This window comes from Cavia porcellus, unplaced genomic scaffold, assembly GCF_034190915.1.
Source record: "Cavia porcellus strain 051 isolate PalLab524CR breed Dunkin Hartley unplaced genomic scaffold, mCavPor4.1 scaffold_5, whole genome shotgun sequence".
NCBI lineage: Eukaryota > Metazoa > Chordata > Mammalia > Rodentia > Caviidae > Cavia > Cavia porcellus.
In genome coordinates, this window is record NW_026947488.1 from 18,088,013 (window position 1) to 18,144,780 (window position 56,768).

Below are 56,768 nucleotides of genomic sequence, written 5' to 3' on the forward strand. Positions count from 1 at the left end.
CCTGAGCAGCAACCATGAGGAACACAAAGAACCAGATGACCTTCCAAGGGAGGTGGACGACAGCAGGCAGCTGAACTCTTGTCCACAACAGTGACAGCAAGAAGAAACAACAGCTACCCCCAGTGAACATGCCTTTCAGAAAGAAGGGGAAACAAGGACACTTTCAGGCAAAAAGACCCTGAAAAGCTTGTCGAGAGATTTCTAAAAGACTTCATTCAGGTCCAGTATGTGGGACATGCCTCTGATTCTAGCTCCAGAGGCTGAAGCAGAAAGACTGCTTAAACCTAGGAGTTTGAGGCCAGTCTGGCCAATATGCAAGATCTTGTCTCAGAGATAAACGAAGCTGGGCATGATGGCACATGCCTATAATCCCAACACTGGGGAGGCTGAGGCAGGAGGATCGCCATGAGTTTGAGGCCAGCCTATGCTACACAGGGAGCTCAAAGCCAGCCTCAACTACACAGTAAGACACTATCCCGATAGACAGACAGACAGGCAAGCAGACGAATGTAAAACTTCAAGCAGAAGAATAGTGATCCTATATGGTAGGTCTGAGACACGCAGAAAAACAGAACAGCAAAGAAAGGACTAAATATGAGAACAAATGCAAATAAATGTTCACATTATGACAACAGCATTAACACCTGGTGAGAATTTTCTAATTAAATTTAAAATACAGAAAGACCTAGGGGTGAAATGAAAGAAATGCCCACATTACCCAGAAAGTAGATAAAATATTAACACTAAACTTTGATATATTATCTATGAATGTTTTAATCTACAATCATTAAACCACATGAAATTGTGCAAAGTAGTAGAGGGAAATAAAGCAATGCTTTAAAACTATCTTTTCTAAAATAAGACAAGCAACCTGGGAATGTACGTTGGTGCCAGAGTTTGCCAACCATCCACAAAGCCCTGGGTTTGGTTCTCAACACCACCAAAAATAAGGCAAGAAAGGGGGAATAAAATCAGCCAAAGAACAGCACACAAAAAAGATGTAAGTTTTATTATACTAATACAGTCAGCTAGAAGACGGAATTGACAACATAGATGCCATGAATATTTTAAATAGCATCTTTCCCCAAAGCCCCTCGCTCCGCTCACACACAAGACAGGAGCAAGGGCCTTTACTTGGTGATGCAAGCAGCCCATTGTGACCACGACTGTTTGCTGACATCACAGTGTATCCTTTCCCTCAGAGCCAAGGGCGCCACATACCTTTCCACCTCCCAGCGTGGCTGCTGTGGGGTTTTGCTCTTCCGCCTGGTGCACGATTTGCTAACTTTGTCCTCCCGTAGGTGTCTCAGACACAGAGCCAGCAGAGTTCCAAGGACACCACTGGGTAGAGAACAGCTCCATCTTCTTACAAAAACGCTCTACTGAGAGCTACGTTTTCTTTAGACTCTGGGCACTGGGATCCTCAATTTCAAGGACTTCTCATGGAGCCAGAGGTCTTAGAAATTTGTCCTTACAACCCTCACCACCGAATTCCACTCAGCAGATTCCAGTACCACCTGGCATCGTGCAAGAGAAAAAACCCCACGAAAGCCAAGAAAATGGCCAGCTGCAAATACAATGCCTGCCACGTCGTCCCCATCAAAAAGCTGGAGGAACACGAGGCTGCCTGTGCCAACAGAAGCCCCGTGGAGGAAGAGGGCAGCACAAACCCACTGGTGACGCTTCTCAGTTCAGAGCAGAAAGCTGAAGCCCTGTGGGTCACCTCCTCCCCTCCCACCTCTGATATCTGGAATGCTGATGACGCTGATAGCCACCCTAAGTTTGTCCTTAAGACTTTTGTTCCCCAAAAGCTTGTTTGTGAAAGTGACGCAGGAGAGTCAGAGAGAAAGGAGAACAACCTCCAGAAGATCTTCAGACCAGGAAAGTAAACCACCAGCAGGAAGGAGTCTCACAAAGCCACAGAGAGATATGCTGCACATCAAAATAAAAGGCATATGAAGTCAGCTACCCAGGTGCCTTTCTCTCCCATCACCTAGTAGAATGGTAGACATCAAAAACTTACAAGTAGCCCCAGCCTCCACGGAGGGCAGCTTGACAATAGTTATACGTAAGCTTTCAGTGAGCAATGCCACTTCTAGGACTGTATCCTATAAATATACACATGCAGAAAATAAGGTAAGTATAAAGGTCTGATCCAGATATCCACTCAGAGGGCCTACGTGAATTGTGGAGCAGCTTTACAAGGAAAGGACATAACCTTTAACCTGGAGGCCGGCAAACCTGTTCTACAAAGGAGCAGACAGTAAGGACTTCAGGCTTTGCCAGTCACTGTCACTGTGTGACTCCTCAGCTCTGTAGCAGGAAAGCAGTCAGATAACACGTAAACGACAGAATGTAGCTTCCAGCGAGACTAGGCACAGAAACAGGTGGCAGGCTGGATTTGGCAGGTAAGTGGGATGGACAGCTTGCCACCGTTTAACTGATAAAGCCAAGTCTAGAGCAGTCCCCTGAATAGCCACCATTCCTACAGGGTTCAGGGAGAAGACATGAATATGTATCTCTGCACATGCTATGATTTGCATGCTATTGCATTCCTGGGATACACCAGAACAGCTCTGCCCACTATGCCTTGTCTGTTTGTCATCTGATCCTTACAAGGAGTGCTCTGACCTCTTCCTAGAAACTGCCACAGCTGCCATTAGGGAGGACACTGAGGTAACTGTGGGACAGGAAAGAGACCTTGACCTTTACATGGAAACATATGCAAATGTGTTAATCTGGTCATGAAATCAAAGAAGCATATTCTTAAAAATAACAGATGGAAGACTTAAGTCCTCCCTAAGATTTTCAGCAAAACAATCTTTAAATGCTAAAGATATTTATAATTTTGCCACCATCCCACCCTTGTCCCTTCAACTGCTTTAATAAAGTTAATGCTGGGGGAGAGGGGGGCTATGTATAGACCGTAGGACTTCCTTAACTTAAAACTGGAGAACTGTATACAGGAAGCAAGGGAAATCAAGGCATCCGGAAGGTATACATCTGTCAACTGTAAGCTAGCAAGACCAGGAAAAGGAGAAATTCATCAGTTTGGGCTATGAACAAAACAAACTGGTCATTTAATCACTTTTGAAGATTGATGAACAGATTTTATTATTCCTTCTTTTTTTTTTTTTGGACTTTTTCATTTTTATCGGTACCGGGGATTGAACTCACGACTGCCTGCTTCCAAGGCAGGTGCTTATGCCGCTGAGCTAAATCCCTAGCCCCTTTTATTATTCCTTCTACTTGTATGTAAGTTTTTCTTTTACTATTCTGTATACATTTATTTATTTATGTAGGTGCTGAGAATTGAACCACACACTTTACTCCCCAACCCGCTACTTTTACATATATTTGAAGTTTCAAATATATATAAATGCAATGTAGTATCTTGGAGTGGATGCTGGCACAGAAAAAGATGTGAGTGGAAAAACTGTTGAAATACAAATAAAGTCTGGAATTTTATTGTACTCGTGTTATTTTCCTAGTTTTGCTAAGTGTACAATCACTTGTAAGATGTGAATGTTAGAAGCTGGGTAAAGCATCTATGGTACTCTTGCACCTTTGCAAACTTCCTGTATATCTAAAGTGACTGTACAACCAGGCACGGTGGTGTACACTGTAATCCCAGCACCTGGGAGGCAGTCAGGAGGATGACAAGTTAGAGCATGCCCAATCAGTGACTTAGCAAGACCCTGCCGTGAAATCAAAAACTGAAAAATAAAAAGGGGCTAGAGATGCACCTCAATGTGAAGGCCCTGGGTTCAATCAATAGCATACATATACCTGCACACAGACACACCCCCAAAATACACTTCTCACTGGCCATGATGGCACCTGTGGTCTTAGCAATTCAGGAAGCTCCAGACAGAAAAGTCACTTAAAGCCCACAAGTCTCAGTCTAGCTGCGGCAACACAGCAAGACCTCACCTTCTAGATCAAAACAAAACAGGCAAGGAAGGGTACTGTTCAGGACAGTAACAAGTATGTACAATAAAAAAAAATGTACAATAAAAATTTTAAATAGTTTCTAAGACAAAACATTTTATATTTTCTAAACTAGGCAAAAGAGATCACATCCCAGAAAACCTTTATAAATTCAACAAAAAGGGAATAAAAAGCAAGTACCAAATTAAATACTAGAAATAAATCCAAATATATGATACAATGGAACAAGACTTGTCTACTTAAAAACCATTCTATTTAACTCATGAAATAGATGTCCCTTCCGGCCCATAAAAGCCAACACCTTTGAGTCAGAGGTAAATACTGTGTGCCACCACTGACATCTCCCATGCACACAACAGACATAATTAGTTGATCATCGCTCTTTCTGAGTCTGGATAATACCTTAAGAATCCTCAATATGAGGCTATTGCTACAGGGTGATAGAAATCAGACTGACAGTGCTCCCTGTTGCTATGGGTTGGTTCTCCTAGGCTCACTGTCACCCAATAGGCCTGAGGCTGCCTTGGTACCTGAGTCACAAAGGGGTGACTGGGGAAGGGCAGGCTTGCCAAGGTCATGGTGAGAATTAACAGCAGGAGAAGGCTCGTGGAAAACTTGCATCCTGGGCTAAAAGAAACACAGAGCCAGAGGAGTTGCAGGGGACATGTGTCTTGCTGTTATTAAGTCCTGGTTGCAACGCTGGGGGAGAGATGGACAAGTATGTTTATTTCCAACATACAGCTTAAAAAGTAAGTTCTGTGCTAGGGGTTTAGCTCAGTGGTACAAATGCCTGCCTGGTAAGCGCAAGGTCGAGAGTTCCACCCCTGGTACAAAAAAAAAAAAAAAGAAATGAGGTCCAAGGGCTGGGGGTTTAACTCAGCAGCGTGGTACCTGCCTGGCAAGCACAAGGTCCTGAGTTCAATGCCCGATAACCCCCTCAAAACAAAGTCCCAGCAATGAAATAACTTTCCATGGTAGACCAAGTTGGCAAATGGTAAATAGCCTAATGGAACCGTACCTGACAATTCACTCCAAGACACGTAAAAACCAAAAATGTGTACAAGAGCTCACTAAAGTATGAAGACAAGATGCACAAGAGGGCACTATTGATAACAGCTGACTAGCAACTGTCCAAACATCCTGTGGGAAGATGGGTAATTGTGGGAAAGTCACACAGGAGAGTTCTAGACAATTTTGATGGATATAAAGAGTAGATTTAGACCGAGTGTGGTGGCACATGGCTGTAATCCCAGCACTGAATCACAGGAGGCTGAAACAGGAGGACTAATGAGTTCGAGGCCAGTTTGAGCTACAAAGTGGGCTCAAGGCTAGCCTGAACTGCATAGTGAGAGCCTGTTTCAAAGACAAAAAATAGATTTGAAGAGTATTTTGGCATGTTGTTATCACAAAAACACAAAATAGGCATGTAGAGACATGCAGCTAGTAACAGTCCAGGTCTGTGGGGTCCCAGGTCAGAGGTGTCATCAGGGCTGCCAGAAGTCCCTGCTTTTCCAGCTGCCTCCAACCCAGAGACCAAGCAAGACAGCATCGCCATGAGGGCTTTGGATTCCAGAATTATTCTCCCACTGGTTTCCAGGAAGCTCTGGGAACCTCAGGCCCCCTAAACTACTCTACCACGTGGTCAAGCCCAGGATGTCATTCATTTTCCTGCAGGGTTTTTCACAGTCATAATCTAGGTGTGCATCAGCTGCTTATTGCCTCAATAATGTTAAGTAACAAAACTGCCTCAACATCCAGACTTTAAAGCACTCTTATTCTGTGTCATTCGGAGTCTGGCCTAATTAGGTCCACTAAAAAAAAACAAAAAACAAACAAAAAAATAAACCATGACTCAGCAAGGAGGCATACACCGGCATTCCTAGTTACTCAGGAGGCTGAGCCAGAAGAATCAGAAGTTCATTATGGCCAACCTAGGCAACGTCACAAGACCTTATATCAAAAATTAAAAGGACTGGGAAGAAGATCCCCACAGTGGGACATACCTGTAAATGTCCTTGCTAAGGCAAGAGGCCTGTGAGTTCAAGGAGCAGCCTGGACTACATAGTGAGACCCGTTTCTCTCAAGGGTGGGGAAATGATCCAGTGCAGTGGTTCTGCACTCACGTAGGGCACTGACTTCAATCTCTAGTCCCACAAAACAACAACAAACTTGGATGTTGACTCTTTGTACAACAGGATGGACAAATGACCTAAACGACCAAAAATGTGACATGGTCTTCACCATCTGCACACTACATCCTTTTCAGATGCATAAAAATCATTTCAAAAATTTATTACATGCTTGACCATGAATTAATTTCAACAAATTTCAAAGATTGGAACCCACATAGCCTATGTTCCCTGATCACAATGGAATTGTTAGAAATCATCAAAAAATTACAAAGCCTTCCCCACCCCTCTGGATCTAACCGCCTTTGGGTGTTCTCTGTCCCACTGCTCCATGGCAGGACGTGACACTTTCTGAGCACCTGTGTGCCAGGCCTGGCTACTGCTGAGCAGAGCGCAGACACTCGGGGAAAGGACAGAGGTTGTCCCTTCAACTCAGGTGCCTCAGACTCTGTCTCTGTCTTTGCCAACCATTAGTGTGACTCTTACCTAGAGCTGGGCACAGTGATGCACTCCTGCAGGATCAAAATTTGAGATCAGGCTGGGCTTCAAAGTGAGACCTTATCTCAAAAAAACAAGCAAAAACCAAAAAAACCCAACAACAACAAAAACTCCCACATTACTTTCAACTCAACTCAATTCCTAAAGTTAGCCCCAGTTAATATATACCCAAAACATTCTGAAGCCTGATCAGGGATGGGGGGGATCATTAATCACAATTAACTTAAAGTTTGATTGCCAGGTCAGTGGTACTCAGCTTTAATAGTTTTCAACCATACCTGGCCAGAGGTAGAAACATAAAATGCATTCTAGAGATGGTTAAGTCACTGTTGTCACTAAATCAAAACCTCAGGGACCCTCTAGAAAGAACAACCACTAGCTGACTCACACTGAGGGATGCCGAGATAGCAGCTCATGCAGAGCCTGGCTGATGGACAACAGGCAGACTCCTGGCCGACACCACCTACCCCAGAACACTGATTACTGCACACCCCAGCTTCCTGGTCACCCCTGCTCTGCATAGTACAAGGAAGAGAGCTTTTTCTCTGGATAAAGAATCACTTCTGAGGGGGAGGGGAAGCAGAAGGGGAACTAGGTAGAATAAAGATCTGCCACACACAGTAACCTAATAACCTCGATGAATGTAAACACCATATGCCATAAACATGAGGCAAGATTCATAACATCAATAACGAAAATCAGAGGAAAGGGGGGATGGGGAAGGAAATTTAAAAAAGGAAGCAGACTGTACTACGTACATGTACCCTCTTCCCAAGATAACTATAAAATGCATGCATTGCAAACAGACTAACAGTGATAAGAAAAAAAATTACTCCCTTCACAACTGCTGTCCGACAATGGACCTGATGCACTGTAACTGAAGCCCCTCTCCATCAGTGAAGGTTGTAAAGCAAAGGCCACAAAACTGCTTGATTGGGATACCGAACAGGGAGGCGGAAAGTCAGAAAAAAGCTTCAAAGACCTGTGAGCTTCAAGGGTCTTCTTTGGCCTGATTTACCTACTGCTGCAAACTCGCCAGCGGCCACCAGGTGGCAACAGAGGGTCACCATCAAGGCAAAGCCTTCATCAGCCCGAATACAGCAAGTCCCCCAAACACCAGAAACAATCACAACAGCAACTATGGGCAACCTGCTCAGACCTCTTCTGTCTCTCTCTCAGACAGAAGCTTTCTTTCTCTCAATAAATATTTTTGCTCTTAACAAAATAAACAAACTGTGTGACTGTCACAGGGTCTGTCAATCTCACCTTTGAGTTCCAAAGGGATTAAATAAGTTCTTCAGACATAGCTTTACCTCCAGGTTCACAGCGGCATGATTCACATTAGTGAAAAGGCCCACTGAAAGACCAAAGGGTAAACAAAATGCGGTATCATCTGCCTAACTCAACTGCAGCCTCAAAGGAAACTCACAGGCCACAGCAGAGATGAACCAGAGAACACTGCCAAGCAAAGAAAGTCTACACAGGATGACAAACACTCCAGGAATCGACCAGGAGGAGGTCCCGAGACAGGAACGGTGGCTGCCAGGGCTGGAGAGGAAGATGGAGATGCAGTGGCATCTCACTGTACCCGAAGGCAAGAAAAGTTCTGGAGACTGGCTGCAGTTCCCGCTCCTGTCAGACGTCCCCCAAAGCCTCACGCGGTAATGTGAGCTAGGACTGACTGCTAATGCCCCAAGGGCGGGCAGCCTGGATAAAACACGATTTGTTTCGTCACTATTTTGCTGCCTTCTGCCCACTACGGACTGCTTCTCCTTGGCAGAGCCCCTCCGCCGTGACATCCTGCCTTGGAGCCAGACAAGAATGAACGGAAACCTCTAGGAACTGTGAGCCACAATAAACCTTTCCTCCTCCAACTTTGGGTGTCAGGTTATTTTCTCTCGGCAACAAGTAACTAAAATGTACAACAAAGAATGTAGCAAAAGGCCAGGCCTGCCGGCACTTGGGAGGCTGAGGAAGGAGGACTGCTCCGAGTTTGAGGCCAGCCTGCGCTGCAAAGGGAGTTCGAGGCCAGCCTGATCTAGACAGTTGCAGGCTTGGTAACTCACCTTCTGCGAATCTCACTGATTCTGATCCGAATCAAGTACAACGCTGAGTCCACTGGCCTGACCAAAGCTGGTGACAGCCCAGCCTATAAGAGCTGCCACCTCAGGAACTTCAGGTCACTAAGCTGCTCAGCCTCCTGCCACCTGAGGCCAGATCCCCGCCCAGCAGCTTGTCCTCCTTAGTACAAGACTCCCCTGGAGGCTGGGTCAGCTTAAGACAGTGGCTCGGTGATCCAGGTAAGCCATCCATGGCTAGAGGCAAGCAAGGCCCTGCATAACGTACCTCTTCTACCGCCAGTCTCTAGCACCCACCCGCCCCAAGGTCGGCCAAGAGTCGCGGGAGCTTTGCCAAGATGCTCGCTGCAGGCAGAGCCAAGAGAAAGACCTCCCTCTTCCTGGGCAGCCGAGGCCTCGCTGTGCAGGCAAGGCTGCACTCAGATGAGGGCCCGGAGAAAGAGTTCAGAGTGTAAAAGGAGAAATGCAATTTATTATTTCAAGAGAATATACCAACAGAGGCTGAGGAAAGAAAGCACCCCAGCCGTGGCCCCTGTCCTAAGCAGGGGTCTGAGATGAGGCTGACCCTGCCCAGAGCTTGGGAGACACTACTGGGGCTCCCTGTGGCCCTGGGGAGGGACAGGCAGGCCTAGCAGTAGGACTTTGTTCTGTTAGCACCAGGAGCCGCCAGCAGCTAGACTTGGCAACAGGACAGTGCTGGCCCTCCTGTGCCTCCTGAGAATGAGGAGGGGCCAGTGGCAGAAGGCTCCCTGCAAGTGGTCGCCTGCGTGTGGCTCCACATTCAGACCCCCACTCCTCCACCCCGAGCCCCTGTAAACATGAGAATGATGTGTGCCCTCCTCCGAGCCGCTCAGGACAAGATGAGGGTCCGAGACGTGTGGCTGGGCTTTAAGCGGCCCAGGAGCTGCCGGGCTTTCTCCTGCATGAAGAGCTGGTCCTTGGTCCCCCCACAGGCCACCGTCTTCCAAGCACTGGTCATCTGCGAGGAGGCAAGAGGGTTATCACACAGGTGGGACAGCATGCTCTCAGAAATCCCGGTGGTCCTAGCCAGGCAAGAGTAGAGGGCATTTCTATGATCCTCCTCCTAGAAGCCACAAGCTGTCCTGTGCTCTCTCCAGCGTCCTGGAGGGCCCCAGGGAAGCCAGTCACTGTGTTTGGCCTTCCTTAAACATAAAGCAGAAGGAGATGGCACTTGCTGCCCTCATGAGAAGCCACAGCCATGCAGACTGGTGAGGACACTGAGATGTAAGCAGCCCAACGCCAGGCCTGCTCAGGGCAAGGCTGTGTACTAAGCTGAACACAGATAATGACTTAGTAACAGGCAAGACCCAAGCCACAGAGGGAGCTGTAGGCAGAGGTGTCTCTCCAGAGCAGGGTCAGGGAGGGCTTCACCAAGGACTAAAGACAGAAGCATAAGCTAATCAGACCAACACAGCCACAGGAAGGCAGCAAAGCAGCTCACAGGCAGAGGCCTGGCCTGTGCAAAGGCCCTGAGGTGAGAAGCAAAGCAGAGAAGGATTATAAGGAGAACTCACAGGGGCGGGGGCTGGAAAGTGGCTGCGGGACTTCTGGGCTGGCGCAGCCTTCTCAGGCTTGGCCTGTAGGAACCCCTGGTTGAGCAGGCTATTGTCCTCTTTGATACTTGGCAAGTTGAGGCTAGAGGAGCCAGATGGGACATTTGGTGGCTGAAATCAAAACCAAGTCAGTTACTATTTTGCCACAAGACCTAGGGAAAAAAAATAAAAATGAAGCCAGTCAATCCCCACAGGACCACTTCCAGCTGTTGAGATTCTGAACAGGAGACTAACTTCTGGTTTCCTTTCTCAGACAGTTTAAATGAACATTTAAAGGATTAGGCAACTATCTGTGAAATGCTCGTTTCAAAGCTGTGTGTTAGCTTGTGTTTGCTCAGCAATGCTGGCTTCTCTCACAGGAAGCCTCGGAGGTCTCGAGGTCTCTGGGTCCCAGAAACATCCTCAAACACCAAACAGCTGCAAAACTGCCTGACTGGTGAATCAACAGTGGAGCATTCCCACCCAGCCGGCAACTCTGCTTGGCAGTTCACCAAGTCTCCAGTCTGATGGGGACCCCTGGGCATGGTGATGTTTCTCCACCTGGTCCATGAGGGCAAGTTTTACTTGCAACGCCTGGTCAGGTGGTTCCTAATCTGTTTGTGACCCCAACACTCCTCTCACTGCCTCCTTCCTGGACACCAGGGAGAGCCAGCTCACCCTAGCACCTGTCAGCTCCAAGGGATCAGCACCACAGCATGGTCTGGGGGCCCTGACCTACCTGGGGTCAGCTTGACAGCCACACCTGACAGCAAGGACACTGGCTGGGAGCTGGACAGCACCCGCCCCCTTCACCAGCCCCAACCTAGGCTCTGGACACCCAGCCACCTGGCTGTGCTTTGAGAACCTCATCAATCCCTACGGAGCCACAGAACATAAGGCAGAGTGCTGAGGATTCAGAGCCAAGATTTGAAACCACATCTCCTAGCAGCTCGATTCCTGTAAATAAAACCCACATGAGTGAGGCCCTCCTGCTGGCCTGGCCTGGCCATCCCACAGGCCCCTCTACTGTGAGATCAGGTCTCCACAACTCCAGGGACTCAAAGTAGGTGGCTTCCAGGGAGACCATACTCCCCAGGCAGGAGAGTCCCCTGCAGGTCTGGGGCAGGGTGCTCACAGCAGGCCCCTCACCAAAGACAGAGACTTGGGCAGTGTGGACATCATCAGCTTCACATCCTCATCCATGATGTCAAGAGCCAGAGACTTCCGGACTTTCTTGATGGGGCTCCGCCGCAGCTGCAAGGGGGGAGTGGGGAGATGGTAGAGGGGCATCAGAGACTCCTGTGGTCAGGGCCTTGGTAACCATAACGCAGAGCCAAGCCCTGCAGCAGCAAAACTTCAAGCAAGGTGTAGCTGGTAGAGATTTGGTGTTGGTGAGATGGGGGGCTAGGTGACCCCAGGGCCATTATACTTTGTGCCCAGGGTAGGTCCTGTCCTGCTGGACACTGTAGCAGCAAGCAGGATACAACACAAATGTCCACCCACCAAGAAACCTACTTTTTAACCCTGAATGGACCAGACACAGCTTCCAAGTTTCTACCACAGCAAGTATGCACCTAAACATGACCTGGTAGAGAACCACTCAGGGGCACCTACAGCACTCATCCCAGACGTGTAGCATTCAAGGACAAAGCAAAGCTCACGGACACGCCCTTGGTGCACCCCGACAAAGGAGCCCCAACTCTAGCCCCGCACTTCCCGCAAACAAGTCAGGGTCTGTCTGCTCCACACCAAGAAGCTGTGGGATGGCGCCCACCATTAACCCAGCAGATATGGCAGTGGCCTGAGAACACTGAGGAGAGGCCAGGGAGGGCCCTGCAGGCCCCCAGCCGGGTTCCCTCGCCTACACAGAGAGGATGCCACTCCAGCCGCACTGCCCACCTCCCCACCCGCCTTGTCTCCTCACCTTTCCCTAGAGAACAGCCTGGGAACACAAGAGACAACAGGAGACACGAAGTGGCTAGCATAGCCAGAGGCAGTGCGGCCAGAGGGAGGCTCTCTGGAGTTTGGCACCTGTGCCAGGCTGGGGACAGTGCCTTTCCTGCCCCTCTCGCACAGGGGTTTGCCGACTCCACCTCACCAGAGCAGACACCTTCATATCCTCCTTATGGGGCCCACACCCCCAGCCAGGCACTCTTGCCGGGCCAATTCTTCCGACCCCCGCACCTCCATCTAAAGGGAGCCCTTGTAACCTGTGTGCCTTTCAGACTGAGCGGTGTCTGTCTCTACGAAGCCTCTGGTCCTCACAGCTACCCCACCCTACCCAGGCCTACTTTAGAAGGGTGCAGTGGTACAGTGGTGGAGGGCCCCCTGGTCAGTTCCACTGGTGAGGCATGTCCCTCCCCCAGTGCTTCATCCTCCAGGGCCCGTCACTCACCGAAGGCTTCCTTGTCTGCTTCTCAGGCCGCCCTTCATCCTCAACGATGAGCTCAATGCCGGCCTCAGATCGCAGCACTTCCTTCAAGTCCTCCTCCAGGTGTGGGGTCTGGGGCTGTGGGCAGGGCAGAGGCAGCCCACCTGAGGTCTCACCCTTGGGCTGGGACAAGACTGCTCACAGGGACAGCAGGACACACCGGCCACCATTGGAGAGTACTGGGCAAGTTAGAAAGGATGCTGACCTGACATGCACCATTCCCAACCCAAGATCAGTGAAGACCTTGACCTCAGGGGCCTGCACGGCTAAGAGCTGCTCCACACCCCACGCTAACCTCACGCAGCCTATGCAGTAAGTGTCATCTTCACAGGGTGGAGACACAGGCGCGGAGACCAAGAGCCTGTCCTGGGCTACCAGTTGCTGGTTCAGTCAAAGCCCGGGCACCCTTAGCCCTTTGTGCCATATTAATACTAGACACTGGCACCATTTCCCTGGTCCAGGCCTGTGGGTTCCAAGTAAGCTCTCCAGTCTCCAGGGGAGAGACCAAGCAAAGAGGCAGTTCCCAGGAGTGCTCCTCTACCCATTTGCCACTACACACTGGTCTCAAAAAGCCCAAGGTGCCAGAAATTTCTTTTTCACGGGGATGGTGTGACTGTGCCATCAACTAGGAGGAGAAGGGGAGAGGGTAGGGTGAGGGAAGATGTGCAGAAGCCTCAACATGGCCAGCCACACAGGGCCCCAGTGACTTCCCGCATGTTGTAAGAGCTGGAAGTTAGTCAAAGGCTCGGGCAGTGGATGCAATTTGTCACTCTGCAGATGCAGACCCAGGACCCGAGGCTTCCTTCACACTCCCAGCACTGGCTTTTCTTCCTAACTGTAGCACATGCCAAAAGCAGCTCGTCATTTGCACAGCATATGTTTAATGTTGGCCTCCACCTTCCTACGTGCTAAGTTTCACTCGGATACTGCTGCGCCTCCAGCAGCGGATGCCAGCTGGCATCTTCCTGGCACACTGATGGCACTCAGGAAACGTTGATGAGATGACAAGAACAGCTCGAGCAGCTCCATTAATAAAAACCTGCACTTCCTTGGAAGAACCCAGCAATCTCAGAGGAAAAGGGCACTATGAACCCAGCATGCACAGACCCGTGGGACATACCAGGGGCTTCAGTGGCCCGTACTTCTCCAAGGCATTCTTGAATGGGGTTGGTGTGTGGGGAGTGTTGTCCATGGAGTACTTCTGCTCCGGGGTTACGAACCTGCCAGGTCAGAGGAGGTGGCTCAGCGACAGGGCAGGGCAGCTCCCAAGACAGGCACCCTGCCATCGCTAGCTATCTGGGCCAGGTCAGGCACCTGGAGGAAAGGCTGTCCTCAGAAACAAGACAGGAAAGAGTTTAAGCGGGGCAGGAGACAAGGATGCAGTCCAGATCAGACTTTCCAGAAAAAAAAAAGGCAGTCTTAAAACCACACTCTAGCACAGAGAGAGATGACAGAGAACCCAGGAAGGCTGCCTTCCTGCGCGGCCTCTCCGGGGTACAGGTGAGCTCAGGTACACAATGCTAAGGCTGGCATCTCTCCAGCCTCACACCCTCAGCGAGAACAGAAATGTGGAGGAAAGGCACCAGCACTGAGAAACCTAGCAACAACCCACCCAGAAGCAAAACCACTAAGACTATCTCAGATGCGGGCCCCGTATGTGCTCTCTGTGACAGAGAGGCCCACAAAGGAGGGAGAGAGGACAGCAGAAGAGGCACCTCACACCCCAGACCACCAGGACTGAGTGCCAGGGCAGGTGTGCTGGTAGGTTCCAGACTCCCCACAAATGACCCCTTGAGCAAGCACTATTTGGCCTTGGTCACCTGGCCCCACAGACTCTCAAGATATAACTGAGACAGTCAAGAGGAACATGCCATACTAGAACCACGGGGGCAGAGGCCACTTCCCGGATGCAGAGGCCTGTGCATGGCGTTCCACTGGGAGATAAAAAGCTAGAACAAGGGCAGCCCATTCTTCTCTTCCTTCCTTAGGACAGAGAGATTAAATAGAGACCCACACAATCTTTCCCCCTCCATTATCTCCCACATGCATACAAAGATAACCTTTTACTCTCTAGAAGGAACCATAAAGACAGATTGTGAACACTTCGCAGCTCAAACTACAGCTCAAAGGGAGAACCTGAGCTAGCATGAAGCAAACCCATGGGCCAAAGAAACATGAGGAAACTCCAGAGCCACCTTGATCCACAGCCATCAGCAAGACGGAGCACACAGACACACACACCCACACCGGGAACCTCTGGAAGCCACTGTGGGAAAACTGAGAAACGCTGCTTAGAGACAAATCCAATGCTGCCAGTCAAGGGCTTAGCAAGCGGGAGGCCATGGAAAGCAGCACTGGATAACCAGGAAACCATCCGCTGGCACCCTTCCAGGTCAGAGAAAGGGCTGAAAATGAGTGGGCATGTGAAGGGAAAAGACGGGTAAAAAAGTTAGGGACCTAGGTACAGTGGCACACGCCTACAACCCCAGCTACTTAGGAGGCGGAGGCAAGATTGCGAGTTTGAGGTTATTCACCAAGTTCAAGGACAGCCTGGAGGACTAGCTAGTAAGACACTGTCCCCCAAAACACCAAAGAAACACACATGTACATATAGCTCAGCAAATCCAAGGGCTGACTAAAAGCCAGTGAACAGGCTGACCAGCGGACAGGCAGGGGCACTCACGCAGCGTGCTTCTGGTGCAGGGGCGTCTTATCCCGGTGCAGGGGCGTGGTGACCACCACCTTTTGGCTGCACACTGGAGTGGATGTCAACGAGGGGCTTTCTAACTCCAGGGTGTCCTGTTTGTTCCAGAAGTTCAGAAACTGCCAGGGAAGAGAGAGACAAGAGATAAGGTGACCTACACGTGGATTATCCAGGCCTTTGGGAGTACAAGCAGAGACTTAGGAGCCCTTCCCCAAGATTCAACTGTCCTGAGGTTCAGTTGCCTCCTACCTGCCAGGCACCAGCAAAGACCAGGACAAATGGACACCAGTCCAACAAGTAAGTCTGTGTAGCCCCTAGATTCGCCATGGCCTTCTCCCTCACTGTTGCCACAGAGTGATAAACAAAGACAGCTGGCTCTGAAAGCATTCCTTTCCCAGGGATGGAAAGCCAGCACCCAGGGTTTGAGGTGACACAATACTTAGGGAACACCTGCCTGCACCATGCTCAGCACCTAACAGAGTATCTCAGCCCCACAAATCCAGAGACACGAGCACTACTGCACTCCCCCGTTACAGGAAAACAGCAGAGATTTAGGTTCTGCACTGGGCACTGGAGGGGAGGCTGAAATCCAGAGACAACCTGCAGTAATATCACTGACCCGCTGTCACCAGCTCAGAGAGCCCTTGTAGCCTCAGGTCCCCACCAGGCAGTGTCTGGCACATGCAGGCCTAGGTTGGCCATAATGAACTTCTGATTCTTCTGGCTCAGCTAACTGTGTAGCTCCAGCCAGCAGCCTGCCCTCAGAGGGCATGATCCTCTCAACCATGATCCTCTCAGATTCCTACTTGGGAGTCACAAACTCCAGTACCTCAGAAAGGTGCTGGGCTGGATTTGGAAATGGGGATAGTTAAAATACTTGATTTAAAATGAAGTCATCAGGGTAGGCCCTACCCAATATGACTGGTGTCCTCCTCAGAAGACAGTAAAATAAGGGAAAGTAGACAGTCGCAAAAGGAGGACCATGAGAAGACAGGATGGGTAAAGGCCATCTACGATCCCAGAAAAGGGGCCTCAGAAGAACCCAAGGCTGCCAAAACCTTGACCTTGGGCTTCCCGCCCCCAGAGGTGTGAGAAAATACACCTCAGTTGTCCAAGCCATCCTGTGGTAACCTGGTTAGGGGCCCAGTAAACAGGGTTCCCTCAGAAATACTGCAGGCCAGACCCGATCCCTCCACAGCAGAGGACCTCAGGCACCACGTCACTGAGGGGCTCGCCTACATCCACAGCCTCTGCCCAGAGTCCCCTACAACTACTGCAAAGGCAGTCACGACCCTCGTTATAACCTAGGCCTCCACCGTCAACCCCACTGCCAGCCCCACTCGCGTCTCCCCTCTACTCTCTCCCCTGCTTCACGTCTCACCTCAGCTCCAAGCCACGGAGCAAATCAGACGCCTCTGCGGAAGCCTGAGCACCCGCCTGGCTCCTTCCTGAGTCTGCCTGCTGCCCCACATGCTTGAGAGAGCTCCTGGAGCAAACCCAGAACCCAGCAACTGACCCAGCGGCTGCTGCCACAACCATGCTTCCCACACTCCAGTCTGTCAACTGTACCACGAGCCTGTCCCCAGCACAGACTACCTATCTAAGGGCAGGGCCACGCCACTGCAGCTCTGCTCAGCCAAAGCTGCTGTGAGCAGGCGATCAAGCCTGGGTTCTTCCAACAAGTGAGACTCAGCGCTCTTGCTTCTGTCCCTGGCCCTCGCCTGCCTGCTGCTGCCTCAGTGTAAGGCGTTCCTCTCCTTCTCCTGGGGCTGAGCTGGGAGCCTCCCTTCACCGCTGCCCACCTCTGTCTAGGTCTTAAGATGGAGTGTAAGCTCCACAAGAGCAGCGCCAGGTCTGGATTTGCTCATCCCTGGTCCCAGCTCTGAGCACAGGCCCGAGCACATAAAAAGTGCTCAATTAATCCTAAATTATGTGTATCACGTGTGTCAGGACCTGGCTAAACACTGGGGTCTGGGGACCAACCACAGGAGTGGCCACACGGAGGCCTCCATACCTGGGAGGGTGAGAAGGGCAGGGTCTTGACAGGCGTGCTCTTGGGGGTGAGGCTGTTACAAGAGTCCAGAAATGACAGGTTGGCACTGTTCTCCGTAACAGGGGACAGGGCCACACGCCGCTTCTTCTGCCGCTTGAGCACAGAGGGCGGTGTGCCAATAGCTGAGCCCCCGACCTCAGTGCTGGGGGAGATAGGGATGAGCTCGCCCCGGCTGCTGCGGCTCAGGTCCGAGATGGTGTGGCCGTCCAGGCGGTACTCGGTCACACTAGGCCCCGAGGAGGCCGGCTGGCGTGCTGGCAGTGCCTGCTGCTGCTGCGAAACCTGGGGCTGCATGGGGCTGCTGGCGATGCTGCCCTCTGCAGAAGGTTCCTCGGGAAGGTCGAACTTACTCAGGTCACACCAGGCATCTGGGTCCTGCCCAGATACAGAGGTTAGGATGTTTCCAGTACCCATGACATCCCACTTTCACACCAAGGAACCTGCTCGAAGCTTCTAGGAACAAACCTAGAGTCACCTCAGTCTTTCCACCTTTATCCTGGAAATTACAGGGCAAGCCCACAGGTTTCTGGAACCGCCTCCACCCTGGCGCTGCAAGGAAGGCACAGATCTAGATCCCAGCAGCAATTTCTGGTGCCTGGGATGTGTCATGGCCTCAGGGTCCATTCCTAAGGGTGGAGACCAGCTCAGGGCAGGGCTGATTTGAGGTTCACATCCCAACCCCTGGAAGGTCCTGGGGATAAAACCTAATGACTCAGAAACATTATCCTACAAGAACTACCTAGAAAGATGCTGCAGGGGATGACAGCAGGTTTCTGCAAGGGCTGTGGCTGCTGCAGACAGGAATCCCGAACAGCTGCTGCTCTGAACCAGGGTGTCGGGGCTGGCGCTGGGCTAAAGAAATGCCACACTATGACTGACTAAGAGGTGCGGCTCCAACTAGCTCTCCAGAAAGGGCTAGTGCAGTAACCAAAGCATGGCCTCAGCCTGCTCACCCTGCATAGCCAAACCCACTGGTCCCTCCAGGATCCAGTCCAATCCCTAGCACTTCTGTGCGCCTCTCCAGGGAATCCAATCAAGTGCACTGCGTTGCCACAAACACTGCTCTCCTGTGCAGCTGCCCTTGCAGTGGCCCGTAAGGCTGGATGTGCTCCACATGCCCTGCTGCTCACCCTGGGAGCTCTCTGAGGGCAAGGACTGCACAGCGGCTCGTCTGTGTCCCAGGCTTTCCCGGGGCTGTATAATCCACAGAGGGTTGGTAAAGTAACAAAATGACAAAGGGAGAGAAAGGATGCAGGTCTGTGAGAGCAACACTCCGGACCGGGGGTGCCCTGTGTCCATTATGAGGTGACCAACTTACCGACTCAATCAAGTCCAGGGCTTCAGAGAAACTGGTGCCCACAGCAGGGATAAGGAGGTTCGCCGCCTCCACCACCCACTTGTAAGGCAGGCTGATATCCGGTGAGGAGCCCTCCTGGTCTTCCTGCTTGGGGAATTCCAATGGCTCTGGTGTGTGCACTGCATCCAGCTCTGCAGGGACAGGATCCTGCTCCTTAGCAGCGGCGGCAGTGGAAGCTTCCTCCTCACTGCCCTCCTCTTCCTTCATGGCAGAGGGCGCCGGAGGCCAGCTGGTCACAAGGTTTCCCTGTTAGACACAAGGGCACACAGTTTGTACATTTTTGCTATAACAATGGTTAAACTAGGGCTGGGGATTTAGCTCAACAGCATAAGCACTTTGCCTGGCAAGCATGAGACCATGAGTTTAATCTCCAGTACAAAAAAAAAAAAAAAACCAGACTACAGTACTTTCCAGCTAATAATGGCCATACTGTACAGTCCAAAATGTATCAGTATCACGAGACAAGAGACAGGATACTAAAGACAGTATCAGATCTGGGCTGGGGGGGGAATATGGTACATGGACTGTGGATGAGACCAAAGTCCAGAATTAAGCCAGATGTGGCAGCGAATGCCTGTAACATCCCAGCACTCAGGAGGCTCTGCTGAGTTTGAGGCCACCCTGAACTGCACAGCAACACTCCGTCTCAAAAAAAGCCCAGAATTAATGCTGAAGTCCCTGAACACTTATACTATGGTTATGTAAGTGAGTAAAATAACCTTATTCTTAGAAAATCCTGCTAAGGTATTCAAGTAGGAAGTTTCTCAGATGGCTCAGATACATAAAAGTAAAACATAGAAAGGGAACAATAAAATAACTGCCAAATTTTAAAAACCAACAAACCCAGTAGAGCATGTATCTTCCTGCAACTTTATCAATCCTTACTATGGATTCTATGACAGAAAAAGAAGAAATAAAGAACAATCCTCTTCAGCTCTGCATGTCAGGTATCTTGTCTCATCAAAGAGAAAAGTAAGACACAACATGAATGAATTGAGTGTATTAACAAAAGAGAAACACACAAGAGCACCATCTGGTTCCAAATGTATACATTCTTGCAAAGACAAGAGATACTACAGAAACAGAAAACAGGCAACTGGTTGCCCAGGAAAGAACAGAAGGGGTGGGTGACCATATGCTACCCACTGGAATTCTGTGTGAGACTGATGAAAATGTTTCGTGTCTTTCTCTCTCCTTTGGTGGACTCAACCTCAGGCCTTACATATGCTAGGCAAGTGTTCTGCTGAGGTAGAACCCAAAAACATACCCTAGTCCTTTTTTACTTTGAGACAAAGTCTTTTAAGTTACCCAGGATGGCCTCAAAGTTACAATCTTTCTGCCTCTGCCTCCTGAATAGCCAAGGTTTTAGGGTTGTGCCACTGGTCAGGGAGAATATTCTGTATTAACTGTAGTAGTGGCTAAGTGACCATGTAATAGACTCAACAGCCTCCCAGTAGTAGAGGATAACTTATACTACATGTAAACTATACCTTTCTACCTATCATAAAGGAAAGAGGATGCCACAAACAAACAGGGAAAAAACAGTTTATACATAATGGAATGATATCCTTCACAAACAGTGGAAATATATTTAACAATCAAGAAAAAAGAAGGCAACCACTTAAGGCAACCACGCCTGCCATCCAAATGCTCTGTGAGGATGAGATAAAAGGATCACAAGTTTGAGCCCAGGTCCAGTAATTTAATGAGACCCTGTCTCAAAATAAAAATATGTGGCTGTAATCCCAGCACATGAGAGGCTGAGGCAGGGAGATTGCCACAAGTTCAAGACCACCCTGGGCTGCACAGTGAGTTCATGGCCAACCTGGACTACACAATGAAATCTTGTCTCAACAAACAAACAAACAAAAAATTTGGGAATATAGCTCAGTAAGAAAACCCTGGGTACAGTTCCCAGCCCTTCCCCCAGCATTCCCTAACCCCACCAAAAAAAAAAAGGCCAGTATGATGGCATATACCTGTAATCACAGCACTGGGGAGGCTGAGACAGAATTGCCAAGAGTGCGAAGCCAACCTGGATTACACAGTGACATCAAGGCCAGCCTGAACTACATAGTGAGACCTTACCTCAAAAACCCAAAAACAAAACAAAAATCATTAAAAAAAGAATCAACACTTTAAAGAAAATTATACTCACTACTCAAATGAAACTCAAAACGTCGCATTGTGTATGTACAAAAAAAAAAAAAAATCACACTGTACATGTTACTAATATATAAAATTTTGCCAATGATAATAAAGCTGAGAAAAAATAAAGATGATCAACTCAAAAGAGTTAAAATTACAATGACAGCATTTGTTGCTCATGAATCTGGCGAAGATGTTTCACACAGCCACGGTCAGCACTCACAGTGCAGGACATGAGCAGCCCTGTTATCATGCTTAGGGAAAAAAAGCGCCCTCGGGCAGCAATTTAGAGATGCTCTGAAAACTTCCTGTGCCCTGGACACAATCCATTACTTGACTTTCCACATCTATAAAACTAACCACACGCACAGGTGAGTACATACAGGAAGACTCTGAACAAGGATGTTTGTTGCAGCATCGAGGAAATGTGACAGATGCTCCATAATCAGAGGAGACTGATTACGACGTGCTCAAGTAAAGTGAAAAAGGCCATTCACAGGCCCGGGAGGAGAACAAGAAGCCAGGCGCCCGCTGTGAGTCAGCGCCATGTGCGGGCCACGGGGAGGATAACCAGATGCCAGCCCCTCCCAGCATGCAGGATGAGTGACAAGAAAAGCAAAGGTCGTCTCCCCCACCTCACCTCTGTAAGCAACTGTCTATAGAGAAACACAGGCTGAGACGAGAGCTATTAAAGTAAAATACAACGTAATACACACTTTGTAGTGTGTAGTGTTTCGTTGACTTCGAAGGCCTAAAGATGGCAGTCTGATCATCTATTTAGGTAACAGTATGCAATGTAGCATCTAGGGGGGATCTCCTTCCTTCTGAGGGTGGTGGCCACTGTTAATTCCCTATTATCTTGTTTTAAAGTCCTATATCATTTTCATTGTTTTATTTGGTTGGGTTTTATTCTGTTTTGTCTTGTTTGATTTATTATACCTAGTGGCATAAGCAGCTATTTTAAAGATATTATCTTGTTTTGAAAACCTGTACTGCACTCATTGTTTTGTTTTTATTGGTTGTTAGACTTCTCTATGTCTGAAGGCAATGGGCAGCTATTTTGAAGAAACTAGAGGCATTATGGTAGCCACTGTTGCTTTCCTATTATCTTGTTATAAAATCCTATGTCACACTGTTTTGTTTTGATTGGTTTTACTGTTTTATTTTGCTTGGTTTTCTTTTCTGTAAAATAAAAATTACAAAAAAAAAAAAAAAGAAAGAAAAGTGAAAAAAACTCTATTACAGAAACAGCTGTGGACTCAGGTGTGCTGGCATACCCTTGTAATTCCAGGACTTGGGGAGGCTGAGACAGGAGGACCTTTATAAGTTTGAGACCAGTCTGGGTTACAAAGTGAGCTTAAGGCCAGCCTAAACTGCACAGTGAGTCTGTCTCAAAAAGCAAAATAAAAAGTTGGAGGATATAACCTTGTTATAAACTTATTAACCCTACTAACAAATGTTGGTAAATATATTCTATAATTTATTATTTTACAGTGACCACATACTACTTTTTGTTTGAGACAGGGTCTAAGTAGCCCAGATTGGCTTTCAACTTGGAATCCTCCTGCCTCAGCCTCCCTAATAGCTGTGACTAAAGGCATGTGCCACTACCTCCACGTGTGCTTTTTCTTTTTTTTTTTTTTTTTTTTTTTCCCCTAGCTTTTTGAGGCAGGGTCTCTATGCAGTTTAGGCTGGCCTTGAGCTCACTTTGTAGCCCAGACTAGTCTCAAACTTGCAACATGTACTACTTTTGAAGCACAGGAAATAATTTCATAATACCAATCACTGATCAGTATATAGGGAAACCTGGGGCAGTCCCATACACACATTAATAGTCATAGCAGGCAATTACCAAAATGTGTTTTGTTTTTTTTTTTTCCTTTTCCCATAATGCGTCTGTCTATCTTTAGGGATTTGTCATAAAATAACAAAAAAACCTTTTGTTTCTAATAGCAAAATCAGAAATGACCTTTATGTTTATTAATAAGGAACTAGTTAAATAAACAGCACAAGAGAATCACTGAACTGATGCTGGTGAGCAATGTGATAAGGCTGGGATCAAACCAGGAACAGGGGATGATGGCGAGCAGTGGGGCAGAGAAAGCAGCCTCTCCGAGAGTCACCGTCCAGACGCTGGAGTACGGCACTGTGAGGAAGACAAGGAGGAGGGAAGTGGGTCCCCTGGACCCAGGAAAATCTGAAGCGTGAACTGAAGCTTAGAGAGAGAATAAAAAGAGAAACTTCAACGAAGAAGAAGGTGGTAAGTGGCAGTGCCTCGGCCTGGAGCCGGACTCACTGCGTGAGAGGAACCTGGGGACGCACAGTCCCGGTGATGGTGGCGGCTGGCGACCCCAGAGGCTCCTGCATACACGGCAGCAGACATGGAGGACTGCACTGACTGGTGGTGAGCGCAGAGGACTCAGCTCCTGATGCAGACAGAGACCGGCCGGGAGCCATTTTGGTGCCTGGCCAGATAAGCCCGGCACCAGCAGCTCCTGGCTGGGCACGGACCGTGGAAACTGCCTGCACTGTGGCGAGCGCAGGCCTGCGGAGGTATCTACTACCCCGCCACACAGCAAGAGCTGGCTTACTGGAACACAGGTGGCACAATTCAGGACTCTGCCTTCACAGGCTGTCTACAGTAAACCCAGAGGGAATCCTGGAAGTGGACTCGCTTTTTTGTTTTATTCAGTTTTTTTTTTTTAATTTCTGTTTCTGTGTGTGTGTGTGTGCGTGTGTGTGTGTGTGAGTGACAGTGGCTCCTAACCTCTCTGTGGCTGTGGGTCTGTGTTACTCTACCATTTCTCTCTTTCCCTCTTTTCTTACAGTGTTTTGCACCGGTTTCCCCAAGCTGGTGGGACCCATCTTTGTCCTCCAGCCTTACTCATAATCTCTTTCTCTTTTTCCACTTCTCTATTACCTCCTTAATCCATTTTAAATTTTAACCTTGAGGGCAAAATTGAAACATTACAGCCTTACGTAGTCCTTAGACTTATCTGGTTGGTTTTACATTCTGTCATATAATCACAAACCTAGTTCATACAGTTAAAGGTTTCAAATTAAGGGTTAGCTCAGTTTGTTGTTTTATAGGCTGTGTTTGATGCTATTGGTACCACTATAGCCAAAACTGACATAAATTGTTCTAAACAGCTGTTGGCCCTGATAACCCATGACTGAGATTAACTAAGGGTCACAGAAAATGCTGGGGCACAATGCCAAAGAACCAGGGACTAGGCCAGACAAGCAGCAACTTTTCACCTCCAGCAGACTGTAAGAGGTAAGATCTTCCAACAGCTATACCTGGGAGATACCTCAAAGAAGTAAGCATCTAAGTGTCCTAAATGTCAACAGTAAAGCAACCCACCATAGGCAATGTACAAGATCACCCCAAGAATTAAACTAAAAAAGAAATGAGAAGACACTTAAGATGCAACCCCAGACATCCAGTTCACCAAAGGCAAACCCAGGGGCAATGAGGTGGGACAATCAGGAAACCCCCCACCAGGTCCCTCTGAAGCGGTAACAACAAATCAAAACTGAATAAGACTCTGAAAAATATGGAATCAGAAATAATCTCTCAAATAACTACAGAGATTACCAAAACACACACCTTGCTTAGCGATATTAGTGCAGACACAAACAAAAAAATAGACAAGCTTAAGCAAATTATGGAAGAACAGCATAGGAAACAAATGGAATCCATAAAGCAGATTCAAGCAGACATCCAGGAGAATAAAAACTCCACTGAAAGTATTCAAAGCAGATTAGGCCAATGTGAGGACAGGATCGCAGATACTGAAGACAGGCTTGCAGTTAGCGACCAGGAAAAGAAAAATTTCTCAAAACTAGCAAGGGACCATGAGACATCAATCCAGCAGCTGCTAGATAAGACAAAGAATAATAATTTAAGATTAATTGGAGTCAGTGAATAAGCAGGAGATACCACAAGTGACATTAAAAACATGCTCACAACATCGTTACAGAAAATTTCCTGGTAGAGAAAAAGAATTTGACATGCAAACAAGTGAGGCATATAGAACTCTTAATTAGTAATGATCAAAAAAAAAAAAAATCTATAGCCAGGCACGTCATAGTCAAAATTCCAGAAATTCAACACAAGAATAGAACCTTAAAAGCTGTTAGGGAAAAGAAACAAATTACTTACAAAGGAAAGCCCATCAGAATCACAGCTGACTTCTCGGCACAAACTCTCAAGTGAAGGAAAACTTGGAATGAAGTACTCCAAGTTCTAAAGGAAAACAACTTTCAATCCAGATTGATGTATCCCATAAAACTGTCTTTCAAAATTGAGGGAGAAATGATACCTCCTTGACAAAGAACATCTGAGAAATTTATGACCACCAAACCAGCACTCCAAAATGTTCTGAAGGACATTCTAGAAAGAGATAATAAGACCACAGCTCCATGAACCCTAACAGAAGGAATCTACCAGGAGAAGTAAACAGTTGGAAGGAAGTGGGGAGGGGGTAATCCAACAACAGGAAAATAACATGACAATGATAAATCAATACATAGCAGTTTTAACCATCAATGTTAATAGTCTTATTTCACCAGTCAAAAGACACAGACTGGCAGAATGGATCAAGAGCAAGATCCAACAATATGTTGCATACAAGAAACATATTTAATTAAAAAAGAAATTCATTAACTGAAAGTAAAAAGATGGAAAACAATACTCCAATGCAATAGGAATCCAGAAAAGGCAGGGATAGCTATTCTGTTTGCAGACAGTGAATTTCTAGCCAAGACTGATTAAGGGGGATAAAGAAGGTCACTACATCCTTGTAAAGGGAACAATCCAACAGGAAGAGATAAAAATCAAATATATATGCAACAAATACCAGTGCACTCAGCTATATAAAACAAGTACTAACAAGACAAGGATGACCACTATCTCCAATCTTATTCAACATAGTCCTGGAAACTTTAGCAGGAGCAATTAGATAAGAGAAATAAAAGGAATAAAGATAGGAAAGGAAGAATTTAAACTGCCGTTATTTTCAGATGACATGATACTCTATTTAGAAGACCCCCAAAACTCCACTAGAAGACTTCTAGATTTAATAAGCAAATTCAGTAACATAGATGGTCACAAAGTCAACACTCAAAAATCAATAGCCTTCTTATACATGAATAAACAAACTCACTGAGAGGGAAATGATACCTTTTATAATAGCAACCAAAAAACCAAAATACCTAGGAATCAATCTAAAAAAAGAATGTAAAAAGTCCTCTACATTGAAAACTACAGTATACTGAAAAGGAAGATTGAAAAGGATATTAGAAAATAGATACCCTGTGCTCTTGATTTTCCTTTTTCCTTTTTTTTTTTTTTTTTTTTTTGGTACTGGGGATCGAACTCACGACTGCGCGCTTGCAAGGCAGGCGCTTATGCCACTGAGCTAAATCCCCGGCCCCTATCCCTAGCTCTTGGATAGGAAAAATAAATATAATGAAAATGGCCATACTTCCAAAACTGTTACACAGATTCAATGCAATCTCAATCTAAATTCCAATAGCATATCTCAAAGAATTAGAGAAAATAACCAAAAATTTAACCAGAACCAGAAGAGACCCAGCAATATAGAATATAGCAATACAGAAGAGACTATAAAGCAACTGTGATAAAAACAGTGTGGCACTGGCAAAAAAAAAAAAAAAAAAAAAAAAAAAAAAACCTAAAGATCAGTGAATAGATTAGAAGATGCAGAAACAACTGCAGACACACTAAGCCACCTTACCTTTGACAAAGGTGCCAAACACATTAACGGAAGAAAGATAGCCTCTTTAATAAATGGTGCTAGATTAAAACTGGACCCATCTCTTTTACCATGTACTAAACTAAAATCAGAATGGATCAAAGATCATAATATTAAAACAGAAACAGTAAATCTGCTGGAAGATAGGATAGGTAAAACTCTTAAAGATACTGGTGTAGGTAAAGACTTTATGAACAAAACTCAGATTGCACTGGAACTATCACAAAGAATCAACAGCTGGGATCGCATCTTATTAAAAAGCTTTGCACAGCAAGAGAAACCACCAACAGAGTGAAGAGACAACCCACAACATGGGAAAAAATGTCCTCAGACAAAGGATTACTATTAAGAACATATAAAGAACTCAAAAAATTCAGTCTTCCCAGATTTAAAGACCCAATTCAAAAATGGGTATCTGAGATGCATACACACTTCTCAGATGAAAAAATATAAACAGCAAATAAATGCAGGAAAAAATGTTCAACATCACTGGTCATTCGAAAGATGCAAATTACAACAACACTGAGGGGCCAGGGATTTAGCTCAGTGGTATAAGTTCCTGTCTGGCAAGCACAATGTCACAAGTTTGATCCTTGATACCAAAAAAAAAACTTTAAAAATTAAAAACTTTAAAAAAAAAAAAAAAAAAAAAAAAAAACACTGAGGGGCTGGGGATTTAGCTCAGCGGCATAAGCACCTGCCTTGCAAGCAGGCGGTCGTGAGTTCGATCCCCGGCACCGATTAAAAAGAAAAAAGAAAAAAACACTGAGATTCCACCTTACCCCGGAAGAATAGCTAGTATCAAAAAATCAATCAATAACAAATGCTGTTCATGGGAGTGTAGACTGTGCAACCACTGTGGAAATCCATGTAGAGATTCCTCAAAAAACTAGGATTAGAGGTCCCATTTGACCAGCTACTCCCCATCTGGGTACCTTCCCAAAAGAATTAAAAACATCATACCACAGTGATATATGCATGTCCATGTTTACAGCAGCACAGTTTATGAACAGCCAGGTCTTAGAAATAACCTAAATGCCCACCACAGGAATAGATTTTTAAAAATGTGGTATTTTTATACAATGGAGTACTACTCAGAGATAAAGAATGATAAACTAGACAGTTTTATAGGTAAATGGATGCACCTTGAGAACATCCTCAGTGAAATAAATAAGACACATGTGTAAACATCATAGTGTTCCATTAGTGTGACAAAATGAAAGAAAAAACATGTATATATGTATAGATATGTACATAAAAAATAATTAAGATAGTTATACCACTGATTTCCCTGAGTTTGCTGAAGAGTAAGATTTGTACCAGTATTGTTTGGACAACTGAAGGCAAATGTCTTGTGCTCTGGACGAATGATCTGGGGGATGACAATGTGCAATGTATATACACCACTGTTACCCCTGATTGAAGTACTTTAAATTTTTTAGTTTTCTTTTCTTTCTTTCTTTCTTTTCATGTTTGAATAAAATGGATAAGGAAAAAAAAAAAACCAGGAACAGACACCCACTGTGCTCAGGGTCCTGGTGTATGGCGCGGTCCAGCCCAGCAGGGCCCACACTCCAGACAGCACTGCAAAATACGTGTAGCAACTGCCAGGTCAGTAAACTGACTTACAGCAAAGGGGGATTCTTAGAGCCAAAGAAGACCTGTCTTCTCCAGCCACAAGACTTTATGCTTGCTGAGACCCTTGCTCTCTCTGTAGAAAGGACATTTTTTTCTTCTACCAGGAAAATCTCATAGAAAGCACACCACCTAGACACCCAAGAGACTGTCAGAAACAGACTCCTTTGGTAAGAGGACTCACAGGGAGCAGGGACTAAAGGATGGAGTTATGTGACTTTCACCTTAACTCTCCTGCTACTATTTCATCTTGTTACTGAGGTTACATTCATACCAGGGAATCAAGAAATTCACTAAAACTGGAAAAACAAGAAATACAAGCAAATATATTATATAACCTTTCAGCAGGGTACAGTAAGAGGAATGGAGCATGCTGCAAGTTCCAGGCCAGCCTAACTGGACTGGACTGGACTGGACCGCCAAAGAAAGGAAAAGGAAAAGAAGAAAAGAGAAAGAAAAAGAAACCAAAACAAATCAACAACAACAAAAAAATCACTCAAGAATCATTAAAGGGCCAGGGACTTAGCTCAGCGGCACAGGCGCCTGCCTGGCAAGTGCAAGGTAGTGAGTTCGATCCCTAGTGTCAAGAAAAACAGAACAAACAAACAAAAAAATTAAAAATATAGTTTGTTCTGGAATATGGAAAGGGGAACGTTAATCAACATATATTGGTTTTTTTTTTAAAGAATTATAAATGTATGCCATCTAAAAAGGCGAAATCAAAAGAGAGAAAACAAATCAGAAAAAGGACGGTAAAAAAGAACACAAGAAAGTTCTGGGATGCTGGTAATATTTTATGTTGTGATTTGGTGACAGTTACAAACACACGTATATATTTTTGTTATAACACCCAACTGTACACTAAAATGCATGAATTTTATTACTGTATGTAAATTATCTCAATAAACCTAATTTGGTTTTTCTTTTGTTGGTGGCACTGAGGATCAAACCCAAGGCCTGAATATGCTAGGCAAATGCTCATCCAACACTTGGGTTTTTCTTTTTAATGGCAAGACATTTTCAGTTTTAGGTATAGAAATAGGTGAGAAGGGGGTCCCTCCTTGGGCTGGGTCTCAACATTGCCTATCACACTACTCGATCACCCTTGCCCAATAGGCAGTCAGGCACAGAAGTATGTCACAGGGAAAGGCCCTCCAAACACACAGCCACAGTTAGACCGTGTGGCCAACACTAGCAAGCAACTGTGGACAAGGTGTTCAATTCGATAGTTTCAGATAAACACACAACAAGACAAAGCAAGCAACCTGGAGTGCAAGCCAGAGGCTGCATGGTAGAGAGATGCCTCACCTGGTCTTCTGTGGGCTGGGCACCCTGCTGGCCATCCTGGTCCTCCAGCTCCAGCAGCAAGTACACAGGGGGCTTGCAGTCTTTGGATTCACTCAGAAAGCCTCCTGTGTCCACCTTCCTCTTGATAGTGGAATTCCAGTGGTTCTTCACCGCATTGTCTGTCCTGCAGCAGAAAACCAGGATCTTTGAAGCTGAGCTTTTAGTGCATGCATCCCACATCTGCATGCAAGGCCCAACCTGATGAACTCTAAGGTGTCTTTCATCTCTAAAATGAAGTCTCAATGATTTACCAAGCATTTCTACACCTCTCTGTGAAATAAGCAAATGTACCCTTCTGGCTATGGCAAAATGTACAAAATAGAAGTGTCGGGGCTGGGGATTTAGCTCAGCGGCATAAGCACCTGCCTTGCAAGCAGGCGGTCATGAATTTGATCCCCGGTACCAATTTAAAAAAAAAGAAGTGTCTTGAACTCTCCTCCCTGTTCCTGCTCACTTTACATCTGTAAAAAATCCTGGCCTGAGTCTCACAAGCCCTGTTCACTTCCCAGACTTTAACAGCCAGAGGAAACAGACTGTGTTATCTAGAACATCAGAGGATGACTTCACACTCCATCATTTACCAAAGGCTGGGAAACACTTCCAGAGCAGTAAAGTCAGGGAGGAGTAGAGTCAGGCGGTAGTAGCATATACTAGCACGCCCAAGTAGCACAGAAGTGCAGGGTGTTAGAGAAGCAGATAGGAGTATGGAGCACAGGACAGTCGAGCCAAGCAGTAGCACAGAGGACTACAGTAGTATACGAAGTACCACACTAGGCAGTTCCTTCTGAATGGAGTGCTTTCCCCTTGAAATGGAGCTACACAGAGAACAGCAGTCTGGCTAAGCAACTAGTCCAGTCATAGGTTCCATATGTCTGGTCGTTTCCACTCTAGGCCTTCAGGACACGGTGCTGCCTGGGTAGGAGTGTGGGGTGGGTTTGACTGGCACTTCACCCACATCCTCCCCACATGCAGTGCACCTGGCCCTGGGTGCCCTGAGGGTTCCTGTCATTGGCTTTTGCTGAGAGCTTGGTCCTCAGACCACCAAAGAAGCCTAGGATGTACCCACCCGCCCCTGCACACACATGCTTGGCCCTATGTCCCACCTTGCTGGGCCCCATCTCTGTTCCCCACTTCTTCCCTGGCAAATGTCAGTCTCTGTTCAAGAAACCCCTTGTGCTTGAATTTCTGCATCCTGGGGGTCTGGCTCCAAACATCACCCCAGCCCTTTCACCCCCAAGGTCAGAGTTCAGCTACAAAGGAGACTCATGCTTCTGCTCATATGCATTTACAAAACATCTGTCAGGCATTATTCTAGGCACTGAAGATGTATTAATAAATGAGACAAGGACTTGCCATTTAATCTCATCTAACCAGGGACACAGGTATTTCATCTGCTCATAACTGAGGTACATGCCACTCACAAGAGGCCTGGGCACTATGCAAAGGTCACAGATACCAAGCACAGTCTGGAAGACCAGAGAAGAATTCTCAAATAACACCTTGCCAAGCACTGCACTGACACAGGAGAGCTTGTGAGCTGCATGACAGGTCCAAGACAGCAGAGCGGTCCAGGCTGACAGAGTGGTCAGAAAGCATTCATGACACCTGAGGACCACACAGAGGCAGGGTTGCCAAAGGCCACCAAGTGACCAAGGACAGACTGGTGGTATCTGCAAGTCAGCAAGCCACACAAGGAAAGAGATCTAAGTGACAGGAAGGCCCTAAAAGATGACATACTCAGGCCCTGAGTTGTGAAAATACAAAATTCCATTCTTAGGAAAACCATCACCTTGCATTTGCTCTCTTCTTCCAGGGACAAAGAATGGACTCAAATTTAATACAATACGGTAAGGGAAAAATGCCCAAGAACAAAGAGAAGAGAGTAGAAGAGAGCCGAGAATACGACATTTCTATGAGCCTAGAGAAGATGGAAAGCAGGTAGGCGAGCACGGAGTTGAAACCAAACCAATCCAGGAAAAGATTCTGGCCAGAACAGAATCAAATCATCCAGAGGATCCTCACAGAACTGTGAAAGGGTAGAGGAATCAGATGCACTGAGGAACAGGGATGAAGCACAGGCTGAAAACAGAGCAATCATTTCAAAATTATTCCTGGTCCTGGCTTCAACTGTGGGACTGGGGAGGTTTATTCTCTAGGAAGAACTGATTGGCAACCCTGGCCACAACAGAGGTGGGGCTGGTGCACAGGGCTGAGATGGACTCAGTGAGAATCCATACCCTGGATGAGGGACGCCCAGCCCCCTTCTCCCTGCCTTCTCCCAGACCAGTACTCTCACTGGGAGCAGATATCCCAGCAACAGTCTGAAGGATCATTCATCTCCAGGCAAAGGAACAATTCCAGAGAAAACTGACCAGTTCTTGCAATATTCTCCCAAAAAGTCAGTGGATACCCATTTACCTGGAGCAGAACCCACCAACAGACAAGCACAGCCCACGTGGCAAGGTGTTTTAAAGGACTTTCAGCAACTAAATGTGAGTGGTCAACCAACTTTAAAGGGAGAGTCCAGTACAAAAATGCAACTAGCAAATAAACAAACAAGAAGGCATTTCAAAACATCTGATCAATAGTAAAATCAGCCGTTACCAGTATAAGAACATAGTGCAAGACAAAAGGAGAAGTGAGAGCACAGAAAGTACAAATGTTTAGTCAAAATAATTTCCAAAGACCGATTGGGTTGGCCACAGTGGTAATCACCTATAATTCTAGCTACTTCTCAGAAGGCCAAAGCAAGCCAAGGCCAGCCTAGGCAAGGCTGGATATTGTTTCAAGATAAAGTTGTAAAAGGTCTGAGGATAAGACGGGCATGGTGGCACATACAGTGGCACATACAGTGGACCCTTGAATTACGACTAGCCTCATACACTAACACCGTGAATTATGTTTAAGTTAGGGTTAACTTAAGACCTAAGTCTCGAGTCATGACATACATGCTGCTTATGCAGTTGTAAACAAAGACTTGTGATGCCAGAAAAGCACATATAAACATACACAAGCATCAGTCTGAGCCCAGATATATATGTTTGTGGACATGATTTCAGTCAGTACTTTATGTAACTATGGCTAACAAAATGGCCCCCAAAAAGCTAGACAAAAAAGCTAAAGAAGAAAATCATGATAAAAACAGTGTTAAAGAAAAGGCAGTTTTTAGTTCTCGAAAGATTGAGACCTCATGAGCCCAAAGCAGGTGCTACTGGGCTCAGGCTCATCCAAGGAGAGAAAGGACACCAGAGAGCTGGATTCCTGATGTTCCTATAAAGAAGACTCTCTTTCCAAACACTAATCAACCCCCTTCCATTTCAGCCTCCGCGAAAGACTTCAACCTGAATGGTGAGTACAGTACGAAACTGTTTCTTGTAAGCCAGACACATTTTGTAACATTTTGGTGAACACCCTAGGAAAATTATTGGTGTTTCTTGTTAATTACGCACATTATACAGTTTTTTTTTTTTAATCATGAAAAAGTTAGTTAGGGGCTGCTTTGTGCGGTCAAAATGCATTATGGGGGCCAGGGATTTAGCTCAGCAGTGTAAGTGCCTGCCTGGCAAGCGTAAGGTCCTGAGTTTGATCCCCAGTACCAAAACCAAACAAACAAAAAAATGCATTATGGGTATTTCCATTATTTCGTATAGGAAAAATGGTCTTGACTTACAACCAACTAGAGCTACAACCAGTCCTTGTGAACAAACTGAGTTCATAAGTCCAGGGTCCACTGTAATTACAGCATTTGGGAGGCTGCCTGGGAGGTTGAGGCAGGAAGACTGTCATAAGTTCGAGGTCAATCTGAGCTACAGTCTGCTCAAGGCCAGCCTAAACAACATGATGAGACCTTGACTCAAAAAACCACTTACATACATACATACATACTTACATACATACATAAATGGTGTGGGAATGTTGTCCAGTGGTAGAATGCTTGGCTAGTATGTAAAAGATCCTAGTTCAATCTCTAGGACCACAAAAAACAAGGAGGAAGAAAGGAAAGGAAATGAAAGAAAAAGGAGAAAGGAAAAAGAACTATCAAATATAAATATCATTGGATATTCATATCCAAAAATTGACCTCCCTTTGACTGACCTCAGGATGATAAAGAAGGATGTACTCCACCAAAAAAAGGAGGTAAACCAAGAAAGAAGAGGGATCCAACACAGGACAGACGCAAGGAGATGAATGCTCCAAGGTTATCAGGCAACAGTCTTAAAAAGTGACTGGCAAATGGAAAAGAACAAAGATGTCTAGCATTGGTTTTCTGAAGGGAAAAGAGTCCAATATATTGCCTAATTCAGTGTAAGCCTTTGAAGAATAGCAACGCTGAGGCTATGATGGGTCACTGACAAAAGTCTAAAAGCTACACTGAAACCTGTGTGAATGAAAAACAAGGCAATGATCAACTCCAGAAAAAACTTCAGGGAAGAAGAAAATATCATGCCAGAAAGTAGTTCTAGTAACTGAATTATATCTGCAAAATGACACCATAAGCACTGCTGTCTTAGCTGAGATGAGGTCAGTATACTGGGGAAGTGGGGAGGCAGAGCGTGCAGGAAGTCTAAGAAAGCTAAATCTGGGGCTGGGGATTCAGCTCAGCAGCATAAGCGCCTGCCTTGCAAGCCCATGGTCGTGAGTTCCATCTTTTCCTGTAGCTGAAAACTAAGATAAAACACACCACACTGACCAGGCACAGTGGTGCGGGCCCATAATCCCAGCACTGTGAGGGGATGGGACTCTGGGAGGCTAAAGCGGATTTCAAGTCTGACCCAAGCCTGCTTGCAACTCAGTAACACCCTGTCTCAAAAAATAAATACATAAAGTACAGCTGACTGAAGGCCCTGGGTTCAATCCCCAGACCAAAACAAAACAAGTACCATTTATAAATAGGGAGGTAAATGCCAGAACTTTTAGCATGAACCCGTTTTAATAAAAAGTAGGGAGAGAAGACTGATATTTTTCATTGTTTCCGTTTTGAGTAGCTTCCAGTTACAGCGTGACCTTCTGGCTGAGGCCTCCCTTGGCAGTTTGTCTTCTCAAGCTCAGGATCTTCCTGGGGAGCTGCCCCTCCTCCTGACTGCCTGCATCTGAGAACCCTGAGGACAAGGTGCTGGACCTCACCACCTCACCTCCCCAGCCCCCAAATCCCCTGCAGGCAGCTCACCTCCCAGGCAGCATCTTGGCGATTTCTGCCCAGCGGTTGCCCAGCACTTTGTGGGCCTCACAAATGATCCGGTCCTCCTCCTCCGTCCAGCACGACTTCTTCACCTCAGGGTTGAGGTGGTTGTGCCAGCGCTCCCGGCACTGCTTCCCCAGGCGGCCCTTCAGATGCTTGGCAATTAGCGTCCACTGCTTCGTCCCATACTTCTTGACCAGCTCAATGACCTCAAAAAAGAACCTCTGTGAACCAGCCCGACAGGCCACCCCTGCATCTACAGGAGCCCCTCTGTGGCCCTGAGAGGAGCCAGGGTCCCATCCTCTCAGACAAGCCAGGAACCAGTGTGATGGTTATGGGGGACACCACTCAGTTCATGTGACTGCCTAGGCATCTTATCACGTCCTTATCATTTACTGCCTGCAATAAACCAAGGCCAAGAGCACCTGACATTCTCAAGACTGAAGAGGAAACAAAGGAAAAGGAGCCAGAACCCCTCCCGGTCCATTTTCAGGGTTCAAACCAGTCAACACAGAAAAGGGCAGAGACGGACCTCCCCACAGGGCTCCACACCCACAGCACCTACTGCTCACTCCCCTTGGAGGGGCCACAGGGACTAAGGACAGGGGACAGACCTTCTAGCTCTAGCCATGACGGAGTGCCACGACCCCCACCAGCACTTCTGTGCAAATCATCAGGGTACAGCCCCAAGTCACAGCTGAGCAGGGCTGGATTTCAGTCCCCAACTGTCCCCTCAGTGAGGCCCCTTGCTCAGAGCACAAATAAACAACCATCTGAGCCAAGCCAGACCCCTCTTGGATTGTGGATACCCATGTTCTCACACGCAGAGGGGCCTCAGCAAACTGGGAAGGAGGGACTTCCGGCAAAGGGATTTGTGGTGTGGAAACACTCAACTTCATTTTGGTATAGCTTAAAGTTTTATAGGAACCACGTGTCTGATCAACAACAAAAAAGATGTTAAAAGGAGTTTTAAAATTATGCAGCTCCTGTTGCCTCCTCTCTTCCCTGGTAAGCTATGGCGGCCACAGTGGAATGGCATCTCCTAGGCTGACATCAGACAGAAGCATGAGACAAGGGAAACCTCAAAAGTGGGCCAGGGTAGTCACGCTGCTGCCACTTCCTAGCCTGGGTTTCCACCTATGAAACTAGACTACATAAGGCCAGGCACAGTGGCACATGCCTGTAACCCTGAACTCAAGAGGCCAAGGTAAGAAGATCACCGTAAATTCCAGGCCAGCCTGGGCTACACAGTGAGCTCAAGGTCAGCCTGAACTGCATAGTGAAACCCTGTCTCAAAAAGACGAAAAAAGAAACAAACCAATCAGAGTAGCTGAACTAGCTTGGTAGGTACTGTAGGGTAGACACACTATTCACGGTTCCCTTTATGGATCAAAAAGGGAACAGCCTTCATTGAGTAGATGAGAAGCGGAGAGCCCTGGAAACAGACTCAGGGACAGGCCCACATGAGGATGTCAGGCCATCACAGCTGGCCCTCAGCTGGACGCCCCGCCAGCAGGAAGAGCTGCCTCTCCATGGTCGGGAGGACCCTGTTAGGGCTGCAGCCCCCATCGGCAGTTACCTTCTGGTCTTCCTCTTTGGTCCATGGACCCTTGACAAGGTCTGGATTCAAAACCCTCAGCCAGCGGTACTGGCATTGCTGGTCTGTGCGGTTCTAAGAATAAAACAAGAACAGGAATATGAAACCTTCTGGGACCACAAGACTGCCCTGGGCTCAGGAGCCTGAGGTCAAGCATACTGCAGGTGGGTGTGGCCTCTCCTGAGTACCCACAGCGCCAGACACCAGAATATGGATGTGTTCATTTGCTACAAAGGAGAAACTCAGGTCCCAGGGGAAAGTCACCTCTACCAAACAGAGGGCCACCATCTCAAATTCTACAGAAGCCTTCTGGGGCATGTCACAGATCCCTGCTTTCTTCTGGGAGGGTATTTTTATTCCTTGAAGGGTTCTGATTACACAGAGGAAATGAGGAAAAGAAAGTGGAGAGATCTGGTGATTCAGGGAACCAGACTGCAGGTCCTCAACACTCCTCCCTCCCAGACACCTGCAGTCCTAGGGTGAGGGCGCCAGTGGGGACAGCCCATCTGCATTCCCCAGGAGACTCTAAAAGCTCAGATGTGTGACCAGATCTGCAGGGGCCTCACCACCAAGCCTTCCAGGTATCATTTTTCCCCAGTTTCAGTCTCACTGTCAAGAAATGGAGTACCTGTTCACTCCTGACTCACAGGAAGAAATGCAAATGTGTCACTGATCACACTCAGAGACAAGCATCTCAGCCTGAGGCCACCAGGCATGCTGTGTGAAGATGCTTCTGACAGAGTGCCTCAAATTCCAGTTTTGGACAAAAGGTCCTGCATAGATCGTTTTGTTCTAGGGGTGCTGGTAAGAAACTCCTTTTGCTTCCTCGTAGAAAGTCTGTTCTGGGCACACATGGTCCCAGGGGGGCCATACTCACAGGAAAATGGCTGGCCAGGAACTTCCAGTCTTGCTGTCCGAACTGCTTCACCAAGGCCCTCAGCTGCTCATCCTGCCAATGCCAGAAAGACAAAGGACTCGGCTCACACGTGCAAGAACCTCACAGCTACCCACAATGGAGCCTGGTTCACCTATTCTGTCGTGAAGTGAGCACCTACTATGAGCCAGGTGGTAGTCACAGAAGCAGGCAGCAACGTATCTGCCCAGTATTCATAGGGCTTACACTAGGGAAAGAGGCAGCTGCTCATGAAACCTCCTACAAACAGAAACAAAGCCACTCCATGCCTGGGGATACGCTGATTGCTTATTCAGAGAGACTAAAGAATAGGTTCAAAAGAAACGCGGTATAGCCAGAATGCAGGGAGAGTGTGAAGGAGAGAATGATTTTGGAGACAGCTGGGGTTAGTCCATGGGTAGGATTGATTCAGGCCTCTACATCAAACCACTGATAGATCTGGGCAGTAGTCAAGGCCCACTGTGCTTGTAAGAAGTACCCTTCACCTGCTGCAGTGTGGGAAGAGTCAGAAGAAAACACAACCTATCAAAATAGGCTCCTGAAAATGAACCACTGATTCATACAGCATGAATTTCAGTATCACTATGAGCCAAAGAGGTCACACATAAGAATACGGTATGCACCGAAGCTGGGTATGGTAGGGGTGCATGCCCGTAATCCCAGCACTTACAAGGCCCATGCCTTTTAAGTGCCATCCAGCCCGGGACACACTAAATTCAAAGCCAGCCTAGACTACATACTATATAGCAAGACCTTGCCTCAAAAAAAACAAAAAAGTACATACTTATTATTCCATGGACATGATATCCTAGAAAACATAAACTAAGCAAGTGGGACAAAAAGGTGTCAGTGGTTGTCTGAGGCCAGCAGTTAAGAAAGTACACTTGGAGCAATGGGAATATTCCATAACGTGATCCTGGTAGTTCTGGGACTAAATATAAACATTTGTAGAGATTCACTGAACTGCACTTAATTTAAATGGTTGTGGCTGATTTTACAAAGTATTCCTCAAATTGATTTTTTTGAAATTTAATAGACTAAATAGTATATATATATATAATATTATGCACACAATGAATGGAATATTAGCCTTTATCAAGATTGGTGACCCTGAAAAAGTATGCCAAGGGCAGAGAGCTGTTCACAGAAGGACAAATGTCGTATCTGCTGCGCCTATGAGGCCAGGGAACATTCTGTGGTGAAAGTGGCTTTTGAGCTCAGGATGAGGATTTGGAAATTCAGCATTGAGGGAGGTCAACCTGCAAATCTCTGGGTGAGTCAGAGGGGCTGTAGGTGGAGAAGAGCAAGTATGGGAGTGCAGTTTGGGGAGAGAAAGAAAGGCCCAGGGAAAGCAAAGCAGGGGATGTGGACAAAAAGACCAAAGGGGAGCCCCTGCTCAGACAGGTACTTACACCACAGAAACAGAAAGCACAAAGGCTTGGCAGGAAGAAGTGAGGGAATGAGCTCTGCCCAGATGGTGCCAACTCTCCAAGGTGAAAAGCTCTAGAGGTGTGTTGCACAACAGTGGTCAAACACGACTTAACACAACTGAACTATACACCTAAAAGTGGCTAAACAGGCACCTTTAATGCGGTACTCTGGGCTGCACTTTCTCTACCCCCTCAGCGCTGGTCTCTTGGCCACCTCAAAGATCTTCTCCAACCCAAGCACCGCAGATGTGCTTCCCTGAAACGAGGTTCCATTCTGTCCCTCCCCTGCTCTGCCAACCTCCCAAGCCCAGCACTTCTAAAAACTGTAACAGCACTGTTACGGTAGCATGTCCCCGTGATCCCAGCGCTCTGCCAGGCTGAGGCAACAAGATCACAACTTTTGAATCCAGGCTGGGCAATTTAGAGACTAAGCAAGAACTTGTCTCAAAATTTAGAAAGAGCTGGGGATGCAGCTCAGTGCAAAGGTCCTGGGTTCAACTCCCAGCACCACAGAAGACAGGAAAGAAGGGAGGGAGAGAGCCGCAAACTTGCAGTGCTTCTCAGCTGGCTCCCTCCAGGAATCAGTTCCCAACTGTCTTTCTGTTCATTCACCCATTTTTTCCTCTACTGGACCCTTCCTGCCAGCCAGACTAGACTGCCACACTTCTCACTCTGACTCACCCAGCGATTTGCAGATTCACCTCCCTCGATGCTGAATTTCCAAATTTTCATCCTGAGCTCAAAAGTCATTTTCTCCACGAAACTTTTACCAACCTCTCAGGCAACAGTGCGCTCTGATCCAACAGACTATCAGCAAGAATCGCCTATCTGCTAGAAGCCTTCGAGCAAGACAGCAGAGACCCAGTGGAGAGGTGATGGACACTACTCCTGTCCTGTGGGGTCCTGCAAGGCCGAAGATGACTACAGCAGGCTCCTTGGACCTGGCACTGGCCTTCTCTCCAGGCCAGGGGTAGAGCAGCACTGAAATAGGAACCCAGGCCTGTTTAGTCTTCCAAGCTCATAAGAGCAGAATACAGGGATTCAGCCTAGCAGCACAGTGCCTGCCTGGCAAGCACAAGGTCCTCAGTTTGAGTCTCAATACCAAAAAAAAGTGATTCACAGTGGCATGAATAAAAAAGTCTGCTTAGTACTTAGCTAAAGAATCATCTTGAACAGTTAGGGAATGATTTACTGATCATACAGCAAGCTTTTTTTTTATTTATTAAGATGCGATCTTGCTCTACTGCCTAAACTGACCTTGAATTCTGTCTCAAGTGATCCTCCTGCCTCAGCCTCCCAGGTAGCTACAACTACAAGTACAGTCCACTATAACCAGCTCAAACAGCAAGTTCTAAGCAAAGAAAACAGCAGACTAACATTAAACACATCAAAGAAATAGAGGTGGAATATCATTCCATTAGGAGTCTCAAACAAATATCCAAGGAAAAGGCCTAGCTGGGGGTGTACCTCACTGGTAGACTATGTGGTTAGCATGTGTGACATCCTGGATTCAATGTATAATACAGAAAGTGGAAGAAAAGAAAAAGGAGACAAAGGGAGGAAAATTTCTGTAAAATGATAACTACTTTATAACCTAAGAATCTTCCCAAGCAAGATAAAAATAAATATTCACAAAAACTATTAGACATGGGGCATGGTGGTGCACACCTGTAATCCCAGCACTCGGGAGGCTGAGGCAGGAGGGTCACCATAAATTCCAGGCCAGACTGGGCTACACAGTCCAAGGCCAGCCTGAATTCTATGGGGAGACCCTGTTTCAGAAAAATAAAAAGAACAAAAACAAATAAAACATATATAAAAACAATAAATACAAGGGCTGGGAATTATAGATCAGTTCAAAGTGTTCAATCCCCAGTACTGCAGGAAAAAAATAATTTTTTTAAAGGGATAGGGGGAGAGGGGCTGGGGATTTAGCTCAGCGGCATAAGCACCTGCCTTGCAAGTGTGCGGTTGTGAGTTCAATCCCTGGTATGGATAAAAAAGAAAAAGCAAAAGACAAAAAAAATTTTTAAAAAGGGGGGGGGGGGTAAAGGGGAAAAAAGGGCTAGGGGGTGCCTAGGGATACAGCCCTGCACTCCTTAGGCTCAATCCCCAGTATTGCAGAAAAATAAAACAAAATAATATGCAGCTAGCAGAAAACCAAGTCAGAGCTTGATATCACTACATTCAGTTATTTTTTTAAAAAGGAAGAGAGGCCAAGCATGGTAGCACACATCTGTAATCCCAATACTTGGGAAGCTGAAACAGGAGGATTGCTGTGAGTTCCAGCCTGGGCTACATAGTGAATTCAAGGCCAGATTGAACTATGCAGCAAGACCCTGTCTCAAAAAAAGAACAAAAAACAAACAAACAAAAAAACCAAGGGGTTGCAGATTTGTCTGAGCCTCCCAACAGCCCAAGAGTACTATGGTTCAAATGTTTCCACTAAAACCCATGCTGAAATTTAATCCTACTGTGCATAGTAGTACATGCCTAAAATCTCAGCACTCAGGAGACTGAGGCAGGAGGATTGCCCTGATTCTAGTCCAGCCTGGGCTGCACAGTGAGTTCAAGGGCAGCCTAAGTACAGAGTGAGACTGTGTCTCAAAACTCACCCCGCTCCACCCCAAGCCAACGCCAAATAAAAAAGAAAACAAACAAAAAAACTTTAATCCCCATTGTAACAGTTGTAACCAGCCAGGAGTGGTGGCACAGGACCATAGTTCCAGCAGTGGGGAGGCTGAGTTTGGAGAGAGTTCAAGGCCAGACCAGACTACACAGCAAGTCTCAAAAAGCCAAAACTAATCCTAGCACTCTGGAAGGCAGAGATGGAAGATTACACAGTCAGCCTCAGCCTGGGCAATTTGGTGAGAATGTCTCAAACTCAAAAAGGCCTGGGCATGTAACTTAGTATAAAAGCACTAAGTTCAGTCCCTAGTATTGCCAAAAAACAAAGTGTAACCAAAGGAACTTTGAAGTGACTAGGCCAATCATAAATAGATTGGTCCCTCCATAGATTCAGGGATTAGTATCTTGAGAACAGGTCTGTCGTAAAAGTCCCCATAGATGTCTCTCACAGGCATTCTCTTGCTATGTGCTAATGTTACCTCTGAACAGCCAGAGTTTCCACCAGCAAGAAGACCTTGACCAGACACAGCCTCACCAGCAAAACTTGGACATCTCAGCTTCCAGAATGGTGAGGTGAATAAACCTTATTCTTTATAAACTTCGTAATCTCTGGTATTAGGTTATAACAGCAGAAAACTAACTAAGACTGAGGAGCAAAATGCACAATCAACATAGCAGGCAGAACATGCCTGCCACTCAGGAACACAACAGCTACTGCCACACCCCTCCTTCCCACCCAGTCCTCAGAGGGCAGAGTCCCCCAGGACGCCCTGAGAAGAGGTCAGGAGAAAAGTGGAGGGCCCATCTGTCTTTCACTGGCTATTCCTCTTCATTCCGACAGTGCAGCCATCAGGCAGACACTCCCAGCTCAGCTGGGGAGCTCTAGCCAGTTCCCGGCTGCCCATCAGCCCTCTCCCAGTCCCGGGCCCACTCACCTCCTCATGAGTCCATTTGACCTTACACTTGCTGTCCCTCTGCTCCAGCACTTCTGAGTCGGTGTCCTGGTAGTGCAGCTCATCCAGCTCCTCGCTGCAGGAGAACAAGTTAAAGGTCAACGACATCGCATCACAGGAGGACAGCAGGTGGCCAGTGGCAGGCCAACTCTAGAGCTGAAGGGTTGACGTGTTAGGTTTTTACTTTTTCTGCTCTAAAAAGGTAGGGAGGCCAGATACAGTGGTGAACACTTGTGATCCCAGCACTTGGGAGGCTGAGGCAAGAAGACTGCTACAAGTTTGAGGGTAGCCTAACTACATAGTAAGTTCTAGGCCAGTGTGAACTACAAAGCAAGATCCTGCCTGAGAAACACAAAAACCACAAACAAACTAGCTTTACGTCACTAGATTCAATTATTGTTTTAAAAAAAGGAAAAGGAACCAGGCATAATAGCATACATACACCTGCAATCCCAACACTTGGGAGGCTGAAAATTGCTGAGTTCCAGCCTGGGCTACATAGTGAATTCAAGGCCAGCCTGGACTATGTAGCAAGATCCTGTCTCAAAAAAAAAAAAACAAAACGAAGCTGGGCATGGTAGCTCATGCCTGTAATCCCAGCACTCGGGAGGCTGAGGTAGGAGGATCCGTGTAAATTCCAGACCAGCCTGGACTACAAAGTGAGCTCAAGGCCAGCCTGAAACTGCATAGTGGGACCACGTCTCAAGGGGGAGGGGGGGCATAAGTCTCAAAAAAACAAAAGGCCTCCTAGTTGTCCAACAGTACTATGATTCAAATGTTCCCATGAAAACTCATTGAAATTTAATCTCATTGGTGTGGTACCATATGCCTGTTATCTCAGCACTTTGGGAGGCTGAGGCAGGAGGATGAGACCTTGAGACAAGCCTGGGCTACACAATGAGTTCAAGGCCAGCCTGGACTAACAGTAAAACCCTTTTCCCCGTCCAAAATATACATACACTTCTGCCCTTCTCTTTTTAAATCCTTTAATGAAATACTTACTGCTATATGGTACTTTTACTTTCTTCTTTATTCTTATTTTTATTTTCAGGAATATTCAAATGATTTCAAAAGCTAGGGGTATAACTCAGCGGTTGTCCAGCACACACAAGGGCCTGGGTTCTATTCTCGCACAGTTTAAGATCTCACCAAGAACATAATATTCAAACCAGACTCCACTTAATATTTCCTTTTCAATAACAAACTCACCCTTGTATTGGATATTTTAAACACAGTATATGCAATCATCAAGCACCAGAATTTCAAGAAACATTATTCAGTGAAAATATTTCAAATACCTTCTCTCTGTAAGTATGTCCAATTCTGCACATCCTTTTTCAAGTCACGGCTGTACATGGGCATAGTTAATGAAAGAAAAAAAATCACGGCACAGGCATCTGATTTCTGAAGGTTTTTACTTTCTAACAGGTAATTTTCTAAGATGCTCCTAGTTATCCAGTTTAATAGCCACAGAAAAGATGGCAAGCGTTCACAGAAGGTTGGTAACCTTTCCCCAACTCCACATGGCAAGACCTGCATTTGGCCACCTCTGTTCAGGCATGGTCCTAGGTTACACATTTATAAACTAGGAAAAGCCCACAAATTTCCAAACAAGCAAGGTAAGCACGGGCCTTGTGCCAAAGAAGGCTTCCCGGGGTGTCTGCATACCTTCCTAGAATCAGCCAATACTTCCCAGCCACTCCAGCACCCACAGTACACTGAAAAAAAACCCTCTTTTCCTAGGCCCTGTGCTGTAACTGCCTCTCCTGCCATGGTCCACAAAGGTCAGCTCCACCTCCATCAGCCTGGAGTTTGACACTGAAAAGCTTTAAAAATGTTTGCCCAGCATAGCACTGGCTACATGAATGAAAGAACAAACAAGTGCAAAGCTGTTGCATTCTCCCCAATAAGAAATGCTAATTAAAGCCAGGGGTGGCAGCTCATGCCTGTAATCCCAGTACTCAGGAGACTGAGGCAGGAGGATCACTGGGAGTTCAAGACCAGCCTGGGCTACAAAGTGAGCTCAAGGCCAGCCTGAACTGTATAGTGCAAGACCCCATCTCAAAAAAGACAAAAAAAAAAAATGTTAAAGTAAATTTTTAAAAAGTCTCAAATACATCAACAGTACATCAATCACAAAAGGGTCTGGAATTCAGTCTCGTGCTGTCATTCCAGACCTCGATTCATAGGCCTTCTGTTGCAGGCAGCTGAGTTAGTTAGAAATACAGGCAGTCAGACAGGGCTGGGTCCTTGATGGAGCCAATGCAGAAGACCAGAATACCTTGCAACTGTGGGAGAGATAAGACACCTCCTGCTGTGGGCCAGGCCTCAAGACAAAAGATCAAACAAATGCATCCATGTCCTGAGGACTGATATTCTAAATAGTTCCCTATCACCCTGAGGAAGTCTGATCACCATTCCAACCCCCTAAGGAGTCACGGCTCTCTAAAAATGCCCACTTTCTAGGTGACTTGCTTCCCCATTTGTCCCCAATTTAATCAATTTTACCTGAACTATTATTCTTACTGGCTAACTATAGCTATGTCCCATCTTATGCCCATCTGCCTTGTGAGTTCCCAGTTTTCCCCACCTTAAACCCATCTCACCCCATGAGTTTACACTATAAAAGTCCCTGGAAAAGACAGTTCTTGGCAACCTGCTTGAGACCCCTTCTGTCTCTCAGAAGCTTTCTCTCAATAAATATATTCTACTCTCACCTCCATAGTTTCTAAAATCCATTCTTTGATTTTAGAGAACACGAACTGGTGGACATAGTAGGTTGGGAGTTTCATTCCCCTATATCACTTCTACCATAATAACGCATGAAGTAAAAACCTCCAAGATACCAACACACAATGCAAAAAAAAAAAAAAAACATACAAAACACCGGCTTTAAAATCAACTGTCCCCAGACTCAATGACAGAAATCATGCGTGCTTCTCCAGTACCCAGCATGAGCTCCACTTCTATCACATGTTCACCAAATGTCCCTTCAGGATGAAAGCGATCTACATGGACACTCTGTGTGCAATAGGGACAGCATCTCAGAACAGCCAAGAGAACTCTGAGACAACAATCTTGTCATCCACAGACTGTTGCCATCCACTTCCCATTCATTCTCACCGTCCCCACTTCACAGAATTGAGGGGGACAGGGGTTATACCATTTGCCAGATCCACAGACAGGATCTGAATCTCCTTCACTGCACATCTCTAAGTCCTCACACTGAAACCCCAGCTTGAAAAGCCGATCAGTCCCTGGAGACAGCCACACCTTGGTGCCACACTCTTTCTCTTGTCCTTGGATGTGCTGGGCTCTGCGGCTCCATGGCCAGGTGAGTCAGAGGCTGAGTAGGAAGTGGGCACTGACATACAGGGGAGTAAAAGAAGTGGCCAAGGAAGGAGTGGAGGGTGCAGGAGTGCAGGGGTACAGAGCCCTTTCTCACACGGGAGGGTGTTCCTCCACTGAACCCAAGGGCAGAAGTGGCAGAGGACCTGGAAATGGCCTAGGGACAGTCACTCTGGGAGAAACACTTCCTGAAAACTCCTCTTGGGGCACGGGGACCTGAGCAAGATAGTCCCTGTGTGCCAGACCCGGGGACCACTACCTAAGGACCACATGCTTGGCGGCCATCTACACCCTCTGTCTGCGAACACTAGTTCCAACAGCTTTAGATTGGCCTAAGGTAATCTGGGCTGAAGACACACAGGAGGAACCGGGCAGGACCTCACCGTTCCCTCATACAGGCTGCAAAACCCGGAGACCAAGCTCCAGGCACACAGGTGCAGATACACAGAGGCCCAGGCTGAGCGTGCCACTTAAATCCCGGGGGAACGAATAAAATGGAGCCTCAGTTCCTGCCTTTGCCCCAGGGGCTGCTGGCAGAGTGGCTTTGACACACGTCCGTTCTCGCAGCGTTAACCCCAGCTGCCCCAAACTTCTTATGTGGAACAGGAAGACGACTCCGAAACCGAATCGAGCCGACCCGGAACCCGACTGAGAAAAACAATGGACCCGCAGCCTCGGCACCCTACGCGGGTGGGTAGAGGGCTTGGGGGCCTCTGTGCCTCCGGAAAGCGGACAAGAAATGCCCAATGCCAAATCTGAACAAAACTGGGCTTCAGCGACAAACGTGTCCCACCAGGCGGTGGCTTCCCGCTCACACTGACTTGGAGACTCATTCTCCCTCCCCAGTAAAGAGCCTTCCAGCTGACACCGGCCGTCCCACCCCCTCCTCGCAATCAGGCGGGAGACGAAATGACATCATGCAGCGCTTGGCCCGGGTCTCAGGGGACCCGCCCGCCGCTCTCCGCGGCCCAGCAGGCACCGGGAGCCCAGCGAGGGGTCCCTAGAGCCGGGTTTTGCGCGCGCCCCAGCGACGGGCGGCCGGCGAAGAACATTTCCCGCGAGAACCCCCGCCCCGACTGGCGCTCGGAGGGGCCCGGAGGAGGCAGATGTAAAGGGGGCCCCCGCCGCCCGCCGCCCGCTCACCCGCGCGTCCGCCGAGACATCCCCCGGCCCGGGCCGCGCCGAGCCCGCCAGACCGCCGGCCGAGCCCGGAGCGGGAGCCGGGCCGGGGTCAGGACACGGACTGCTCTGGCCGCTCCGGGCCCCGCACCGCGCTCCCGGGCCTCAGCGCGTCCGCAGGTCCCGCCGCCCGCCTGCAGGAACCACGGCTGCCGCCGGCGCGCACAGATGCACTTTCCTATCTCCCGCCAAGCGCGTCGGCGCCGCCTAGGCCTGGCGGGCTAGCGCGGGGCGGGGCGGGGCCTGCGGTGGGCGGGGCCTGCAGAAGGGAGGGGTGGTGCCTGCGGCGAGAGCAGAACCCGGCGAGGCTGCACGGCTCCGCCCGCGCTTTAGGAGTCTCGTCTGTTCTGGCTGCGGAGAGACTGATCCAGATTCAGGACAGATGCGGCTCCCAGGAGACCCAGGTGTAACTGACACAGCATAGACAAAGAAGGAATCTGGCGCGAGGATGGGAGACCCAGGCGTAAGAAGCCACCTGGGCGAAAGCGCAGCTTCAGTCCAACCTCCTCCTCTGATCCCTTCAGCCTTACCCTAAAAGTACCGGGCACCCTTACCTAGAACTGCTCATTCCAAAACCTTCTCCTTGCTTCTCTCCAACCTCACGGCAGCCCTCCTAAAATGCAAACCCGACCTCTGTAGAATTGAAACCTCTTTCCTTTCCCATAGGGTAAATTCCTTAATAATCAGGTCTATAGTATCAGATCAGAGATAAGAGAAAGTGTTTGCCTGGGCCATTATCTGCATTATCTGGACCAGCCCTTCCCACCAGGCTAATTCTTACTCATCCTTAGGGTCCTCTACCCAACTCTTTAGTTTGTTTTTGTCGTGTTTTTTGTGTGTTTTGTAGTACTGGTAATTGAACCCAGGGCCTCCTTATTTATGTTAGGTAAGTGCTTTACCACTGAGCTACATATACCCAGCCCCCCCCCTTTTTTTAACACTGTCACACACATGCCCACTTTCTTCTTGGATAAGAAAGAGGTATTTAACTGTGTAACACTTCCTTTCCCACAGTGGAATGTCACAGCTGCTATGATTGACAGCAGCTGCAGACCAGTAGCTGTGGACTACCCAGCCCCTTTTTCCTTTTCCTTTTTTTTTTTTTTTTTTTTTTTTTTTTTAATTTAATGAGTATGGTTAAAGGGGCTGGGGATTTAGCTCAGAGGTATAAGCACCTGCCTTGCAAGCAGGCGGTCGTGAGTTCAATCCCTGATACCGATAAAAAGTTAAAAAAAAAAAAGTTCTTTGTTAAAAAATCAATAAATAAAGAGTATGGTTAAATTTCCTGGGTGGATCTGAAATTTCCTGTGTGGATCTGGCTCCTGTCTTAGCCTCTCCAGCAGCTAAGATTATAAAGTAGCATAAAGCATTTGAGCATTTTAGGGCCCAAGAAACCTCTTAAAATTCACCCCAGTAGACAGCACAAGACCTCAGGTAAAAGTTTTGTTGATTTAAATTCAGTTTAGTACGGATCTAAACTCCTTGGTTTAGGAAGGGTTTTTCATAAGTTGGAGATCAGCCTAGGCTATGCACCAAGACACTGTCTTTAAAGAGAGAGAGGGTGGGGACGTGGCTCAGTGGCAGAGCTCTTTCCTTGCATGGGTAAGGCCCTGGGTTTGATCCCCAACACCACAAAAATAAATAAACAGAAAGGGAAAAGGGGAAATTTGTCAAAAATCCTAAATGTGTTTGTTTGGTATTTTGCTATGTATCAGTCACTGTTCTGTGTATAAATTTTAATTCATTTCCTTCTCATAACAATTCTGTGAATATGCTGGTATTATCCTTTTTTAGGGAAAACTAAGGCAAAGTTTTTCCTACCTATGCTAATTCCAGTCTTCTGAAAGGAAAAAAAAAATTGTTTCTTACCACCCTTCTAGCTTCTTTGAGCTACAAATGGGGAGATGACTATTATAATTTAAATTAACATAAAACAGTTGGGCATAGTGGCACATACCTGTAATCCTAGCACTTGGCAGGTTGAAGCAGGAGGATCTCCATGAGTTTGGGGCCAGCATGGGCTACATAGTGAGTTCAAGGACATTCTCAATTGCATTGTGAGAGACCCTATCTCAAAAACAACAAAATTAAACAAACAAAATCAGGTTGATAGGAAAAAAGTCATATTAAACTACTTACATATCTTCAGGAGTCCCACAAAACAAGATGTCATACAAAGGAGCAAATGAGTGAAGCTTCCTGAGTTACACAAAGTGAGAAAGACCAGGCCTAGTGGTGCAAGTCTGTAATCCCAGCACTCTGGGAGCCTGCAATAGGAGGATCACAGATGTAAACTGAGCCTGGGTGACTTAGTGTCAATGAGACACTGTCTCAGAATGAAAACTAAAAGTCAGGGCGATGGGTTAGTGTGAAGGCCACGGGTTCAAACAAGAGAAAAAGAACAAAGGGCCTGAGTTTCTGGAGCGGGCATGGTGACACAAATTACTGCAGGGCACAGGAAGGATCTGTATAGTGAATAAAAGTCTTGGAATGCAGATAGTCTCTCAGGTAATAAAAGTTATCTGGAGCTGTGCTCTTCCAAATACAGACTTTTGGGGCTGAGGATTTAGTTCAGGGGTGTAAGTGCCTGCCTGGCAAGCATGAGGTTGTGAGTTCGATCCTTGGAACAGAAAAAAAAAAAAAACACAGACTTTTTTACTATGGTAGATTTCCTTCATAAATGTAAGTTCCTTCTTAACCTGAGTATGGTGAGGCAGTCCTATAAACTGAGCATTCTGGGAAACTGAGCCCAGATGGTGAAGCCCAGATGGTGAATATTATTGTCATGAGCCCAGCCCGGGCTCAATATCAATTCAGCTATTTAAATGAACAAATAACAAAAGTTCTGGGATGTAGCTCAGTGTGAAGGCTCTGGCTTCAATCCCCAGAACAGATAAATAGGATGGTTTTAAGATTATTTATCAGATTCACAAGAGTTCAGAGTCATTCTCTTTTTGTTTGTTTGTTTTTTGAAGCAGGGTCTTGTTATGTAACACAGCCTGGCCTTGAACCCACTATATTCATAAGAAGGTGTATAGTTAAGTGAGAAGAGCCTGGATTCAGCTTCCAGTATGGAGTGAGAGGGCTGGGGCCTGGAGCTAGCTCAGTGGTAGGCAACCCCTGGGTTTGGTCCCCAGTACCAGGGGGAGAAAAACCCAAGAAGTACAGAATATATTTAGGAATGCTACATTCTGGCCTCTGTAGCCATATTTTAAGGGAATATGCCATGAACCCTAACATTATGCTCTTCATCTCTATAATGGAGGGTAGTTATAAGATTAAACATATATAAAGCACAGAAAGCTGAGCATGGTGACACATGTTTGCAATCCCAGCACTCAGGAGGCAGAGGCAGGAGGAGCACTGGGAGTTTGAGGCCAGCCTGGGCTACCTAGCAAGACCCTGGCTCAAAAATTTTTTTAAATAAAATAAGTTACTATATATAAAGTACTGATAGAATATTACATGACACATAAGAACTGCATTGTTGTTTCCTTGTTTTCATTGGTGGTTTTGTTTTTTTAGGTGCTAGGACTCATTAGGACCTCCCACATGCTAAGCATAGACTCTACCACTGAGCTACACTCAGCCCATATTATCAGCTATTATTATTATTACTTTGAAAAAGTTTTTACATACTGGGAATTGAACCCAAGGCCTTCACACTGAGCTACATTCCCATGTTTTGAGATGGGCCAGGCATAGTAGCGTATGCTGTAATTTCAGCACTCAGGAAGCTGAGGCAAGAGGATCACTGTAAATCCAAGACCAGCCTGGACTACATAGTGAGCTCAAGGCCAGCTTGAACTATATAGAGAGACTTGGTCTGAAAACTACAGCAGCAAAACAAAAATGGAGACAGGACTTGTTAAAGTATTTGTGTTGGGGATGTAAATAAACTGATAAATAGCTCAGGCTGGACTCCAACTTGTGATCCTTCTGCCTCAGCCTCCCAGATAACAGGGATAACAGGCATGTACCACCTTGCCTGGCTTGTTATTATTGTCATGTTATTATTGATTATTCAGACTCTGCAGCTGCCTGTCACTTACCCTTTGAGGTTCAGAAAGCTGCTTTACACAGAACACAGATTCTCTTTTTTTTTTGAGATGGGGTCTCCCTATGCAGTTCAGGCTGGCCTTGAGCTCACTTTGTAGCCCAGGCTGGTCTCGAACTCGCAACGATCCTCCCACCTCAACCTCTGGAGTGCTGGGATCACAGACGTGAGCCACCATGCCCGGCTAACATTCTTAATGGATTATTAGTCCCATTTCTGGGCAAGGCAGGACCCGGCTGTCAGAGCGAGATATTTGTCCAAGGCAATAGGCAGGAAGCAGGTTCAGAGTTCACCTGGAATCTAGCACGGAAACCAGTTGATCGATAATCTATAACCAGAGGAATCAGGAGTTAGTGTCATGTGTCAGGTAGCAAGGAGGTCACACTGAAGCTGGATGCAAGCTGGTGACATTCACAAATCGGTCCTCTCCAGTTATTGTCCTATCACTATCTCCTGAGGTTAAAATTTCTAACATCTTGGGTGCTGCCATATGCATTAATGCTGGGGAGCCTCTCTTTGCTTATTCTGTCTCTGCCTTGCCCACGGTTCCGACTCAGGCCTCTCCATGTTGGAAAAACAAGGATCAAATCGATTAAGTGCTCAAGGCCCACATCAAACTAGATGCAAAACAAATACTAGCTTATGATGAGTGATCTCTTGCCTTTTTTTAAACTGTTGGCAATTGAACCTAGGGCCTTTGCACTACTACATCCCAGCCCTTTTTTAAATTTTGAAAGGAGGTCTTTCTAGTTCCCAGACTGGGCTCAAACTTGCCATCCTCCTTGCCTCAGCTTCCAGGGTGCTGGGATTCTTGGAATATGCTACCTGCTGGGTCACCTGCCTTTCACCCACTTATGGGACAAACTCAACTTTTTATTTGTATGCAGTGCTGGGGATCAAACTCTGGGCCAGCTCAACAGGCATGAGCTCTGCCACTAAGCTGCACCCCAAACCACATTTTAAAGACAAGAAAAGTGGGATACACAAGGATGCATCCTAGCTTAACAGTGTAATGCTGCTTTTCTCCATGAGCAGCCAGAAGTAAAACGTATGCGTAAAAGCTAAAATGCCTTAACATTATGCTACATTTTATTAAAAATCTATTACTCTGAATAGTCTGTAATTAAGCCTAATGAGACAACTAGGGGGTCCACGTACATGTCTATGAGCAGATATAGTTTGCTTGTTTGTGGCATGTTGCTTTTGAAAAAATAAGTAGTGGACACATTTAGATAACATTTATAAAGAGTTGATTTTGGTCATTCAGAAAAAAAATTAAGTTGCCCTGCTCACTTGGCAAATGGATTGATAGACTAAAGCAAAGTGCTCACATTTTGAATGTAAATTGTGTTAAGTTCTGTGTATACAAATAGGCTGAAAAGATTGGGGTGAAGCCAGAGCAGTACATCCATTGTTATGGATTAAAAACTGGTGGTCAACTTAACGCCAGCAGAATTAAATCACCATGTTGCTGAGCATAGATGTTTCACCTGAGGAAAGTTGCCAGCATAAATAGAGACAAGGAGAAGGGAGGTACTTTGAAGTGCTGAGGCACTGAGGCATCATGGCTTCTCCTATGTGTTGCTGTTTGAGCAATTGGTTCTCCTGGACAAGCTCTGGTCCTCACATCAAGCATTCTTTCCTGGCTCTGGAGGGGAAGATGTGTGCTGTTTGGTCTCCAGGATGAACTTGTCACGCTGGCTTCCTGGTATGTACTCGACTGTGCTTGTTGTCGGAGGAGCTCGGGACCTCTGTGTCACTGAGGATGGCTGTGGTGCTTTTCAGGACAGCCCTGGTCTTTGTTGTGAGTGTGACTTCTCGGCTCCAGCGTAGAACCCTCGTCCCACCAGCACAGCTTCTTCACGCTGCTGGCATAGACTTCCTAGCTTCCACCGCTGACCTCTGGGCCTTCCCAGCACGGATCCATAAAAGAGACTGGCATTAGTCTTTCTTGTGGGCTCTAACCACTTGGACTCGTGGGAGGCATTTTCATGAGCTCTGGGTCTTTGTCTGGACTCATATGGGACATTGCTGTGGGATTTAGGCCCTTGGTTAAATATTCTATGTTGTGGATAGATTTCCTGAAGCTTCTTCTGTTAATTCTGGGTGACCATTATAAAATAATACTATAAACTCCATTTCCTGAGTCTAATTGTTCTCCTCACAATCCCTGACTACAACATCCATATTCTCTAAAAATTCACCAACTGGTAAGGAGATAGAGTGAGCAGAACATTAGCTCTATCAAGGCTAGGGCCTTGAATGCCCAGTCATTTGGGTCACCAAAGGCTCTTTGGAGCTGGTTGTTTGAGAATCTGTCAAGTAGGAAATGGCATAAGAATGGCCAGTGCACGGTAGACAAATTAGATAATTTACCAGATTAGCAGGAGTTCATTCTTTTTTTTAAAATTTTATTTAAAGAGGAAAAAAAGCAAAACAGAAAGGGTAGAAAAATACAGAATTTCAAAAAATAAACAGTAAGAAATCACTAGTTGATAAATCACATATTGTCCTCTTACAAACAGGTGTTCAAGTTACAGAATTAAAGCATACAAAGTGGACATTCAAACAGTGTGACTGCAAACAATTCTGTTCAACGATCCAACAAAAACTTAGTAATATGGTTATCAATCCTACACACTTAAACACACATGCAATTATATCCTTTAGAGCACTCTCTTTTCCTCTCTTTTTTACAATAGCAATTACACATTTTGGCTTTTATTACTCCTACATTTTTTATTAATTTTTACACTAGAGACTCATTGTGATATTTATAAAATGATTATTTATTTCACTTATGAAGATAGTCTCAAATTGTCTCCATTTACCTATGAAGGCCTCAAGATCATCCTTTTAATAGCTGAGTAATATTCCATTGTATAAAAATACATCTTTTTCATCCACTCTGCAGTTGATGGGCATCTTGTTTCCAAGATTCAGCTATCACAAATTATGCTGCTATAAGCATGGTTGCACATACATCGCTGTGATATGACCTTTTCAGTTTTTCTTGGAAAATACCAAGAAGGGGAATGTCTGGGTTGAATGGAACTTCATAGTCTCCTGAGAAATCTCCATACTAATTTTTTTGGGTTTTTTGAGACAAGATCTTCTTATGCGGTTCAGGCTGGCCTTCGGCTCACTTTGTAGTCTACACTAATCTGGAATTTGCAATGATCCTCCTGTTTTAGGCTCCTGAGTGCTGGGATTACAGAAGCCACCATGCCCGGCCCTTCATTCTTTTTTTGAGACAGGGTCTTGCTTTGTAGTATAATCTGGCCTTTAACTCATGGCAATTTTCCTGCTTCAGCCTCCTAAATGCTGGGATTACAGATGTGCATTCTCATGTCCAGCTCTGAATCATTCTTGACACCTCTCACATCATTTGTTGATCCATCTGCAAACTCTGTTGGCTCTACCCTCAAAATCTACCTTCAAAATACATCAGGAACCATGAGCCTGTTACGTCAGCATTTGGGAATGAGGAGGAGGCAGGAGGATCCCAGCAAGTTTGAGGGTAGCCTGGGCCACATAACAAGACTATGTCACACACAAAAAATAAAGGGGCTGGGGATTTAGCTCAGCGGCATAAACGCCTGCCTTACAAGCACACGTGTGGTCATGAGTTCAATCCCTACCAAAAAAATAAAGTAAAAAAAATCAGTAGCAAAGCCCATGAAATGTTCAATACCATGTCACAATGTAAATTAAAACTATAATGAGGTTTACCTGCCTAGTAGAATAGCTAAAATTAAAGAGGCTAATCATGATGGGCTCAGCAGCACACCTGTAATCTTGGTGTCTTTTAAAATTTTTTAATCCCAAACTGTACTAGGTCCTCTTCTAGGAATGGTGGAAACCAGTAACAAGATCAAGTACCAGGGGCTGGCTCAGCGGCATAAGCACCTGCCTTGCAAGCACGCAGTTGTGAGTTTGATCCCTGGTACTGACAAAAAAAATACCAAGTAAACAAATAAAAGACACTTTTAATTCTTAGCCAAGGATAGGAAAATCAAAAGTTACTCACAAGTCAACTTCTCAACCTTCTGGGGCCCGGAACTAATAAAGTAGCTGGCTAATGATTCGGAGGAATATTCATGTATTTGGGAGGAATGGGTGGAGATTTTCCAGGAATTCAACCCACTTCTTTTTTACTCCTTTTCTGGTTCTTTCATGTGGTCCTCATGGCTATTAACTGTCATGGCATTTGGAAGTGTGTTAACAAGTAGATGGGATTATAATGAGGTTAGAGGTTGTCTAGCAGACACTCCAGCAGCCACTGTGGAGCAAACCAGTGTTGGCTTGCCTACCTGAAGAAGGATTTCTGGCCTAGAGGCATCAAGTCCTCAGAGATAAGATTAGGATGGGACAGAAATTCATTGTAATGACTGATACAGTGTCAACCTGAGAAGTTTGTAAGTTTAATGAAGTGACTAAGCAGGGGACCGGGGTCCTTACTTTGTAAACATCTCATTCTGTGCAAGAGGAGTAAACAGGATGGTATGAGTGCCATACCTGCTGTAGGAGGTCGCAGCCTGCTTACAATGTAGAGAAAGAGGCTTGCTGTCCCCAGCGTTTGCTCTTATTGCTTTACTGTCTTCTGCTGCCTTGAAGTGTTGCCCTTGTGCCATGACACCCTGCTTTGGAGCTAGTTGATTATGGACTAAAACCTCCATAAACTGTGAGCTAAATAAACCCATTCCTTCCTTAATTTTGGGTGTTGGGTATTGAGTTTCAGCAACAATTCATCAAGTAATACAAGATTGGAGGAGGGTAACAATCCCAGTTACACAGGAGGTTGAGGTAGGAGGATTCTAAATTCAAGGCCTGGACAACTTACAACATGGACCCTTTTTCCAAATGAAAACACAAAGGGCTGGGGATGTAGCTTAGTGGTAATGTGCTTCTGGGTTGTCCCCAGTTTTAATTAAAAAAAATGTTGGTGAAAAGGCATAAATTCTTTAAGACTGTTGGTAGGAATGTAAAATTGTATAACCACTTTGGAAACAGTTTAGTACTTTCTTAGAAATTTAAACTGGGCAGTGGTGCACAACCAATAGTCCCAGCTACAGAAGGCTGCATTGGGAGGATCACTTGAGCCCAGTCCCGTCATTCCCAAGAAAAATGAATGTATGTGCTCACACGAAGGTGTTTTTTTTTTTTTTTTTTTTTTTTTTACGTAGTTTTACTTATAATATCTCCAAACTGGAGCAACTCAAATATCCATTAACAACTGTTTGGATAAACAAACTACAGATATAATACATATCCATAAACTCAACAATTAAAAAGAATAAATTATTGATATATGTGATTCACAATTATGTTAAAATAAGCCAGACAACACTCTGTATGACTCCATTTACATAAAGGTCTAGAATTTACAAACCGACTTGTGGTGACAGCAGCCAATCTAAAGTGAAAATGCTGTGGCGGAAGGGGTCACAAGGCGACACCAGGAAGTTTTGGGAGGTGATGGATAAAATTCTTTGGCACGACCGTAGAGGCCCCTCTGGAATCACTAATCAAAGGACAGGGTCATCAACCCTGCCTGAGTCTGCTCAGACTCATGCCAGTCCCAGTTGTGTCTTTATTAATGTAATAACAAGGCAAAGAACTTTGGTTTTGGAACCATTAAATCCAGATCCCTTGTTTCTGGTAGAGATGAGACCTGAGACAGGTGCGGGGTCTCCGCACTCCGGATCGATTCCCTAGACCTTTTAAGAACATCTGCTTTCGCCAAGATCTTTCTTTTGTAATAATCATTTGCTGTTAACAACAAAGCAGGCAGGCCGGTAAACAGTTTGGGCACAAAGT

The 56,768-nt window shown here is 46.4% G+C and overlaps 2 protein-coding genes and 1 non-coding gene across 3 annotated transcripts; 1 reads left to right on the plus strand and 2 right to left on the minus strand.

Moving 5' to 3' along the window:
- Positions 1–1,197: 1,197 nt before the first annotated feature.
- On the plus strand, positions 1,198–1,928 carry Gtsf1l (gametocyte specific factor 1 like). The gene has a single exon (XM_013150439.3). It carries the CDS (start codon positions 1,443–1,445, stop codon positions 1,887–1,889), a length of 447 nt encoding a protein of 148 aa, XP_013005893.1. The 5' UTR covers positions 1,198–1,442; the 3' UTR covers positions 1,890–1,928.
- A 7,180-nt stretch (positions 1,929–9,108) lies between these two features.
- Positions 9,109–47,102, minus strand: Mybl2 (MYB proto-oncogene like 2). The gene is made up of 14 exons (XM_003467665.3): positions 46,856–47,102; positions 42,347–42,440; positions 37,318–37,389; positions 36,423–36,515; positions 34,832–35,052; positions 29,626–29,788; positions 18,716–19,000; positions 17,359–17,772; positions 15,324–15,463; positions 13,761–13,860; positions 12,605–12,718; positions 11,359–11,463; positions 10,192–10,341; positions 9,109–9,635 (listed from the first exon to the last, which is right to left on the minus strand). Exons 1-14 carry the CDS (start codon positions 46,873–46,875, stop codon positions 9,507–9,509), a joined length of 2,100 nt encoding a protein of 699 aa, XP_003467713.1. The 5' UTR covers positions 46,876–47,102; the 3' UTR covers positions 9,109–9,506.
- Positions 47,103–47,825: 723 nt separating this feature from the next.
- LOC111756207 (small nucleolar RNA SNORA41) lies at positions 47,826–47,959 on the minus strand. The gene has a single exon (XR_002790683.1). It is a non-coding gene; the product is annotated as a small nucleolar RNA SNORA41 (small nucleolar RNA).
- Positions 47,960–56,768: the final 8,809 nt, after the last annotated feature.

What these genes read in the sequence shown, in the direction of transcription:
- Gtsf1l (XM_013150439.3), top strand. Translation starts at nt 1,443, where the DNA reads ATGGAGCCAGAGGTCTTAGAAATTTGTCCTTACAACCCTCACCACCGA.
- Mybl2 (XM_003467665.3), bottom strand. Translation starts at nt 46,875, where the DNA reads ATGTCTCGGCGGACGCGCGG. An exon ending in ATGTCTCGGCGGACGCGCGG is followed by an intron (nt 42,441 to 46,855) that starts GTGAGCGGGCGG and finishes GTTCTCCTGCAG; the next exon opens with CGAGGAGCTGGATGAGCTGC. An exon ending in CCAAAGAGGAAGACCAGAAG is followed by an intron (nt 35,053 to 36,422) that starts GTAACTGCCGAT and finishes TTCTTTTTTGAG; the next exon opens with GTCATTGAGCTGGTCAAGAA.